The 72,089-nt window shown below is 35.4% G+C and overlaps 1 protein-coding gene across 1 annotated transcript; it reads left to right on the top strand.

The window, feature by feature from the left end:
- Positions 1–33,671: 33,671 nt before the first annotated feature.
- LOC136232254 (myb-related protein 306-like) lies at positions 33,672–35,185 on the top strand. The gene is made up of 3 exons (XM_066021313.1): positions 33,672–33,946; positions 34,092–34,221; positions 34,310–35,185. The coding sequence occupies exons 1-3, from the start codon at positions 33,814–33,816 to the stop codon at positions 35,019–35,021; spliced, it is 975 nt and encodes a 324-aa protein (XP_065877385.1). The 5' UTR covers positions 33,672–33,813; the 3' UTR covers positions 35,022–35,185.
- Positions 35,186–72,089: the final 36,904 nt, after the last annotated feature.

Here is a 72,089-nt window from a genome sequence, read left to right on the forward strand (position 1 = left end):
GATGTTTATTCTTGAAGAATGTGGATTATGCTAGATACGAATTCAAAATCAAGGTAAATAAAAATAAATTTTGATGCTCAAAATCCTAAAAATGTACATTAATTATGGATATTGAGATAATTGCTTTTGCAACATTGGCTTATATAATTTGTAAGTATTATATTATGGTTCGTACAAAATTGTTAGTATTTCAAGAGTTTTTAACAGATGAAAATGAAATATGATCATAGGACAAATTATTGAAAAATATTAATTAAGAAAATATTATTATTTGAATCTCTTCAAATTCTCAAATGTTGAGCATAATGATTCTAATTAATATAATTAATTTCAGATATTAATTATAAAACGTTTTTTTTTTGTACTGAGTGGTTACAATTGCGATTTAATTCTATTTAACTAAAATTAATTTATGGACTTAATACTTCATTAAGAAAAAATAAAATGTTAATTAATGGGCAAAAAATATTTTCACTCTCTTCTTTATACGCTTATGTCTCGACATTCTCTCTTATTTTCAAAAAAAAAAAAACCCGAGAGGAATATGGTTCTCTTATCTTTTTCGTCCCTTCATTTTTTTTTCAATTCTTTTGTTTGTTTTTCTTACTTACAAAATTCAAGAATATATAATTATTAGAAAATATTAATGAAGTCAAATAAGTGATATCTGCGAGTATGACTGATATTCTATATAGTGAAAGAATGAAGAACAAATTGATCGAATGTCTTGATAAGATATTACGAGATGAAAATAGGAGAAATCATCATCTTAAACTGATTCAATTAGATATATTGGGTTATTGTAGCAGAATGAATAATTGAATTCGAATACTTAGTGATCATGAAATTCCATCAACCAAAATAATTATCATCAAGATGAATTTGTGACTAATTCTTACGAATTTTATTTTTTTATATGTAACATATTGAATTGATAAATTTTCTTCATATGCAACATTAGAAAAGTATTGATTGTAATAGTTTATAGAATAATATATTGATGTTGCTTTCATTTTAACATAGATTGTAATTCTTTTGTATCGTAGATATAATATTTAATTTTAATTGTAGTTTAATTCAATTTTTATTTAACCTATATTGTAATTCTTTTGTATCCTAAATATAATATTTAATTTTAATTATAGTTTAATTCAATTTTTAGTTTTTTTATTATATTCTAATATATTTCTTAATTAATCTGCTACTTTATTATTATTGTTTCACAGAATATTTGGAATATGAAAATGTATTGAAATTCCTAAAAAGTACAAATCATTGAATTTTGTAAAAATAAATAAATCATTCATCTTTAGTTAAAATTCTATAAAAAAAAGTAGTCAATTATTTTTAAAATTAATTTAATTTGAATTATCATTAAAAAATATATATTAATTTCAAATATACATAATATAATTTTTTTTCATAGCATGATATAAAATTATTTAAAAGTAAATATGTCAATTTATTTATTTATCTAAATTATATAAAAGTTTCATACCCCGTGCATCGCACGGGTTTTCGACTAGTTCTAGTTAATTAAGGTGGTTGGTGTGAGAGATAGAGGGTTAAAACCTCTTTGGTGGTTGTGTCAAACACTCATTTGATTCAAAAGTCTAAATTTACAATTAAGATTCTAAAATAATTTTTACTATTTCTCATACTCTATTGTCACACTTAAGAGGTAATCATGTCGTTTTAAACAAGTTTATAGATTGTCCAAATTGTTGAATGTTTTAACACACACCTATAGGTTTTATGAGCTTTCAGGAAAGTCCATTCCTCGAACGTGGAATGTCATAGCTTTGCAAAAAAATACTACCAATAGTTGATTAAATATGTAACACTATATTTTAGTATTAAACAAAAACTATAAATCATGCCGTTTGACAGTTGTAGAAATGAAAATTTTCGTCACATGTTTCTTCTTTTTGATAGCTTTTTGAGCCCCTGTAAACAATTTGTCCATTTTTTGTTATGAGAGTTGAAGAAATGTTAGATCGAATCATGGCCAGCATCTTTCGATACGACCATTGTTTGCTAATTATAAAGGTATTCAAGTCCCTATTGCTCCCTAGAGGTCAGAGTGTTTGCAATTTTCCAAGTTCGAGAACTGCATGGAGCTTTGTTCCACTTAGTCTCAAAAGGAAAACCTCGTGAGTAAGGACCTTCAGGCATGGAAGCATTCGGCTTCACCCAAAACCACTTCAGTTTAAAATTCTTCACAATTTGAACTTTTTTGTCCAAAAAGTTTCAACGGTTTTTGGTTAATTGACCAATAGATCATATCGTCAGATCTTTTCTTGTTAGGATTCCAACAAGCATGAAATAGTGGCCAATCATGTTAACCAATACCCAAGCACACCTTAGAGAATGAAAGTAGTTCTAACTTAGAATTTGGAGAAATCTGACAGCGACATATATTAAACTCATTCAAAGCAGCTATAATCCCTCGAGGCAAGGAAAAATGCATATCACATTGAAGGTATCATGTGAACATTCCTAAAGTGTCTTGAGGAAGGTCAAAGACTCTTTGAGCTTCAGTGGGTAGACTAACATTCATTTGTTCTAACCATGGATAAACAACTACAATCTTCACCAAATTGTTTGCAGTTAGGGCAGAAAACTGGGAATAAATGTTTAAATTCAAATGTTTAGCCTTTTCTGGTGCTTTCTCGGTAGGATTTTGAAAAGCTTTAGAGGAAGTAGATTTTTTAGATTTAGAGGGTTTAGGTGCCATGGTACAGAGTGAAATGGAGAAATTCGAGAAGGAAAGAGGAATAAAATTCTTTAGAATCCTTACAAACTAACAAAACTGCCGCAAAATAGAAAAAAAAAAGAAAGAAAACAAAAGAACTTATAGAGGTCAAAGAGTAGAAGATGATTCAAGAAAAGTGAAGGCATAAATCTTTACTTCAAAGGCTTATATGCATAAATCGGGAAGAATCCAATGGTTGGAAGGTTAATAATCATTATTTTTACCGTCGTTTCGTAACTTGTTTTTACGATCAAGATTCCGCCGGTCACCTGTAAACATAAGAACCGTCAGAAAAGGGACCGAAGACCGGCGAACCCTCTCCGATGGTAAAGCCAGTTGATAATATGAGATAATATCAAAGACTTAGAGAGGTTTAAAGTAGTTAGAATCAGTTACCTCAACTCTGTAGTGGCTCAACTATTTGTAGATAACGAAAGTGATATCTAAACACGTGGCAGCTTCTGATAGGTCAGCGGACCCTATCTTTGCGTGCCACTGCATTTATGAACATAAGGAGCGTACATTTGGAGTCCATCACTCTGATTGGTCCACGTGTCCTTTGATGTACATTTTGACTGATTACCTTCGGTCATACTGAAATGACCGAAGGATGGCTTCGGTTAGTGCCCGAACTCTTCTTGAAGATTCGCTAAAACTTATATTATTTGAAAAATTGGTCAGAGAAAATATTGAGAATTTAATGGAAAGTAATTTTATAAATTATAAAAATACAATATTAGGAATAGCTATTCCTCAGATAAATTGAAGAATAGATATTCCATAGAATAACTATTCCATATCATGAAGAAACGATAACCGTGGATTAGATTGGGAAGAAAAAGCTAATCTATTAATATTTTTCTTAATTGGAACATATGAAAAATGAAGTTATTTTTGCAACACGACATCATTTTGCATCTTTTCCAATTTGAAAAAATAATATGTAAAAAAGAGGGTAAAAAAGAGGGTCCTTTATCTTCTTCCTCATCCAGCATGGCTGGAGGACTCTCTAACCATAGCAGCTGAAGGGGTGGAGCCCACTGGACCGTCCTCCCACAAATTGTTTTTTGCAGGTTGGAGGGTCAATGGACCGTTCCTAACCCTCTGCAGTTCCATCGCTAAATATGAATATTTATAGGCATTTAGTACTAACATAATTTTCCTGTAGAAGGTCAAAATAGCTATACACAAATGATAAAGTGTACAAGTGGTGATAAAAAAAGTATATACATTTTTTACTGTGGTTAAAATAATTTTGTTTACATAAAAAAAAGTTATAATTCTATTGTCATGTCATTAAAATCATAAACATTACATCAAAGTAACGACCGTAAGAGATAATAATAAAAGTTATTTTTAGATTTCAATTGTGAGTTTAAACCTTAGTTTAAATGGTTCTTTAATGTGGTATCAAAACATTTTAAACCAAATGGTTGACGGTTCTAATCCTAACAACCTGTTGATTAAATTTCAACATGTGATAAGATAGAAATATTTTGTACACGCTCCAATCTCATAGACATTTGTGTAAGAGAGTGTGTTATTCAAGGTTCACCTCAAGTGTTGGTAAGGTCGGGACTGTGGTCGTTCATCTCTAGTTTGTCGGCAAGTTGAAATGCATATAAGTTTAAACAAATTTAAAGAGCCAATATGTCATTTTAAATAAGTTGAAGAGGTCAATAAGTCACTTTAAGCAAGTTCAATGGATTAACAGACTACTTAAAGTAAGTTTAGAAGCTAACGAGACATCTCTAAAATTGAAAAAGGAATAGAAATGGATTTTTCATATTACGTTCAAGATATTCCTCATATATTAAGCTTAAGAAAAAAAATTGGCGATGACCATAAAAATAAAAAGAAAGAGTGGGGAACTTTGTTCTAGTTTATAGGCTTAATAGGCATCCAGTCCCCTAAACTTGTAACTTTTTTTCACCTGCCCCCCTCAACTTAGGGGACAACCTCTCAACTCTCCAAAAACATCACATACAACACCTTACACCCATATGTTCAGTCAAAATATTGACCCGTGTAGAAAACGTGATTGACTGTTGACCACACCAATGTCACGTGTCACTTTTTTTTTATTAAAAGTTTCCATTCTGGCATAAGAATTTTGATCGAAATCCATCTCTGGTAGTTGCTCGCCGAGCACAAATGGGCTTGCTCGCCGAGCAGGGGTCTCAATGGAAAAATTTAATAAAAAATAACACGTGGCATTGGTGTGGTCAACAGTCAAGCGTGTTTTCTACACGGGTCAATATTTTGACCGAACATAGGGGTGTAAGGGGCTGTATGTGATGTTTTTGGAGAGTTGAGGGGGTTGAGAGGTTGTCCCCTAAGTTGAGGGGGTCAGGTGAAAAAAAGTTACAAGTTTAGGGGGTTGGGTGCCTATTAAGCGTAGTTTATATGTATAGCCTTCAAATCAACATGTGACGAAACCGTTGGATTACCACGAAATTTGAAGACAGGTTTCAACACATCTATTTATTTATCTTCAACGTTGGAGATTGAGGTTGGAGCTTCTCTTTCTTTTGTGTTTTGATCTTAATTTCCATATATCTAGATGCAGTATTCCAAGAATAAGATGTTTGTATTATAAGGGACAACCATTTGTATCTTGATATAGTGAAAGATTTAAGTGGACTGTAACCCCAAGATTTTTACTCCTTTTTTTGAGGACATTTTTCACGTAAAATTTATGCTTGTTGTGTTCACGTTGTTGTCATCCTTCACGGGGCGTTTGGTATTGTATGAAGATAGAGACAAAGATAAATGTTTGGATAGAGATAGAGGTAAAAGATTGCGATAAGAATAAAAATAAGACATAATGGTTTATTATCCCATGTTTGATACGTAGGATATGGATATGGATATGGATAAAATGATTCATTTTATTATATTACCCATATCCAAATTTAAATAAAAAGTATATATTATTATAGTATCAACATAGATTGGAATTAATTAAATTTAATCTATCAACTTAACTTGAGAAATACTTGTAATACTGTATTAAAATTTTAAAATACAAAAAATGGAGTAACTAAAGAAATACTTAGAACACTATATTAAATTTTCAAAATACAAAAAATAGAATAACTTGAGAAATACTTAGAACATTGTATTAAATTTTCAAAACACAAAAAATGTGGAATAACTAATACATTTAAGATAATAGATTAAATTTAATTAATTTTATTCGATATTAATACTATAATAATATATAGACAAATTTAGATTTTTAAAAGTACAAAAATTAAAATTAATTTGAGAAATATTTGGAACATCCTACTAAATTTTCAAAACACAATAAATGGATTAAATAATAAAATTTGAGAGACAAATTAGACTTTTCCATCTAAATAAGTTATCTCCATGTCTTATACCACCCCCATCTAGATATAACTTTAGTGGGATAAGATGCTTATGGCCCTGTTTGGAAATTAGATGTTAGCTGATTACATTAGCAGTTAGCTGTTAGCTGATTACATTAGCTGATTTGACTAGCTGATTTGACTAGTTGTTTGTGTAGACCTGTTTGGTAAAAATTAGCTGATTGGTAATAACGGTTTGTGCAAAAAGATGAATAAGGGCATTAATTTTGGCGCAGGAGAAGAGGGAGTCTATCTATTAGGGTTAAAGAAGTCCATTAATTTTAATATTGCAAAACGCTAATTGAAAAAGCTCCTTTTAAGAGCTTTTTCTAAATTAGCGTTTTCATCCCAAAACTCTATCCCAAACCTCTCTCCAGCAAACACTCTAATTAACGGTTTCAGTGGTCAAACCTCTAAAGTTGGTAAAAACCGCTCTTTTTATCCCAAAATGCTTTTTACCAAATAGGGCCTATGTCTCTCTTGTCCCGTTTTCCTATCTCCCAAACAAACATAGAATAATCTATTTCGTTTTTTTTTTTTTTTATCTCTATCCCACCTCATATATCTCTTCTAACAAACACTCCATTGTTGTTGCATATTGTGATTTGAGCTATTGTTCCGTTTGTTAGTTTCCTCAAAAGTTGGTTTTCAAACAAATACATAATTAAGATTTATTACACATTTACATTTACATTTACTGTTATTTCCATTATGGTCATTTTTCCCATCAGGACATATGAAAAAAATATGAAAATTATTATTAAACCTTATGTCTCAACTTAAATTTTTTAGATGAATCGATTTAATTTAAAAAAAAACATTGATTTCTTAGACTCTTTTTTTTGTGTGTTTTTCAAACATGAATTTTGTTTGTTAAATTAAATTTGTTATAAGGTAATTATTCCAAACACTCTTAAAACTTGTTATCCAATATTAAAACCTTCAATTTTTCTCTTGTCCCCATTGTATAAATATTATAGTTGATATACCAATATTCTGTTTGGTTATTTCAGTGTAAATTCAATATTAGCGGCCAGATGATGTACCTATTTCTTGGTTTTTTCTTTTAAAAAAATTAAATAGTAACTTCGTCTCGAGGCAAAATATATAGCTCTCATATTCAATCATTATCATTATTGAATGATGGACCCAAAGCCCAAATTAATCTCTATCACACATAAGTCCAAAATAACCACAAAAAGTCATCTTATAACATGTTTATGCAAAATTAAAATTCAATTTGCCGACTTTCCTTTTCATATTTTCAAAAATATACTCATAGATTAAATTGTATAAATTTTAAGAGCTGTAGGTAGTATTATTATATTTTATTTAATTTTGAATTGATAAATATAATGAATTGTACACGAGGAACTGAAATAAAAGATGAGCATGGCAACAATAATAATAATGTGGAGGTGTAAGCAATAATTGGTGGAACTATCGTGTCAAAAGGAATGCTACAAAAAAGAAACAATAAAAGTTTAAAATGTTATCTCAATATGAAACCTAGAAATTCTTCACAACAAGACAATGTTATTTTCCTCCTCTTATAACTTCCAAAATTGAATAAATAAATCTTTTCAAAAAAAAAAAAGAATAAATAAATAAATAGACTGATTACATCAATAAGAACGTTTCTAGAAAATATATGAATGAATACATTTAATTTTCCGTTATTCCTAATTACAGCTTATTTATCCCATCCATATTTAGTGTTACTATTTCATGTTCTTTTTATCATACTTTGATTTCATTTTTCACATAAAGCAATTAGGTATATCATGAAGTGAATTTCTTTAAATTCTTTTGATTATAACTACTGGGAATTATTAGAGTTGAATTGGTCATGTATTATTATAAGTAGGGGTTTTAAAATTTGTTGTCTGGTTAATAATCATGTCATGCCGACTTCCTATATAACTCGATTAAGATCAGGATTGACATGACTCATTTAATAAATGGACTGATACAATATGATATAAATATTATACGAGTTGCCATGTTTAAAACGAATAACTATATAGATTGAGTAAAGGTATATTTGATCCATACTGTATCCAAAATCTTGCCATTTACTTTGTGGTATTATCATGTTATCACGTAACCTTTAGTGTTCTCATATGTGACATTTAAGCCATTTTGATTGAAAAACTAACAGATTTATTAAATTTTCCAAATGATACCACTTTTTATACATGACATGTAAACATAACAAAATTTTTAAAAAAAATTCTAGATTTAATATGTGGATAAATAGGCTTAAAGCACTTTTTGGTCCCTGATCTATCTAAAATCTGTGCATTTGACCCCTGACCTATTATTTGGTCATATTTGGCCCCTGACCTATCAAATTAGATAAAATTCAACTCATATTGAATGTAAAATTAACTTAGTTGGAAAATTAACAGCAGTCACCAATACAAAAACGACACATGACACATAAATAAAATTAATTTTCAACTGGAGATGGCAACAGTACCTATTTTACACAGTAAAAAAATCCTAAAAACTTTTTCTAGTGTTCCGATAGAGTGAAAATTAATTTTATTTATGTGTCATGTGTTATTTTTGTATTAGTTACTGCCGTTAATTTTCCAACAAAGTTAATTTTTCATTCAATATGGGTTAGATTTTATCCAATTTGATAGGTCAGGGGCCAAATATGATCAAATAATAGGTCAGGGGCCAAATGCATAAATTTTGGATAGGTTAGGGGCCAAAAAGTGCTTTAAGCCTGGATAAATAAAAAAAGAATGTTAATTTTTTTTTCCACATATTAAATCTATATAAGAACAACTCAAAACAGTCATATATATGTCGTGTGTCAAATATTATACCATGTCATATATACATATTATGTAAATTTTCCATTCAAAACGGATTAAAAATTACCAAATGATATTAAAAATTACCAAATGATATTTGCCAAATTTTAATAAAGCCAAAACATAACGGGATCGGTTTGATGCAATTTTGTTTGAAAGAATAAAGAATATTTATTGAATATCAGTCAGAAAGGAAGGCGGAACCACCTAATCTTCACGAACAGAACCAGAGACAACGGCTCGTGCTAACAAATGAGCCACCGAATTCGATGTTCGTTTAATAAAAGAAATAGAGACATTATTCAATGCTCGAAGTAACAAATTACATTCTAAAAGTACTTCACAGAGGTAAGAAAGTTGAGCTTTTGACTTGTTTATCGCTTGTACCACTGAGATGCAATTAGTCTATCGATTACAACACTATTTTCATATATATATATATATATATATATATATATATATACCTTATTGCCTCGTTCACCGTTAGATCTAGGCTTATTAGAATCCTAAGGTAGAGATTCAAAGCATCATGAGATTTAGATTTAATAAGCCTATATCTAACGGTGAATGAGCAAATTCACTTGCTCATTAAGGTGCATGTGAAAATTCCTGTACCTTATTGAGTGAGTTGTGTAATCTTCCAAATAATATCATATATCACCATATTTATTATTTATAAGTAATAAATCAATATTCTAAATCTAAATTTATAAATTAATATTTGCAAATAAAAATTAACAAAAAACATAATATATAAAATAGAAGGAAAATAGATAATAATAAATAAAAGGTCTGAGAATTTACAGTGTTTGTTCAGTTTTTGGAGCTGTTTATACTTATAGTCATTCCACACAATTTCTATATATACATATATGTATTAATAAAATATAAGAATTAAAATTAAAAGATGATGAAACTGATGAAATTAAAATAAAATTAATCAAAAAAATATATAAACATCATATTTTAAAAAGAAAATAATTAAAATAAATCTTAAAACTGAATAATATAATAAAAGAAAAAAATTGGTCGTAAAAACATAAAAATAAATAAGTTCATGGATTAAAGTGAAATTAGCATAGAGATAAAAAAAAATATAAAAAAATAAATACAAGGATCAAAATAAAATCAAAAGGTAAAATTTAGTCAAAAATGTTTTTTAAGAAAAAGAATAAAAATATATAAATACAATGATTAAAAGTGAAATTAGTTTAAGAATAAAATAAATAAATAAATAAATAGATATATGGATCAAAATAAAAATTTAAAAGAAAATAGAAAGTAAAGTAGAATTTTACAAAGAGGGTATAAGTTCAAGTTAGTAAAAGATGGAAAATAGAATAGGTTATCTTACAGGGTTGAAGAATGAAATTATAGGAATTAGAAGTAACCCAAAACTAAAAAAAAGGTAAAGAAAATGATTAAACTAATTAAAAGTAAACACCGATAAAGGGAATAAAACCTCCAATTTCCTTTACCATTTCGTGAAACCCCAAAATAAACGCTCTCTAATAGTTTTAGAGATTATAATAAAAGCGATTATTCAATATTTACTATCAACTTAAACTTTTCTTTAAATTTATTTTTTAATATAATATCATAGTCTCTTAAAATAAGTGGTTAATGACTTGAATCCTAACCACTCAATATTTGTTGGTGGAATTGCAATACCTTTATGTTATAAACCCTTCAAGTCTAGGATGCATTCATGTGTGGATGGTATGTTAAATATTAATACAAGGCTTAATATATCATTTTTAACTTATTCAAAAAGCTTGATTGGTCTTTTGAACTTTTAAAGTGTCCCTATCCCTCTTAACTTGCATAAAATGCCCAGTTAGCCTTTGAACTTGCCAAAATGTAATCAATTGATCACTCGGTTGCAAAAAAAAAAAAAAAGTTAAATACAAAAGATGTATTGCACGAGTCTTAAAAAAAGTAAAACGACCAAGATCGTGGTATGCGGTTCTAATATTAGAGAAGTAAGTTTTATAGTTGAGCAAGTAATAACTTCTTTTTTTAATCTATTTTTGAATTATGTAATAATATTCTAAGATGTGTGGAATACATTTTTCACATTTAACTTACTTTTTTTTTTTTTGCAACCGAGTGATTAATTGATTACATTTTACGCAAGTTTAAAGGGCTAACAGAACATTTTATATAAATTAATAGAGCTATCATGACACTTTAAAAATTCAGGGAGTCAATCAAGCTTTTTAGATACGTTCAGGGGTAAATGATGTATTAAACCTTAATATAAATACAATTTTTGTAATTTATTTTAATTTGGTACGGTATATTTATAAAAAGAAAGCATTGGGAAGATGCCCGTAACTTAATTTAATCCTATTCTAACTTTGGTTCTGCGAAGCTGACTTCTCTTAAGGGAAGAGAAGATGGGCATTTATCCAAATCTTAGGCCGTCCTATGTTGTATAGATATGGGCGTTCATACATACGCAACTAAGATCCATATATACTACTAATCATCCTCCTCTTCTTCTTTTAAAAATTATTATTATTACACTATCAAAAAAAAAATTATTATTATTATTATATTCTAGCATAGATTTACTCAATTATTATTATTATTATTATTATTATTATTATTATTATTATTATTATTATTATTATCATCATCATCATCATCATCATCGTTATATAATAGGAGAGCATTTTGGATTTAAACGCTACATATACTTAGGGGTATGTATCGGTTCAAAACTAAACCGAATAAAATCGAGAAAACCGAAAATTAAAATTATCGAAATAATTGACACCGAGCCGAATAACATATGATATGATATCGTTTAATTGGACCATAAATCAAAGTGTTCTAACTTTATGCTGAAGTCAACATTTGGGCCTAATCTCACTAAGGCCCATTATTAATGAACCTTGTTTCGGTCAAGTACTGACATTCAGTTAAATAACATCTCTTCAAGAGCTACTTGAAGATGACATGTGGACCAATGAGAATGCTGGATTTCAAAGGCACGCTCCCCAAGTTCACACGTATTTCAGAGCAAAAATATAGGGTGCGAAAACCAATTAAGCAACACCACATGTCCAGGTACACAACATTTTACTTATAAATACGTTAGGACTCAGCTGTCACAGGTACATCACTTCTGAACTCAACTCTTTACTTCATTACTCAAAGTTAGTATAGTATTTCCTCAAATATCTACTGGCTTTATCATCAGAGAAGGTTCGCCGGACCTCCGTCCCCCTTTTGACGGTTGTTCATTGATTCAGGTCATCAGCAACTATGAGCACAAACTTTTTTCGGCCCTAGTAATGAGCCTATGTTACATTTTTACTAACAGTTTTGTCTAGGTGGGCTTTGTGCATCTTGTTGTACGGTATACGAGCTAAGACATGGACCCCATTTTATGTTTTATTTAACTTATTTTATTTTACTTTATCAAAATCTATTTAGATTCTATCTTTCTAGTTTAAAGATTCCCGCCTGTCACATTGGTCTTCGATCGGCTACTAGGACCCCGATCGGGGACCCTAGTCACCGATCCGCGACCTTTGATGGTTTTCGGACAGTTTTCAGTCAGTTTTTCTGGTAGTTTTTGCCACATTTTCACTGCATAAGTGGAAATTAACTGGCAGACACAAGGGGGGAGGCAGTTTTTGGAAGAAAAAAATGAAGTGAAAAAGGAAGAGAAAATGAGAGAAACTAAGTGAAACTTAATGAAAGTGAGTGAAAGAAGTGGGGTTTCCATAAATCTTACCCAATTTAACCACATTTGAAGGTTCCAACACCCAAATCAAGTATTTTTTATAGAGTTATATAGCCGGAAATCACGTTTATCACAATTGTTTTCGCTATATTGCAATTCTTAAGTCATTAAACTTACAGAATTGACCTTTTTGGGTTCACAACCTTTCATTTCTTGGTGCATTTTGGTCTAAGTACGTAAAATTCAATTTTCTTATCTTGTCAAGTCATAGCTACTCGGGTCCGAGTTGCTGCTCCAAGTCTGAATCTTATGTTCGTCGGCCTGCCACACATAATAAAACTGGAAAACTGTTTTAGATGTAACTTCTGAAGGGTTTTAAAATCCTATCCTTTTTAATTGCAATTTGTTTACACTTTCTGTAACTTTTGTGTTTATTTCGGGTTTCTGACATGTAAATAGAGAATCTATCTGTAAGTCCATCTTGGATCGGGGGCGCTAATCTTCGATCGGGACACCTATTACTGATCGGGCACCTTGTGCCAGATCGGTGATAGGGACAGACATACAGACTCATGTTTCTGTCCGGGTAGAATATGTTTATTTTGGTAAATTTATTATTTCTATTAAATGAGGCTAATATCAATCTCGGGATAATAAGGGTATTTTTGTCCTTCAAGGATATTAAACTTGTTAGATGAATGAACTAGGTTTTGGACAAAATTGCATGTTGTTTGCTAGATCTTAGGCTTAAATTAGTGCTATTTGATCGAGTCTGGCGTCGTACTTAAATCAGAAAGACGGGTCTCAATGTCCCGCAGCTAATGTTTATTGTTTTACAGATTTCATAGATTTATTTTCTAGGACTAGAATTGATGTATTAGGGCTATTTGTGCCATTTGTGATTTGTGATGTAATAATTTTATCTTTCTAGTATTTATTTATGGCTTTTGAACACTAAACGATATTTAAATGAAATTGGATTAGAAATATAATGGTATTTTAATAAAGATAAGTATACGCGTTTATTAATCAGACCCTTAAACACATTTAGTCATGAACCTAACTCTGAAGAGGTGACATGTTGTGAGCTTGTGTGCCATCGAATCTTTTGGCATGTTCCCGAACAATAAAACACGGGTGGCGACTCTAAAATAATTAATCTAACCACAAAACCTGATAAATGGTTAGAGAAATAGTCAATTGAATGCATACACCGGAAGGGAGACGCTAAACGTCGTCCTTAAAAACGGCAAGTGATGGTGTTATGTAAAAATGGAACCTCATTTGCTGAAATCATCCAAAGTAGGTAATCGGGTTACGCGGCTACTCACAGTGGTGACTCTGCTGGGGATAAAGTAAATGACTTAAACAACATAAAGGCCTGACGATTAATGAACCTAAAATTGTCTTTTCTTAAAATATGTTTGTTGCATCACTTCACTACACTTGCACAATTTGCACAACTACCCTTTTAGCCTCTTTTTTTCGATGTGTACATTCCATACGTTCATGGAAGCCTTGGGTGTACATGTTCGCAAAACACTCATAGTTGTATCCCTACAAATCGCTAGAACTCCTGAACAAGGAGAGGCGTAGGAAATTATATCATGCTATGGGAGCCTTTGAAAGTACCCCCCAGCCAGGTCAGACCGAAGCTCATATAAGCATCCATAGTAATTTCCTTTTAGGTTATCAAAATGTGCATTTGGTTACTTTGAGAGACGAATTTATTTATCCCAGTTGATAAATAGATTAAGCCAATTCATAGGAAAGATGATTGACCATTTAGAAATGGAGGAATAAGATTGGAAGGGAGAGTCATTATAAACACGTTTGTTTCGTCTTGTTTTTTTACCTTATTTGTAAATGTAAATTTAATTCCACTTTTGATGTACAGTTTCCTTTATTTGTAATTTGTGTCACATCACATCACATATCATCCATTTAATGTGTCTTTACCACGAAACACTTGTGATTCAAGGTCATGCCATGTTGGGATATCCTATATGCCATCTAATTTCTTTATCCAAGTCAATCCTGACATAATGAGAGATGTGCAATATGTCCCAAAAAAAATATATCACTTGGGTTTTCCAAATTATAGCTTCTAGGTTGTTATGAGATAAGTTCTAAGAAATTTAAACTCTTATCACCTTTTCATACAAAAGGAATTCTAATGTGCCATGTATGTCATATGACAACTGTTATGTTGTGGTGTCACCGTTCAATATATCGTCTGTTGGGTTTCCTTTGTCCTCTTACTTTGGTCAAATCTTGTATGTGATGTATCAGATGTGCTACTATACTTTTTAAGTTGTGTGTCATGATTTGGTTCATACCTCGTGTGATACCTATATTCTCTATATATACATGCTCGGGTAGTGCCATTACCTAAAAAATCTTTGGTGTGTCATTACCAGAAGGGGGAGTCATTCAAGTCATCCTTTTTGAATGTCAGCTATCAAGTCGTCTGTGGCCTCCTAACGGGCGTTGATCTGTTTCAGGTTCGAAGAAGTGACATTTATTAGTACTCATCATGACCTTAATGCCTCTTCCTAAACCTCAGTTGCCTTCAATGTCCATGTACGATGGATCAGGTAACCCACTTGCTCATTTGAATAATTATACACGGCGGATAGGTGTGGCTGGAGCAGCAACACATCAATTACCCACCAGGTTCTCTCAAAATCTTAGTGAAGAAGCTTTGGCATGGTATCATCATCAACCACGTAATGTGTGCCAAAATATTGGTCCTTTATTCTTTGCCTTCGTAAAGAATTTTGAGTGCAATATTCCTTCTCCAACTACCTTAATCGAGCTGCTAGAAATCAATCAGGTTGAGGGTGAAGTCTTTCAGGATTACTTTGGGAGATGGACTGATAAGATGACACAACTATTTGAATGACCCACTATACTGATGCTCATTACCATGTTCCTATGTGGTACACTTCCACTCTTTCATGGCATGTTACAAGCTGTTGGGGTTTAGTGTACTATAGACAATTGTTCTAGGATATAAACTTAATGTAAATGAAGTGTTCTTTACATCATTTGTTTTAAATAGATATAGTTTCATAACTATATAAAGGCAACCTCTTTTAAGAACTAAATAAGTCTAATAAAAGGAAATCCCTAAGTTTATTTAAAGTGATTATAAAGTGTTCATACAAGCATGAAGTGAGACGAAACTTTATAATAAACTAATAAACTTAAAACCACCCCAAGTCAAGTAATATGTTTAGAAATAGGATTGACATATCAATGTTGAGACTTGCATGTAACAATGTCTTCTGTCGAGACAGAGAGCTGATCTCACAAGCTTCAGATATGCAGATATCTGGACAGTTACATGGATCCAATGAAAGGGAGTTCATTAGGATTGGGGACCCGACTTGAGATAACAGGATGGGTAGATTTATCCTTGTCACATGTTCATCTCATTGGTATTAATAGGTATAAGTAATCCTCAGACTCAAAGGAATGTTAATTAGTGATTCTGGATTATGGAATGTGATGCTTTGATCCTGTTGTAACACGATCCATAACAGAGATGACTCTGGGGTGTGAACGGCAGACGTTGGGTATCACAGGCAGTAATTACAGGATAGTTATACATTGGATTGAGCATTTTTCACTCCCGATAAATGGGAGATACGTCCAAGGATCGCTTGTGGAAGACTTGACTCTAAATCCTTGCAAGGTGATAGCTTAAGACTTGAAATGCAGATTTCACTTAACCTATCTAATTGGAGTTAACTCGGCCTGTACAAGTAAAACGAACGTCTCGCTATATGTGACTTGACATTATCCATAGTCATAAGATTCAGTTCAAGGATGTAGTTGATAAAAGATCGAATTATACTGTAACTAATACGGAAAGGTCAATGACATAATCAACCTGTCTTCTTATAGCTTTGGGGGAATGTTTCGGATTTGCTAATCACATTTCGCGCACTCATTCCGTTATGCAAAGATTAAATATAATTATCACGTCTGGGTCTAAATTTCTAGAATTTATACCTAGACATTAATATATATTATAATTATTGGGTGTGTGATTTTTATTTGGTGTTATATAAAAAGTTTGAAGTTAATTTGAGGGTTTTATGTGTAAATTAAAAGTTTAGAGTAATTTTTAAAAGATTATATAAAGATGGAGGACCAAACTGGATATTTTCCAGATTTGGAATATATATATAATCGAAGAGGTGGAGATGAGGATCACCTTTTCTTCTTTTTTCTTTTTCTTTTCTCTGTTTCTTTTATTTTTCGTTTTCTTCGTCGTTCTTCGATCGTTTCTTCACCGTTTCTTTGATTTACGAAGATTCGACCGTCCAAATCACTTTGAAATTTAAAATATAGCATCCTTATGCATAGATCTAAGTCCTAATCGAAGAGTTTTTGAGTTTCGGCAATGTTTGGAGCGAAACGTCTTAGTGTGTGACAATAATTCTGTGAAAATTAATTTAATAGTTGCATACGGCTAGAAGCAATAAGAACCTAATGGGTCACATATAAGACTTGGAGTCCAAAAGAGAAACATATGTTAATTAATTGATGGAAGCCCAACTGAATCCACTAAGGCCCAGTAAGTAAGGGGGGCGATTTTATGTATGATAAATACATAAATAATTAATTTGATTTTAAGCAATCCTAATTAGATTATGATTGTGAATTAAATTAATTAAAGGATAAATAAATTAGGAGGTTTAATGAGATTGAATTGCTCCTATTATTATCCTAAAAGGTTATTATTATTATCTTTATATTTAGATATAATTATAGATAATAAATAAGAATTTTATTCCGAATTAAATTCTTATTCAGTAACCTAATTCTATCTAACTAGGGTTTAGATACAAGAGAGTTTAAATACCCTCTCACATGAAAATTTCGGCCAAGGCTAGTCTACCGAAGAGAAGGATTTCTAACCCCCTTGTTGAGGACGAGATATTTCACCGCTTCCTTCCGTTTCAATTGATTATTAATCTCTTTCTCTATTCCTTGATCTTGTGTTGATTAATTAGAGGCAATCTATTCTTGATTGCTTTCATACGGTTGAATTCTAACTTGCTTTTGAATTGTGTTTTTGTCTTGTGCTCGGGAACTCGAAGTAAGAGTTGTGGGCACTTCGATTGCAACGGTAGATAGAATATCAAAAGGTATTTCCTTCTATCCCTCTTTATATGAAATAACGATTAACGTATCTTGGGTTAATGGAAAAAGGTTAAAATTTTTATATTTCCACTACCAAACGTTTGCCTATTTTCCTTCACAAGCCACAACTTTGGATACATTTGAGAAAGTATATGAGGTTAGAGTTCCCCTTGAACGCTTAGAGGCAGCCATGATGCCGAATGAGACAGTATTTTTGGGCGAAGATGTTGCACCAGGACCTGATGCACCAGCAACTTGATTTGTTTATATTGTTTTCCCTTTCCTGTATTTCTTTAGTCATTTCCCTTTCCTGTATTTCTTTAGTCATTTCCTTTTTTATGTAAATATGCACAGTTGTCCGTTTCATACTTTTTCTATAAAAGCCACGTTTGTTTCTTGAATTTAATTCTCACAAGTGTTTATATCCAATAGAGTCAATCGTTTGGTCTACCCATTCAGATGATTTGGTTCTCGATAAAGCATAACGCATCATAAAAATCACCATCATTCATATCATGCATAAAGGTTTTAGGACCTAATAAGTACCACCTGTCTCAAGATCGTTTAAAAGTATAGTTTGGTCTCATCAGGGCAAAGGTCGTTTGAACAAAAAACCAATATCCGAACTAGAGCCACATAATTACCAAGAGGGTTTGTCAGCTAGTGATTTAGATGAAAGCTCAAAATCAGTTCAAAGTGGTACATCTCCTTCAGTAGAAGCAACGGTTGAGGATCTGAGATAGATGATGGAGGATATGCTCTAGGGGGATGCTTTAAAGAAAGTAGTATCCGAAGCTGTTAAAGCCTCTAATTCCACTTCAAATTCTGGTGGTGAAATTCATGATCACACAATACCTGAGTCCTCTGATCCTAAGAAGAAAGGAAAGAAACATCTGAGACTAAATGACAATAAAAGTAAGATTATATCTTCTGATGATGAAGAGTCAGAAAGAGACCGTAAGTTTAATTAGCAGATGGCTGAGATGAAGATATTCCAACAAAGGTTTGAGGAGAAGGAAAAGAATCATACCAAGCAAATTTGCATCGATATAGATGCTCAATATGCAAATGGAGTCTACACCTTTCTAGTAGGCCTTCAAATGCTGAAGTTACCAGTCTATACTGGGAAAGGAACGCCATCCTTTCACATAAACTGTTATTCCCATGTTATGGTAGGATAAGGAGCAGCCACGAATCAGCTGATCAACCTATTCTCGATGACTTTGGCAGAAGGTGCCTCACTGTGGCACAACAATCTTCTTGAAGAGACTCACAATGAGTGGAATTTACTTTATGATGATTTTGTTGACCACTATGGACATCGTTCCCAAATGAAGGTCAAAATGAGTGATTTGGAGATGATCAAACAAAAGCATAATGAGCCTTTTGAGGATTACTTTAACCGGTGGATGGATAAAGAACTCATTGTCAAGAATAAGCTAGATAAAGAGGATATGATAGCCAAACTGATAGAAGGTGCATTACTTGCTTATCGGGACGCGATGCGATACCTGGATTTTGAGTCTTCTAATGAAGCTTACCATATGGATCTTCGAGTGGAAAAGTATGAGGGGTCTCGTGCCACAGGATTAAGCGGATATCGTGGAAGAACCTACAACCAGGCCAATCCGGCTTCCAACTTCACAAATCCTAATACGACTATTGTTCCCCAAAACAAAGCTTCAACCCATGTTAAGGTGCTCGATGGGGTAGCGGTCTCTGATAAGAAGAATGAACAAGGAAACAATTTGGGTATCAGCCGTTGGGGTAGTCCTCTTAGTTCATTATTTTCCAAGCTGATGAAAGTGAATCTCATGGAGCCCTTGAAGCCTTATGCAAATCTCCCACATGGTACTGATTTAGGGAATTTTTGCTTCTACCATCAGGTTATGGGTCATCATACCAATAATTGCAAAACTCTTAAGCGCGACATCCAGCGTTTGGTTGATGGTGGGAAGATTGTTGATCCTTCTAATCCTAGCACTACTAAGAATCCTCTTCATGACTTTAGGAAATCAGTTAACATGATGTCCTCAAGGGTGGATGAGAATTTAGTATTTGAGCAATTCAGAGAAGCGAATGCTAGTGTACAAGTTGTATTGGTTGAAAAGATCCAGTCAGTGTGTCCAATCGATCTAAGCTATGTTTCTTCAGACAAAGAGGGTTAGAGTAGTTCTTACAGGATCTATCATGTAACCAGAAGTGGTCGCGCTTATGATACCGTTCTGCCTCTTAGAGGAAATCTTATTAATCTGCATACATCTAATATTCCTATTCTCATGTCTGCAGTTCTAGAAAGGGAGAAGAAAAAAAGATCTGTTGATTACGCAACTTAAGAAAACTCCTTCAAAGACCAACGTCTAGCACCTTATAATGAAGTCACATGAACATAGGAGTGCTTTAGTCAAGGCTCTATCTGAAATGGAGGCTCCTCCAATAGTATCAGCAAATGTCATGGGTTGCATGCTGACTCAGATGTGCACAAAGTCCATCGAAATCTCATTCTGTGATAAAGATCTACATGCGAAAGGAAGAAATCACAACAAGCCTTTGTATATCAGGGTTGAAATGCTAGACAAAGTCATTCCTTGTGTCATGGTAGATGATTGATCATCACTCAATGTTTGTCCCAAGAAAATGCTAAGTTCTTTAGGCTTACCGGAAGAAAGTCTAAAGAAATCACACACAGTGTTTCAGGCTTATGATGATTCTAAACGCCGGGTTATCGGTACTTTCAAAGTTGATGTTAAGACGGGTTCCATTGAAACTCGCATGGAATTCACTATTATAGGTCATCATACCAATATTCATGACCCCCCCCAGCACCGCTATTGTCAAACCTAACGATAAATTTTCTATTAAGTTATGCACATGAAACACTGCGAACACCAAATATGTCACGAAATAACCCAAAATGCAACATCCAATCCCCATTTCCACTGATTCGACAAATGAATCCATGCCACCCCACACACGTAATATGTATGATGCATATAATGAATCGATCAAATCCTTAGTTTTACAATCCATTATTGCTTCTAGGACACTATAAAATCAATTGGGCATTCTCATTGTAGTCGCTCTCAAAGGATTTACGTCGTTCACTATTACGATAACTACAACAATGTCTAAACCAATACAGACAATAGATACATCTCTACTTATACAATCTCTTTGTGCCCCCTGATGAAGCTTATATATTGCTTACAATGTCTCAATTTGAGAAGTTTAAACCGAAAAATCTACTAATTAATATTCCACCGAAACCTAACACATATTTACAGTAGCAAAATACCCAAAGGAGTATAATACCTTAATGGAAAATGGGACTTGCAGTTTGGTTTCATTGTCTCCCAGCATGAATCTGATTTAATGGCAATGGGTGTTCAAAACCAAAACTACTGGGGTTGGGAAAAATGACACAAAACACGTCTTATAACTAAAGGTTTTCATCAACGATCATGTATTAGTTTTATCAAAACTTTTAGCATCATTGTCGAACTGAACACTATTTGGTTAACCTTTTGTTAGATGTTTATGGTTGGAGTGTTAAACAATTGGATATCTCTGATGCTTTTTTACATACTGATCTAAAAGAGGATGTGTATATTGGCACAACCACCCAGTTGCACTGAACCTTCCCATATATTGTCTACAAACTTCATAAGTCCCTTTAAGGTTTGAAACAATACCATATGATGTGGTATGTTAAATTGACTTCTAAATTGATGTTATTCAATTTTGTTGGTTCGAATACAAAAATTTCACTCTACTTCGTCAAATTTGGTTCAGTTAGAGTGTATTTTCTTATATATGTCGATGATATAGAATAATACCTATATGATCGATCAAAGGGTATCTGTTCTTAAAGTTATTCAAAATCTTAGATGTTTGTATTACTTTTGGGGCATTGAAGTGGAGTGGAATAATCGATTATAGGGGTCATTATACTACTCAAGCAAACTTTCCCTTCTAAGTAAACTTTGTCTACCTTTCCATTTTGATTCATATAATTAGTTATAGGGGACATTGCACTGTTGGAGTGGGGGATGAAATGCCGATAAAAAGAATCCAACCAATGAAAGCTTATAGATTCAGTAATGGTGCTGGGTCTAGGCCAAGGCTTCACAACCTCCACTTTAGACTCGTCCACCTTCAACCCCAAGTCAGACACAATATAACCTAGGAAGAGCACCCTAGATGTCCGAAAAACACATTTTTTCACTACTGCATACAACTTTTATTTCGCGACACGGTAAGAACCTTTCGCAGCACAACAAGATGATCATTCAGGTTAACACTATAGATCAGAATATAATCAAAGTACACTACAACACTTTTACCAATAAAAGGTCTTAAAACCTAATTCATAATGCACATGAAAGTGCTAGGTGCATTGGATAAGCTGAATGGCATCCATTCATACATCCCATCCCATATCTTAAAGGTTATCTTCCACTCATCCCCTACTCAGATACGAATCTAGTGGTATCTGATCTTCAAATCCAGCTTTGTAGAAATAGTGGCACCATTAATCTGATCCAAAAGATCATCCAATCGAGGGTTATAAAATGATACGTGACTGTGATCTTATTGATGGATCTACTATTGACACACATCCACCACGTGCCATCCTTCTTTGGGGGTCAACAGAGCTAGCACTACATAAGGACTCAAGCTCTCCCGAATATATCCCTTGGCTAATAGCTCCTCCACTTATCTTCCCAACTCTCCATGCTCCTCGAGACTCATTCTATAATACGATTGACTAGGTAAGGTAGCTGTAGGCTCTAGGTAAATCTGATGTTGGATGTCTCACATTAGGGGTAATCCCTCAGGCAACTCCTTTGAGAACATGTTACTGAATTCCTCTAGAAGCGGTTTGACCATATATGGAACCACAAATTCGTTCTCTACTGGCCTTCTAACCAAAGCATACACTACCCTGGTTTCCTACAACTCTTTTTCAAACTGAGCCAAAGATAACAAACTAACACCACTTTTACTCTCTTCTAGTTTAGGCACTAGTACAATCTTCACTCCTCAAATATAAAACTGTAAGTGTTTGTTTCCCCATTATGGGTCACACTCTTGTCAAACTGTCAAGGCCATGCCAAAAGCACATGGCATGCATCCATGGATATGACATCACACCACACCTCATTTTTATAGCGATACCCCACTAAAAATGGTACAAACACCTATTTTGACACAGTAATCTCTCCCTTGTGTTTCAACCAAGCTAACTTATAAGGTTTCAGGTGTTTTTCTGTTAGGAGTTCTAATTTCTGGACTGCATCAACTGAAATTATATTTTCACAACTATCAAAACCAATCATGAATTACACACCTTACCTTTAATGGTACATGTCAGTTGGAAGATATTGCTCCACAACCAATCATCTTCAGCAGCTTTCAATGTCAAACAGGACATTCTCACCACTAGCAGTTCCCACACCCCCTATTATGATTTCTTCATCAATAGACCCATAAAAATGGACCACCAACAAACTTATGGTCGTTATCTGTTTCATCATCCTCATCAATATCAATGAACAACACCTTCTTTTTGACCCTCTTACAGTCATCCTGCCTGTGTCCCACCCCACCAGATGTGAAACACTTTATGCCACTACTTTATTACCCGAATTTTCTATTAGTACTAGGCCCTAAACCCATTGGGTCTATCTCCTTCGTAGCATCGTCTAAATTTTTATCCCTGAAATCGCCACTCATGGAAAACCCCGAAATAGGCGATTGCTCGATACCATTAGTATGCCTCTTCTAAAATTGTACAACCCACTGACGTGCTTCTCAGATGAAAAGTGGATCAAGAATATTGACAATGTCTCTAATATGCTCCTGTATACCCCCAAAATATCTTCCCACCAACTAAGCTTCTATTTGTTACACATCATTTCCAGCAATCAATTGATAGAATACAGTTGTGTATTCATCAACTGGATGAACACCATACTTTAGATTCTGTAACCTCTGATGCATCAGTAGCTGGCAGTTACATGGAAAGAAAATAACCCACACATGTTTCTTCATCTTCTCCTAGCTCATTTTTTTTACTTTCCCATTAGAACCCTCATTTGCCTCAATTACTGGCACCATGCCATTGCTTTATCTCATATCCACGTAGCAACCAAAAGGACCCTCTTACCTTTCAAGACACCATTAAACTCCAAAATTTCCTCAATTGTGGTATCTAATAAAGGAACTCCTCAAGTTGAAAGGAACTACGAAACTCAAGGATCTCGATCCCCATGCTAGTTTCCTAGAGCCTATCATCCCCCACAATACATGGATGGTGATGACCCCTCGGTTCCTCAAAATACTCATCATCCGACTCTTTTTCACTGTCAAACTCTTCATCGAAAGGATTCCTTCGATCGTCATGATTGGGATTCCTTCGATGATTAAGATATCGCAGATTAAGGTTTCTTTGCTCCTATTCCATAAATAAATTGTCCATTCTCCGTGTTAGCTGATATATGATAGCGTCCATTTGTTGACCTATCACCTGCTTAACCCATTGGCCCAGCCTCTGTTCAATCCTTTATAGATCCTCATGACCATACACCTCCTCCACTACTCGTCTATTTAGGGGCATGGTGAATATGGTTAGACTTTGATACCAAGTGACGCAGTATGAATAAACATGCTCACTTCGAATCTTTGAATTGCGTATGATTTCCGATTGAAACCTTTAATCCAACAAGAACTTTGGAAAATGAAATCAAATTCTCATTCACTGATAGACTGTTTATTACATCCGAAAATATGGCTTTATAAAGTAAATTCGTAAACCTAATCCTAAAGACAAAAAAAAAATAAGAAAATAAGAAAATTACAAAAGACCCAAAAAAAATAGTAAATTGTGTTTTTTAGGCCCTAAATCAATTATCACCTTAACTTTTAAAATCACCAATCAGGTTCCTAACTAAGCAAGATCATCAATTGAGTCTTCATCCTAAGTAAAAATCATTAATTGAATCCCCATCGAAAATCATTCGGTTGTTTAGACTCCATTCTCTGAACATATTTTGAGTCAACACGTAGATCATTACAGTCCATGCCAAATAGTCATAGTTTCTGATTTGAGATAGAACGAGGATTTAATTGATGATTTTTACTTAGTTAAGGGACTTAATTGATGATTTTGATAGTTTAAGGTCACAATTGACTTTATAGTGTTAGTTTAAGGGCTTAAATGAGTGTTATGCTTAAAAAATTATAAAAATAAAAATAAAAATAAAAACAATAATTTATTGAACGAAATAAAACTCTGTTCATTCGGTAATATTATTATAAAGATAAGAATAACATTTAAAAAGAAACGGTTTTTGTGAAAATAAGAATAACAATTTTATTAAAATTAAATAAATACAAAAAAAAATTCATAAAAAGTTCCAAAATATTATTATTTTTGTCAAAAAAAAAAAAAAAAAAAGCTAAAAGTTGGTACATTATATTTTGTACGATTTGATTTGGAATAAAACGTCAAAAGCTATTCTGAAAACCGGAAACAAATAGCCCCTAAGTAAAATAGAAAATGAAAGTTGCATGTTGTTTAGTAAAAATATTGCAAATAAAAAATTGAAAGATAATTTCCGTCTATCTTCCAACTTTTACTCTTAATTAGAGTAGAAAGAACAAAGCACTTCACATTTTTCTTGATATGTGTTCAAAATTTTAAACTGATAATAAAGTGAAAATATATTATTATTTTTGACATGTCACCATGTACGTGTATTATATATGCTTAATTTACAATGCGTTGAAATTTCAATAATAAAATATTTCAAGATTTGAAATTTTGATATATTTGTTTTTGGAGACTTTCATATCGTATTAATGAAGGAACAATTTAATTTAAAAAATTTAAGGTAATAGGGAAAATAAAAAGTAATATGTATATTATTTTTAACATATTTTGTTTTTTTTATATATATTTTATCTGATTTCCCGGTTCGAGATTCGCCAGACACTCTTTAAATGGATAAGCTTTTTATGTATGCTAAAATTCGAAGTCAATATCTAATTTAAGCGACTTGAGATTATTAACCACTCAAGTCAACATTAATTTATAACATACTTTGTTTTTTTAGTAGGAACAGGAAAAGAAAAAAAGGACAAACAAAAACCAAAAAAACCTAGCCTGAGATTAGCCTAGGGAAGCTAACCCCCACCACATCTTCCATAAGAAGAGAGTAAAGATAATCAGGAGGATAAGAAAAGGTCGTGACGTCCAACATCCTCTCATGCCCAGCAGCCGTCAGACGATCCGCTACCCGGTTCTGTTCTCTGAAGATATGGCTGAAATTAATGAAATCAAAGGAAGAGCAAAACCTTTTAATTCCTTTAATAAGATTATGACTATTTAAACAAATAACATTTTTATCGGAAATCATTTTGATAGCCTCAAGATTGTCAAATTCTACAATCAAATTCTTCAAACCCAGACTCATGGCAAGTTTAAGGCCAGAAAAGATCCCCCAAAGCTCAGCCGAAAAGGACGAACCCAAACCCAGATTATGAGCAAACCCAGAAACCCAGGCACCCCCATCATCTCTCAGAACACCTCCTGCAGCAATCTTACCATCCTTCAGGCAAGATCCATCCGTGTTTAGTTTCACCACCCCTTCCCTAGGCCTGCACCAACCAAGGAGGTGAACAGTCTTCTTCTGGGTTGACCTAGCAAGAGAATCTTCTTTGAAGCTATCAGTAATATTGAAAACTTTTTTCGAGAAGAACTCAACTAAATTAGGAATAACAACAGTTTTTCTTCCAAAGATCTCCTCATTCCTCCACTTCCAAATCTGGTGACACACAATAGCAAAGAAAATATCACCATGCTCAAGGTTAGCCAACAACTTCCCACTAACTCCATCAGTAAACCAATCATGATCAGAGTGAGCCAAGAAAGTAGAAAGCAGGTGGTGAGGGAGAACTTTCCTCCACACCTCTTTACTCCTAGTACAATCCCTAAGAGCATGGCAAATAGTTTCAACATGCCATCTGCATCTGCTGCAAGCACCTGAATCCACCAGATGCCGTCTATTTCTGTCCGAGTTAGTGAGCAGCCTATCCTTAATACCAAGCCACAGAAAGCTCCTAATGCGATAAGGAATTTTTAAAGCCCAAATGGTTTTCCAAACTTCAGAGTGAGGACCCGTACTATTATGGTTGAAAGCCTCAAAGGCAGACTTGCAGGTATAAGTCCCATTGTTTGTCAATGCCCAACAATGACTATCCCTATCTTCCTCCCTGTTACTTATCTTAACCCCTCTCATCCTTAGGAGCGTATCCAGACAAAAAAAAGAGTCAAATTTAGACCAAATCCAATCCCCCTCAGAATCCACCACATCAGCGATCCTCCAATTGCGGATATTACTAGGCGGCGGGGATCTACACACCTCTAATAAAGATTTGCCTCCAATCCAGATGTCATTCCAGAAGCTGATGGACTTACCATTCCCCACCTCCCAACCTATCCCAGAGCAAAAGTCTGAAAACACAGAACTGAGGCATTTCCAAAGAAAAGAACAATTGACAACTCTCTCCTTGGGGCTCCCAAAAATCTTATCTTTTCTATATTTTCCACAAAGAAGCCGAACCCAAAGAGAAGAGGGGAGTTGCCACATTCTCCACAGAAGCTTCATTAATAAAACTTTGTTATGGTCTCTGGCTTGTCTAATCCCTAGGCCTCCCATGTTTTTAGGTTGGCAAACCTCCTTCCAAGGAACAAGGTGGATCTTCTTCCCCTCCGCCGAGTCCCCCCAAAGGAAACGCCGATTGATTTTATCAAGATCATTAAGAACAGGCTCAAGCAATCTACAAGCTTGCATAATATGATTAGGAGCCGCACTATTGACAGACTGAATCAAAGTAAGACGACCCTGTCAATCTCTTTAAATGGCGCATTTACCATTAGTTTTGTCTAGGGTCTCCTTAAATGAGGCTTTGGAGACCCTGTCACTATGGAGAGGAACCCCCAGATACTTACCCAAAGAATTTGTCAGAGGAATACCCGATATTTCACTTAGCCTTTTGCAGACACCCTTACTCATATTTTTAGAACACAACATCCGAGATTTTTGGATATTAAGCTTCTGGCTAGGAGCGGCGCAGAAACAGTTAAGGATATCCATAACCACACCAATTTGCTCCTCATTCCCTTCCACAAAGATCATAACATCATCTGCGAAGAACAAATGAGTAATCGCAGGACAAAATTTGTTGATGGAAACTGGATGGAAATTCCCATTACCCACAGCCTCTTGGATAAGGTGAGACAGCCTTTCCATAGCTATAACAAATAAGAAAGGCCTCATAGGATCCCCTTGACGAATCCCCTTGGAAGATGTAAATTCCTCCGACATATCTCCATTGATCAAAACCTGAAAAACAGGCGAAGAAATACAGACTTCGATCAATCTCCTCCAACTATCCAGGATGTCATCTCTCTTCAGACTGTCCAGAAGAAAACTCCAGTTTAACCGGTCATAAGCTTCTCCAGATCCAGCTTCAGAGCCACAATACCTCTCCTACCCTTTTTAATTTTCATGGAGTGAACCTTCTCCTGGGCTATAACAACATTATCCATCATCTGTCTGTCAGGAACAAAACTGCCTTGATTCTGGCTAATAATCTCAGGGAGAATACACCAGAGTATATTAGCAATAATTTTTGTAATAGCTTTGTACAACACATTACAAAGACTAATAGGCCTCATTTGTAAAAAGGAGGACGGTTTCACAACTTTTGGGGATCAAGACTAGAAGAGTTTTATTCACCAGCCTAATATCGTCGGACCCACTGAAAACTCTTTTAACAAAACTGTAAATGCCTTCCTTCACAGTATCCCAATGTTTGTGATAAAAACTGGCAGGAATACCATCAATCCCAGGGGCTTTCGTAGCTCCAATACTCGAGAAGGCCAGGTCAATCTCTTTCTGGTCAATAGGATGGAAAGCTTCCCGAATCATCTCTTCTTCCAACCTAGGAAATGAAGTCCTAGAAAGAGCTTTACCCAGATCCACATTCTCCACTTTAAATAAGTCTTTATAAAAATTAAGGGTCGAACGACGAATGTCCTCCTACTCATAGACCCAATTTCCATTTGAATCTTCGATAGCATAGATCCGATTTCTCTGCCTCCTAATAATAGTAGAAAGGTGGAAAAACCTGGTATTGCGATCACCATCTTTGATCCAAGCCTTTCTAGATTTCTGAAACCAAAGTAGCTCTTCCTGCATCAGTACAGCTTCCAATTCATTCTGGAGAGATCTAAGAAGCCCATTCAGACTATGATCAAATCTAATCTCCAAATTACGTTGAATACCTTTAATTCTGTTTAAAAGTTTATTCTTCCTTTTGATAATGTGGCCAAATATGTTTTTATTCCATCCCACCACATTCCTTCTAAACCCCTCAGCAGTAAGGAGAACATTGGAGTGGGGCTGCCAATTGTCCTGAACAAAGTTTTTAAACTCAGGGTGAGAATCCCAGGCCACCTGGTACCTAAACGGTCTGTCTCCTTTAGGCCAATGGCTTTTAACCAACTTAACTAAAATAGGGCAGTGATCAGAATGGCGGAAAGGGAGATTCAACACATTCACTTCGGGAAACCTATAGATAGCCGCAATATTCGCATAAACTTTGTCCAAACGAACAAAAACGCTATTACGTTTCCAAGTAAATCTATGACCAGCAGCTTCTAGATCAGAAAGCACACACAAATCCATATTCGGTTTATGGTTGAGACACCGGTTGACATAGTGGTTCCCACCCCATTTTTGATCACTCATAAGGGCAATATCATTAAAATCCCCAGCTACAAACCAAGCATCCAAAATACTCGTGCTCATAGTATACAAGACCTCCCACAACCTTTTACGATTGGCCATGATAGGATCAGCATAAACAAAGGTGATAAAGAAGGGTTTATTACCAGGATAACTAACCTTACTATGAATAAATTGTTTATCCATACTGACAATGCCAATCTGAACACGATCTAGCTTCCAGAAAAGTCAAATCCCCCCAGCCCGGCCAGTAGCCTTCGATCTGACACAATTCCAACTTCTAAACTTTCTAACCACCTCATCTGCTTTACTACCACTGATCTTGGTTTCCAGCAACGCAAAACAAGAAGGGTTAAATTGCTTAATTAAATCTTTGACATGGATACGGATAGCCTTACTAGCCGCACCTCTAACATTCCATACAAAAAAATCCATCAAAAAGGCAGACTACTGAACACAGGCCCAACAGCCTAAACCAGGTACTTATTCGGGGCTCCTGAGAGCCTTGAAGAGGTACTAGCAGGCCCCCTTTTATCCCAAACATCCAAAGAGCTATGGTTACTATTCTGATTACCCTTAGGTTGTTTCATATTTATTTTATTGACCCCCATAGCCTTTGCATTTGAATTATCAACAAAGATTTTCGGGATACTAACCTCATTGTGTTTCTTTTTCCCAAATGGGGCATGATTCTGGGAGCTCTCTAAGGCAACAACTTTGGACTCAAACAAAGGGTTAACAGTCTCTACTTTATTGGCCTCCAGCTCAACCGATTCTAACCCTGGCATGCTTAGCTCCATATGCTCGTTTGAGTGGCCAGAGCTATGAGCATCCTTAATAGACAGGACCCCAAATCTAGAACTAGAACCGAGGGTCGATTTATCACCAGAACCAACTTTCAGTTTGGGGGGCCTCTCCTTATTCTCAGGGGCAATCTGGAGAGTATTCATCTCCTTACTAATGTCAGGAGGACGATTCTGAACAACAGATGCCTGGGTCCTTCGCCTACCCGACCTCTTAGCCAGCATCCAGGGGCCAAAGTTCTTCCCTTCACCTCGAATCTCCTATTCTCTCTCTTTATCAGCCACCATAACCTCTTCAACCAGCTTCTCTGTCTTAGGACACCCTTCATAAGTATGACTAAACATACCACACTCATAGCAAATATTATGAATGCCTTCATATTCAATATAGTAAACCGAATTCTGAACACAAAATTTAGACAAAAGAGGCTTAGCTAGATCGATATCAATACAGACCCTGGCAAACTTACCTCTCACTGCCCCAATGGTGGTTTTATCCACATGGTGAACTTTCCCCACAAGACCACCAACTTTATTAAGAAAGCTTTCATTACAGTATTCAATAGGTAAACCCAGGAATCTTACCCAAGTTAGAATCCTATTAACTGGACAGACATGAGGATTAAAATTAGGTACCCATGGCCTTAATGCTAGAACGTGATTAGAGATAATATAAGGGCCACCATTGATAACAGCATTAAAGTCCTCCACCCTAGTGAATTTGATGACATAATAGTCATTTTCTAAGTCAGTAATGGTGACTTTCCTTTTTTTAGCCCACTGCGCCTGGATTCTCTAGGCGAAATAATTAAAACTAATCATTTTACCAAGCACAGTAACTATTAAAGCTAACTTCCATTTAGACCTGAGGGCACGTTTATCTGCCAAGGATAACCGAGTCACAGGACATAACGGGTCATCCTGTTCTCCATCCTCAACATCAGAGTCAGAATAGACCTCCTCAGAATCCTCCTCTATAATTTCTTCATCTAACACGGGTTCTTCCTCTACCACCCCCATCATTGTATCTCTCCAGGAGTTTTTCCCCAAGCCTTGCTCATTAGGTTTTTTATTTAACGCATCAATAAAAGTCCTAGGAGCCAAATTCAAAATGGACGTGGAATTGGTGTGAACTGCAATCCCCTGGACTGCCGGCCCGCCCTCCTGGACTGCCGACTCACACTCTTGGACTGCCGACCCGCCCTCCTGGTCATGCGCACTCTCTCCCGTCTTCACTCCCCTCCCACCGCCAGCGTCATCTCCCCCTGCCGCAAGGAGATCATTGCCATCTACCGCCCTACCGCTGGCTTGCCCCAGCCGACTCGCCTCCCTCGTGCGGTCCACGCACTCCACAACCACGGCAGATCCACCGAAACCCCCCTGACAGATCCATCCGCACCATCCTCCCGCCTACCTCCTTCCTATTTCTCCCCCTCTATCCCTACCGATCCGCCGCTCCCCTTCCCTGCCGATCTGTCCGCCCAAAATCGGCCTCCTATACGCTCCCCCGTCGCCGCCCTAGCTCTCTCCCTCTCCCTAGAGTGATCCCGCTCCTTCATCGGCAGAGACAGATATCAAATTGGACACAAACCACACACACCCGTCGGTCTTCATGCCAATCGCTCGCATTCGCCCAGCAGAGAGGTTTTCGGATCACAAGGCGCTTGTCGTTTATAACATACTTTGTTAATAACAAACCTTTAATATATTTTACAGATATAAAATGACACAATCTTATTTTATAATTTAGTATTTATATATTTTTAGAAAACTAAGAAATTAATTAGAATATTAAAATGCCTTAAAAATAAGGAGAAGAAGAGAATCATATTAGTAGGAAGATTAATTGAGAAAATGATATAAATGATATTAAATAATCCCTCTATAGCGCATTAAAGGATGGTGTGCAGTGACTTACCGTTATGCCTAGAAATAGAGAAATGATCTCCTAAACCTGGATTTAATGCAAATTTTACTCACCTACTAATATAACATCTATGCATAATAGAACCCTAAACCCTTCATTAAATTAAACAAATTATAACTTCATACCAAGTACATTCAGGAGTTTTTTTTTCTTTCTTAAATAAAGTTTTAAATTCAAGTTTATGCATGTTTGGCAGAATTTTATGTTTTTAAAAAACATTTCATTAGTAGGGTTCCAAAGTGAACACAAGTTCATGCTAGATGCCAAGATTAAATCAAGAGGAGGTAGAATATTTCAAGTAGATGAGATGATAAATAGTTATTTAAATAAATAAAAAGAGATATATATATATATATAAACCTGGTTTTCCATGTCAAAGTCAAGCACAAATCACTAGGTCAGACGTTTAAATTGCTTGAAAACAACATGTTTTCATAATAAAAAAAGTAAACAAAAGCAAAAGTAAATAAAAGCAAAACTTGGGCAACTTTATTATTCTAGACCATTTTGCTGTCACAATAACCAAAATTAAGTTACCATTACTGTTTTTTACCCTATAAAAACACTAGCTACATTATTTAGGAAATTCTAATTTATCTCACGAACAAAAAGAAAATTCTAATTTATTTAAAAGTTGAAATTATAAATATACCATTTTATATATACAGATAACAAATACTCATTCCGTTTCGTATTATATATCTTTCTACAAACTTGCATAGAAATTAAGAATATTAGAAAAAAAGACTAGAAGTGTATCGATCGTATTGTATTAAAATAACGTGTATTATAAAACAAAAAAAAAAGTTCTGTAGAAAAACATGTAATATACCAAAAGGGAGAGAGTAGTATTTAGAAAACAATAAAAAAAAACTTTTCTTTATGATGTAATAAATGGACAAGTGAATTAATTGGTGAATATATTACTCTAAGAATATACATTTCCTAAAACAAACAACAGCACTAGATTAGATATACATTTATTTAAAATATATTTCTTTTAATTGATTGGATATTAGTCGTAAAAAAGTTAAAAAAAAATGAATATTTAATATATAAAATAATTGTAGGAAGGTATTAAATAGAATATTATTGTAATTATTTATTAGGGGGGAGAAGAGCATTAAAGAAGAGAAATTAGGGTTTATTAAAAATCGGTGATGGTGATAATGAATGCCATGCCACACCACACGGTATTATAAACGAGTAGTAGTAAAGGTTAAGTATTTTTATACATACACATAGCTGACTTTTTGCAAAGCAGGAGTAAATGCTCATTGCTGTCCATTTTGACTCCTCTTTTTACCTTGTTCACTTAGGTCAGCCTTCTTCAACTTCTTCTCTCTATTTATAGACATCCTTGGACGCATGTCTCTGCCTTCCTAAACAACAATTCTTACAAACTAGGAAACATTTTAAGAAGATATATGTTTTCTCTGTAGACTTACTTAGAAATATGGGAAGACCTCCTTGCTGTGATAAAATTGGCGTCAAAAAAGGTCCTTGGACACCTGAAGAAGATATCATTTTGGTCTCTTATATTCAAGAACATGGACCTGGAAATTGGAGATCAGTTCCTACTAATACTGGTACTTTTATTTCTCCCCCTTTTTTCTTGTTTTCTTTTGGGGCTTTTCTTGGTTTGGTTGGTTCATCTTTAAAGCTCTGTATTTATTGTTTTGCCAGTTAGATTTACTTCTTTTTCTCCTTTCTTTTTTGTTCCCTTCTTTTCAGGCTTGCTTAGATGCAGTAAGAGCTGCCGCCTCAGGTGGACTAATTATCTCCGCCCCGGTATAAAACGCGGTAACTTCACTGATCATGAAGAGAAGATGATAATCCATCTCCAAGCCCTTTTAGGCAACAGGTAAGCCCATTTCTCCACGGAACATTTCGCCGCTAAACATATAAATACCGTCGTTAATTTTGTTATTTACCGTCATTAATATGTGCAGATGGGCAGCGATAGCATCTTATCTTCCACAAAGAACAGATAATGACATAAAGAACTATTGGAACACACATCTGAAGAAGAAGCTGAGAAAAGTTCATGAAGATGGGCAAAGTGATGATGGATTTACAGGTTCACAGCCAAATAAGGGACAGTGGGAAAGAAGGCTTCAAACAGATATTCATTTAGCCAAACAAGCCCTATGTGAAGCTTTATCTCTAGATAAATCCCCTTCTTTAACTGACTCAAACCCCTCATCTTCCACTAGACCCTTTCAAGGATCTACCTCCTCTTCTTCTGCTGCATCTGCTGCTGCTGCTACCTATGCATCAAGTGCTGATAACATTGCTAAATTGCTTCAGAATTGGATGAAAAATTCCCCCAAATCTGCTCAAACAAACTCTGATTCTACCAATAATTTCCTGGGAGCGGCCAATTCGAGTTCCAGCGCTACGACACCGGATCATCATCAGGGGTTTGACTCGTTGTTTAGCTTCAATTCGTGTGCGAACTCGGATGGATCTCAATCGGTGGATGAGAGTAATGCTAATTTGACGCCGGAAACAAGTATGTTCCAGGATGAAAGTAAGCCGAATATGGAGAATCAAGTTCCTCTTTCATTGCTGGAGAAATGGCTGTTTGATGAAGGTGCTACTCAGTGTCATGAAGACTTAATTAATCTCTCATTAGAGGATACTTCTGTTGGTTTCTTTTGATATATTATAGTATTAATTAACAAAAAGGAAAGGTAAAAAGGGATAAAAACCTTAATTGTTATCAATGTTCATCTTAGGGTTTTTTTTTTTTTTATAATTTTAAATATGAGTGTTCTTTGCTAGTAAAAAAAATGTTGTTTAGGCCTAAGCAGTAATTAAGATAACACTCATCTTAATTAGTGGAAGAACATAAAAGTGTAAATTAAAACACACTATCTATATGAATATCCTAAGTGTTTGCTATTTTGTTTTTTACTATGTTTTTTAAGTAAATGTTGGGTTACAGGCTAAAAACGGAATGTAAAGATCCCAACTAGGTTGGCATCTTTTTTTTTTTTTTTTACTATGTATTATAGATTATCACTGATCCAATTAATTAATTAAAACTAATTACTTCTGTGTTGTTTTTATGAAATTTTGTTGTTTACGGTTTTAGTTTTGTTAATTTAGTTTTTTTTTTTGGTTACTTTAGTTCCTAAATACACTAATATTATTAGTTTTTCGTTTTTGTGAGGATGAATTTTGATGAATGCATTTTTCTTACAGAGAAAAGAAAAGGAGATAAATTTATTAGAGATTTTGAGTTTGGATTTTAGTATTACTTTATGCAGCAAATTTTAATTGAATGCATTTATGATCAGTCTTGAATTTGAGTTTTTTTTTTATTTTTATTTTTTTATTGAAAGTCTTGAATTTTAGTTTTAATGTTATTGAATGTAGTTAATTTGCCCCCTAACTTATTAAAATTAGTGAAATCCCACCTAACGTGAATGATAACTTACTAATTTCGTTAAAACCTTAACCTACCTAATCGGAACCCGACCCATAAAAACTTAACGGCAATGTTAACAAATATATATTAAAACTTTAACAAAACTGCTAACTTATCATAATGTACTAGTTGATATTCACCGATTTTGATAGACCGGGAGCAAAGGTTACCGACCTAACATTTTAAATAGATTAAACAGCAAAATGTTACCAAGAGAAAAATTTAATATTTTAAATAGATCAAGGAACTAAGAGTATTTTAAGCCCATTTTAATTGAATGGGTGTATGATAAATGTCAAACCAATTAAGTGAATTCATTTGTGGGAAAATACAAAAAAAATAAAAAATAAAAAATAATAATAAAAGAGATTCATTGCAGGTTTAGAGATAGAAAATATTTTAGGATACTTCGAAAGTAACGTACTCGATGAATCAATTAATGATATATGTATACAATTTTTTTTATACCAATCATCTTCTATGTAGTAATAAAATGTCTATTGGAGGGTTTTTTTAGTCTAGGATTATAGCATTAATATTGCATATGGGATATAGGCTATGGTGGAGATGTTTTAATGGTGTAAAATGAATTGATACATCCTTTTGGGTAGCAAATTTTGAAATGAAGAGATGATGAATTAGCAGAAGGAAATTAAGTATATAATACAGTGATGCAATAGCATTAATTAAGGGCAGTGCATCAAATGGGCATGCTGATAATAACACCCTTTCCAATCCAAGAAATTAAAAATTGAATTAGTGTCAGATAATAACACCCTTAGCTTAACTTACTTTTCATCTCTAAGCTACACTTCTTCCTATGGAATGTAGCCACATTCAATCTTCTCATTTAAGAGACCTAGTCGCTCTCTCTCTTTTCTTTTTTTTCTTATTTGATTTAACAACATCATTTATCATTTTTAATACACCTCTAAATCTATATCCATCTTACACCTATATCTTTATTTTGTATTTCAACCCAAATGAATAATGATGTTTTCTCATTAATAACATTTTTATATGTCACACCCACCCTAATTTTATTAACAACTATGGACACATTTTTCAACAAGTAAGGGATCTAGCACCTTCTTTGATAAATACTTAATACCTCTGAATGCACTTATCAGTCCTAACTCAATATATGTAACACTTCGTGCTTCTTTATATGCTTAGACGACATTGATTAATCCATATAACTCATCTTATGCATTCTACTAATCCATTCAATTCAACTCACCAAATATAACGCATCACGCCCTTTAGGTTTTTAGATCTGTTTCAAAGCAACAGAGGAGAGATAACATCATGATGCAAAATGTGTATTAGAATAAAATTCAAAAGAGGTCATGGGAGGTATACTCAATGTCATGTGGGTACAAAAGTGGGCTAAATTTATGACAAATTTTGAGTCGATGAGCTGATACCTTGACCAGTAAGTAGAGAAGGCTAAATAATAAATGGAAGACGACATGTTGTGTATTAACTTTTTAATAAATATTCGATCTAATAAAGAAAATATGATCAATCTGTTCTTTTGAACCGAAACAAATATAACTAGATATTATTATATTTTTTTGAAGTAATAACTAGATATTATTAAGTGCTAATAATTTATTAATCTTTATACTTTTATATATTACATAATTAGTCTCTGTATTCTTTTTAAATAATTATATAGATCATAAGTTTTGTTTTCGTCAACAAATTAGTCCTTTTTTCAAATCAATGGTCAAATTAAACTAAATAATCATAAAATTACGCATCACCCTATTTTATAATGATAAATGATTATTTTTTGTATTTTTTATTTTTCTTTTATTTTCCACATAATCTTAATCTCAAATAAATAGTTTTGATTTATTAAAATTTAGAGAGCATTTGGTTCAAACTTCGGAATCGGAATTGGAATCGGAATCGGAATGTTACGGAATCAGAGAATGACTATTTATTTGTTTTGTTTGGTTTAATCCAGAATCGGAATCTAATTACTTTTAAGGATTGTTTGGTTTAAATTTTGCAATTGGAATCAAAATCCAAATGGAACAAAAATTAAAATTTAATTATTTATTTCAAACTAATAATATTTGTTATTAAATAATATAATAAGATATTATATTAATATATTAATATATTAATTAATAAATTTAACATATTATATTTTATTTATTAAAAAAAATATTACATTTTATATAACACTTGTTTGATAAAAATTCACATATATTGGATCAACATGGGAATATATATATATAGTGGAAGCAATTTGAAATGTAATTTAAGCATAATATGTAAAAAAATGCGGGTTTCTAAAAAAAATGGAAAAAAAATCGTGGGATGGGTTAGTTTATTTTAGTTAAATTTGAAAGAGAATGAGAATGTAAATTGATTAATAGGAAGGGAGTAGGGAATCAATAATTTTATATATATGTGATTTCCATTACTAAATTAAATTTATGAAATCAAATATTAAAAAAGGTAATGAGTCATTCTCATTTCCATTTCCTATCGTAAATTTATATAATTATAGAACTTTAATTTAAAGGTATATATTTTGTTAATTAAAAACAGAAAAAAGCACATTTAAGTCCATAAACTTTATCCGTTTTAAGGATCAAGTTCTTGATCAATTATTTTTCCACATCGAGCCCTTAATCATTAATTTTATTATGGATTCGATCCTTATTTAACTTTTTCGTCGAGTTTGGACGGCATACATCACTAGGATGATTTGACTTATTGACATGGACAACTAAAAATAAGAGTTTATTGATTATGATAGATAGAGAGAGAAAAATAACAAGAAATTACAGAAATTAATTTCCAATAGGTTCTTCCAAACTCGATTTTCTCCTATCTTATTTTGTGATTTTCAGTATTAGAATCGCCAAATCGATCTTCTCATCTCCCAAACTCGACGGAGAAGTTTTTTTTTTTTGAGGGAAAAAGGCATAGATTAATGAATAATTAAATCCTTACACAGAGATTGTCTGATATGGCTCGGAACATCACCTATTGTGATAACTGCGGACAAAAGTCCCTGTGCCCACTTGGCTAGACCATGGGCCACATTATTCCCATCATGCCCAATGAAAAGGAAATTGCAAACATGGAAAGAGGAAGCTAAATCTAAAACATCCAAATATAAGAAGTGCAAAGAGGATAGTGGGATCGCTCCTCCTACTAGTGCGGAAATCACTGTTTTGGCATCCGACTCCAAGTTGATGTGCGTCAAATGTCTGCTCCTTGCTAATTTCAGACCTTCCCAAATTGCAACCAGTTCCGCGGCTTCAGCTGAAGAACACGGTGGTGGAGGGATTCCTGTAGAGAACAGAACACCTTCGTCCTTGTCACGCGCAACTACTCCAATACTTGCGGAGAGGCCATTATCCACCCATGCAGCGTCACAATTGATTTTAGTAACGCCTTCGGGAGGAGGACACCAAACCTTGTAAGTATCAAGGGGTAAGTTACAGTGAGGCGGGGACGAGGTAGCATCTGTATTTTTCCACTCATTCAGGAAAATCTGGGCTTTAGTTAGGACAGAAGCATTATTAAGGAAGATTCCCTCGTGCACCAATAAATTCCGGCGATACCAAATCCACCACAAGATTATCAGACCCCAGCTGCTATGTTCATCTCCAGATAACTCCCAGCAATTTGCAAACCAGCTTCGACAATCCGTTGAGCGGATTCGATCCCAACGAACCGGTAACTCAGCCAAACTCCATATTTCTACTGCTGCCGGACAAGTAAGGAAAGCATGTTGCTGATCTTCCAGCTCGTGGTGACATATCGGGCATTCGAGAATGCCTCTTTTAAGTAGTGTCGCAGCATAAGGTATAGCTTCTGCTAGGAATCGCCATGCAAAATGCAGTACCTTTGGGGGAACTGTTAATGCCCAGAATTTGTGCCAATTTCCTCCATTCATACCCGCTGATGTCGATTGTTGCGCACCTTCCCGTCATCTTTTTTCAATTTGGTGATAACACGACCGAACCGTGAATCGCCCGTGCGGTGTCAGTCCCCAATAGAAGTCGTCTTCACGCCCCAGCGGACTGATTATGATCTACTCAATGCCAATGCGATCTGTTACAGTAAAAACATCATTAAGAGTTGAGGAATTCCAATTCGTACCTTCGTCATTTAACAGCTCCTGGACCAGCTCGGGTCGTGTTTGCGTCAGGCATACTAGCGGCTTCCTAGCATTGAAAGCTGGTACCCACGAGTGCTCCCAGATTTTGATCTTTTGCCCATTGCCCACTCGCCACTCCAAACCATCCCTGACCGCTTCCATTGCTTTACATAGACTTCGCCAAAAATAGCTCGGATTAGTGATTGGCCTACTGTACAACGGGTCTGAATCAGGATAGTATTTTGCCTTCAGGATCCTTGCACACAATGAGTCGGGATTCTTGATCAGTCGCCAGAGTTGCTTGGCAAGTAGTGCTGTGTTAAAGGAGCTTAGCCATTTAAAGCCAATCCCACCGCTTTTTTTAGATTCGCACACCCTATCCCAAGAAAGCCAATAAATGGGTCTTTTGGTCTCTAAACCGCCCCACCAATAGCAGCTAATCATACCTTGAATTTCCTGACACAGGTTATCCGGCAACAGAAAACATGACATTACATAGGTTAGGATTGATTGGACCACGACCTTAATCAAGATCTCCTTACCGCCTGCTGACAGATATTTCTCCTCCTACCCTTTCAGCTTTCTCTGGATCCGTTCCTTTATACTGGCAAACACAGCTTTCTTACTGTGCCCAATTATTGTAGGGAGCCCAAGGTACTTTGGAAGAGCGCCCGTGAGTCTGACGCCTAGTGCAGCGGAGATTGTATCGCGTCTGCCTGTAGGTACACCTTGACTGAAAGAAATTTCAGATTTGTCGTAGTTGATCACTTGACCTGAAAAGGTTTCATACAGCCCCAATATACTACGAAGCTTGGCAATTTCTAAGATTGTGGCCCTTCCAAATATCAGGGAGTCATCTGCAAAAAATAAATATGATAAGCTCGGGCTGTGTCTGGTGACTTTTATACCATGCAGCTCCCCAATCATTTCAGCTTTCCTAATGTTAGCAGATAGTGCTTCGACACATATGAGGAAAAGGTAGGGAGAGATAGGGTCCCCTTGCTGGAGGCCTCTTACTGGGAATATCTTACCCTCCGCCTGTCCATTAATTAGAAAGGTCATCGACACAGTAGTCACACACATCATAACCATCCGAACAAAGTATGTAGGGAAATTCATATAATTCATTACCTATTCGAGGAACGACCACTCAATTCTGTCGTAGGCCTTGCTCATATCCAACTTCAATGCAAAATTGCCCCTGTTCCCTTTGATTCTGGTTTTCATACTGTGAAAGGCTTCAAACGCCAAGATTGCATTGTCCGTAATTAACCGGCCTGGGACAAAAGCAGATTGGGTGGCAGAGATGATACTAGGCAGAACCTTTTTCAGACGGTTAGCAATGACTTTGGATATTATCTTGTAGAGGACATTGCACAGGGCTATCGGGCGAAGCTCTTTCATTGTGGTTGGGCTTTTCACTTTGGGTATCAGAGTAATGAAGGCATGGTTCAGCTCACTCGGCATACTACAGTTGTCCAAACATTTTAGGATCAGATTAGAGACCTCAAGTTCCACTATCGACCAACACGATTGGTAGAAGATCAGGGGCATTCCGTCTGGGCCAAGTGCCTTTGTCGGATGCATCTGATTGAGAGCTTCTTCAATTTCAGCGTGGTGGAAAGGAGCAGAGAGGCATCTTTGCTGTTCTTCCGTCAGTTTAGTGTTAATTGCCTGAATATAAAAGTCCCGTGGTGGCGGTTCAAAACTGGTGAAAAGATCAGAGAAGTAATCAATCACGACAGCTTTGATCCTGTCATTCCCTTCTCTCTAGCTCCCCTCACTATCCTTAATCTGTTTTATATTGTTTGTCCTCCTTCTCGCAGAACACTTCGCGTGAAAATAACCCGTGTTTCTATCTCCCGATTTCAGCCAATCCGTTTTAGCCCTCTGTCGCCATTTAATTTCATCTCGCTTCTGCAGTTTCGTAATCTCCTCCACCAGTCGAGCTTCCACAATCGCTTGTGTTGGATCGGCTAACTTCTGCACTCTGTTTAATTCTTTCGACAATCTCAAAAGACGGTTTTGTGAGTATTTAAAGTGGTTCCTGCTCCATCTGCTACTGTTTTGATTTTATTTTGGAGCGCTACTGCTGCCCGCGGGTTTGACCAGAGTTCATCGAGCTTTGGCCTAAAGGATTCATCCCTGAGCCATATTGCTTCAAACCTAAAAATTTTACTGCGTTTTCTCCCATTATAGTCGTCTTTGTCACTTGTGATGAGTATGTTGAAACACCTTTCCACATAATTTTGATTTGACAAAATTGTTTAAGAATAATTGAAATACATATTCTAAACACACTAAGTTTAAATGCTTTGATTTATTCTACTAATGTGTTTGTTCAATGTTGAGTTAAAATTGTTTATAAGACACAAGAATTAAAAGGCCCAAGCCCAATACGGAAGTCAAGGCCCAAGTCAAACAACTCAGTACAACTCGGCCCGCGTTTGTTAAAACATTGTCGCTTTGGACAAAACGCAACTCAGCAAGAGAAGGATCTAGAAGACCTTCGGGAACAACTTCAAGATGAAGCTGCTGAGTAGTCTCGACAAAGCGTACAAGACAGCAGCTGGCTAATGAAAACTTCCAGACAAAGTATTTCTACTTTGGGTAAAGTTCAGACGACACAGTATGCTGTCTAGTTGACTTTACCATAAAAGGAGAGACAGTCTGCTGAGCTGACCGAGGACAGAAGATACACAAATCTGATTGGCCGAGAGCTCTGAGCAAGTCAGGATGACAACGACAGGAAGCCGTTTTCCTCCAACGGTTATTTCGAAATTCGAAATGACCGATGCCCAGACGTCTCTATAAATAGGGCCATCAGAAGCTTCATTCAACACAGAACTTGATCAAGCCATTACGCTGACCAAATTTCTACACAAGTTCTGCAAGCAAGAAGCAAAGCAAATCTTACACTACAATTCATACATTTGTGTAAAAGTCTAGAGTGATTATTTCAATCGTCTAAAGTGTCTTAGCAAATCATTGTATAGGACAAAACACTTATCATTTCTAGAGATAGAAAGGAGAGGCTGAGTACTCGGTTATAGTACTCAACGAGAGATTAGGATTGAGTAGAGGTATAGAGGAAGGTACTTTTGTCATACTCAGTTGCTAAGATTGTAAAAGGTTTGAGGCTCTACCTTTAAAGAGCTCAGTAGAGGATTCGAAATCTCGGAACGTGTTCCGGGGACAGGACGTAGGCTTAGAAGAAGCCGAACCTGGATAAATCTGCTGAGTAAAGTATTTCTTACCTTTAACTCCTTATATATATTGCTTGCTTAAAATAACCAAAAACTGACCAAGTAAAGAGGTCAAGTTGAGTTGTGCGTGTTGAACATCTGAGCTCAGGAATAGACTCTAAGTGCTATCTCCTGACTCAAGCTAAGAAACTGACTTAGTCACCAGTTGACTAAGCCAGTATCTTGCTGTTTACTCAGCGCCGCTGTTAAAACCTTTTTCCTTAGAAAAAGAAGTCTGCCCTAATTGCGAAAAAGTTTAAATAGTTCCTAACCCCCCCTTGGAACTATACTTGCAACCCTACAAGGGACCAACAAGTGGTATCAGAGCTTAAAAGCTCACTGTAAAAGGTCTAACAACCTTGAGCTGATCCCTACCATGGGCGAAAACAGCACTCGGTTTCTCCCTGGAAACCAAACAACTCAGATACTACCTGAGGGGCTGTCCATTACTAGGCCTCCCCTATTCTTCGGGTCAAACTATACCTTCTGGAAGAATAGGATGAAAAATTTCATTCAGGCTACAAACATGAGTGCTTGGCTATCTATAATCCAAGGCCCATTTGTACCTGTCGAAGTTGTGGCTGGCCAAACAGTTGTAAAAGCTGAGGCCAAATGGACAGAGGATGATCTTAAGAAGCTCCAAAATCATGCTTCGGCTATCAATATGCTTCACTGTGCGCTCGATGCTGCAGAATATAATAAAATCTCAGGTTGTGAGTCGGCGCAAGAGATCTGGAAAAAGCTGGAAGTCACCTACGAGGGAACCAATAAAGTAAAGGAGTCCAAGGTGAATCAGCAGATGAGACTATACGAGCTGTTCGAGATGAACAATGATGAGGGCATCTCAGACATGAATGCAAGGTTTACCAACATCATTAATGAGCTCAAGAGACTTGGGAAAATCTTCACTGAGGAAGAACAAGTCAAAAAGATACTCAGGAGTCTTCCTAAAGACTGGCAAGCAAAGAAGACAGCTGTTGAGGAAGCTCAGGATTTAACCACCTACAAATATGACGAACTCATCGGCTCGTTGCTGACCCATGAGATATCTATGAAGAACTTCGATGTGAAGGAAAAATCTGAAGACAAGAAGCAGAAATCCCTTGTCATGAAAGCTGACTCCACTGACGGGAGCTCAACTGATGATGAGGAGATGACTATGTTCACAAGGAAGATGAAAAGGCTATTCAGGAAAAATGACAAATATTCTAAGAAGCCTTACAGAAAGTTTGATAAGTATAAAGCTGACTCAAGCGACAACAAATACAAAAAGGACAGCTCAAAGCCCATTACATGCTTTGAGTGCCATCAAACCGGCCATATTAAGTCAAGCTGCCCCACACTGAGGAAAGACAAGAAGAACGGCAAAAAGACAATGGTGGCTACATGGAGCGACAGTGATGAGTCTTCATCTACCGAAACTGAGGCCACCGAGTCAGCGAAGATATGCTTCATGGTTGACGAACTTCCTGAGCCGTGCGTCTCTGAGCATGCTGACCTATCCGTTGCATCAGATGACGAAGAGCAATCAAATGAGGTAATTACTCTTCCCCAGCTCAGAAACGATATGGTTAATGCCCTGAGTGATCTCTACACACTTGTCAAGAAGTGTAATAAGAAAGTTAGAGCACTCAGCAGGCGCTGTGACGAAGTGGAAGAGGTCAAACTGAGTGACCTCAGATTCCTTCTTCAGGACAATTCAACTCTGCATGATAACATGAAGATCATACATGAGTCTGTCTCTGAAGTCCATTCAGTTTCAAAGAAACTGAGAAAGGACGTCACAACTATCCAGAACCAACTAAAGGTTCCAAATAAAATAAACTTTCCTCTAAGAACTCAGTACCAAGGTACTCAGCAGAGATGGAATCCCCAGCGAAAAGTCCAGTGTGACTTTTGTGGGAAGAAAGGACACACCACTAAGGTGTGCTGGCACGCTCAGCACTGGGGTGCTGGCACGCTCAGCACTAGGGTGCTGACAAGTCAGTGAAACATCCTAAACAGAAGATCAGTTGTAACTTCTGTGGAAAGAATGGCCATACTTTCCATGTATGCCGCCATAAAATAAAATATGTTGCTTTACCTGTTGCACCTAACAAGCAAGGACCCAAAAAGAATTGGGTACCTAAAAGTAACTAGTTACAATACAGGCAAGCCTGAGATGTGCTGAGAAGTCAAAGATGTGGTATGTTGACAGCGCATGCTCAAGGCATATGACGGGTGATGAAACTCAGTTCATCACGTTTGAGCGTAAACGAGGAGGGAGCGTAAGTTTTGGAGACAACAAGAAGGGTAAGATAGTAGGGTCAGGAACCATCGGAGGTAATCCTACTATTGAATCTGTCTCCCTAGTCAGCGGACTCAAATATAACTTACTCAGCGTAGCTCAGCTATGTGACAATGGCAGAAAAGTTATATTTGATGCTACTGGATGTAAAATATACGAGGGTAAAACAAATGAGTTAATCTTAACTGCCCCTCGCATAGATAATGTCTTTATGCTAGACTTAGAGAAAAAGTTTTCAAAAACTGTGTGCTTAGTATCAAAGGAAGAGAATTCCTGGCTATGGCACAGGAGACTTGGTCATATAAGCATGGACCTCCTGGCCAAACTAGCAAGAAAGCAATTGGTTGAGGGACTGCCTGAACTTAAATTTGAAAAAGATCAATTATGCCACGCTTGCCAAGCTGGAAAACAAACCAAACAATCTTTTCACAGCAAAAATATTGTCTCAACTAAGCGTCCGTTAGAGTTACTACACTTGGATCTCTTCGGTCCAGTCCAGCCGCTGAGTCTGGGTGGAAGAAGATTTTCCTTGGTCATTGTAGATGACTTCTCTCGGTACACGTGGGTCATCTTGCTGACCAGCAAGGATGAGACCTTTGAGACATTTTCAAATTTGGTTAGAAAAATTGAAAATGATAAAGACCTAAAATTAGCTCACATCCGTAGCGATAATGGTGGAGAATTCAAAAACCAAAAGTTTGTTGAATTCTGTGAAGCCAGTGGCATTGACCATAATTTTTCTACTCCTAGAACACCTCAACAAAATGAGGTTGTTGAAAGGAAGAACAAAACTCTGGTTGAAATAGCCAGGACAATGCTGGATGAGCATAGGCTTCCAAAGTATTTTTGGGGAGAGGCTGTTAACACAGCGTGCTATATTCTTAATAGGGCTCTAGTTAGACCTATACTCAAGAAAACCCCCTATGAACTTTGGAAAGGACGAAAGCCCAATATTGGATACTTTCGTGCCTTTGGCTGTAAATGTTTTATTTTAAATACCAAAGATAGCTTAGCAAAGTTTGACTCAAAAGCTGATGAGGCTATCTTTTTGGGCTACTCAACAAACAGCAAAGCATACAGAGTTTTTAATAAGCGAACTCAAGTTTTAGAAGAGTCAGTACATGTAGAGTTCGACGAAACTAACCCTACAGGTAGATACCAGCCGCTGACCGAAGATGATCCACACTCAGTAACCACCGCTGACCAAGAACCAGCTACTGAGTCATTCACTAAAAGGCTGACCAAGAGTAAGAGTGAACCTAAGATTACTTTTACTGACCCATCTACTTCTGCAGAGATTGTTGAAACACAGACATCACAAGACATGAATCTACCTAAAGAGATAAGGATCCCAAGAGGGCACTCAGAAAGTGTGATCCTTGATTCTGCTGGGAATACCCTGATGACGAGGAATCAACTCAGGAAGTACCTCAGTAATGTTGCTTTCGTCTCAGTTCAAGAACCGAAGAATTTCGCTGAAGCTGAGTACGATGAATTCTGGATGAACGCAATGCAAGAGGAGCTCGATCAATTCAGAAGAAACGATGTATGGGAGCTAGTGCCTCATCCAAAGAGGCAAAAGACCATTGGAACAAGATGGGTCTTCAGGAACAAGATGGATGAACAAGGGAATGTAGTCAGGAACAAAGCAAGGCTTGTAGCTCAGGGCTACAGTCAGCAAGAATGTATTGACTACGGTGAGACCTTTGCCCCAGTGGCAAGGCTAGAGGCAATTAGAATTCTATGTGCATATGCATCTTACATGAACTTTAAATTATTCCAAATGGATGTCAAAAGTGCATTTCTTAATGGAGTTATAAACGAGGAGGTTTATGTTAATCAACCTCCAGGTTTTGAGGAACATAAATTCCCTAACCACGTTTATAAACTCAAAAAGGCTCTGTACGGCCTCAAGCAAGCACCACGTGCTTGGTATGAGAGGCTGACCAGTTTCCTGCTGACTAGAAATTACGTCAGGGGTAAAGCTGATACAACCTTATTCATTAAGAGAAAGGGTAAAGATACCCTGCTGGCCCAAATTTATGTTGATGATATAATATTTGGTGCAACTAACGAATCAATGTGCAAGGAGTTTAGCAAACAAATGCAGACTGAGTTTGAAATGTCCATGATGGGAGAACTCAACTTCTTCCTCGGTCTTCAAATTAAACAAGGAAAGAATGGCATCTTCATCAGTCAAGCCAAATATGCCAAGGAGATATTAAAGAAATATGACTTGGAGAATTGCAAGCCAATATCCACTCCTATGGGAACTGACACTGTCCTATGCACTGATGAGAATGGTAAGTCAGTAGACAGCAAATTATATCGAGGTATGATAGGCTCTCTACTTTTCTTAACAGCCAGTAGACCGGACATTCAGTTTTCAGTATGCTACTGTGCTAGATATCAATCTAACCCTAAGGAATCTCATTACATTGCTGTAAAAAGAATCCTTAGATATTTGCAAAGCTCAATGAACGCAGGTTTATGGTATCTCAATACTCATGATTTCACACTCATTGGATACACTGACGCTGACTATGGACGGGATAAGCTGGAACATAAAAGCACCTCTGGAGGATGTCACTTCTTAGGAAGCTATCTTGTATCCTGGTTCAGCAAAAAGCAAGCGTCAGTAGCCTTGTCTACCACTGAAGCTGAGTACATTGCTGCTGGTTATTGTGTTGCTCAAGTCATATGGATTAAGCAACAGCTTGAAGACTATGGTGTTCAAACGAAGACAATTGAAGTCAAATGTGACAACAAAAGTGCAATTGATCTTCAAAGAACCCAATTCAACACAGCAGAATGAAGCATGTCAGCATCAGACATCACTTCATTAGAGACCATGTACTCAAAGGTGAGATCAAGCTGACCTTTGTCCCAACGGACGAACAGCTTGCGGATATCTTCACGAAGCCACTGGCTCGTGAGTAGTTCAGCATACTGGGAGAAGCTATTAGTATGTTTAATCCTCTTCAGTAAATTCCTAAACTAAATGAATATGCATGCTGAGTGAATTACCATGCTGAGTGAATTACCATGCTGAATGATTGTTTTTGCTGTGTACTCATTGAAATTAATTAAACAGCAAATACTGAGTAAACTTGCACACTGAGTAAGTTAGTTTAAAATTAAACTTAGAAACCATCCCATTATGCAATACTGACCACTCAGAATATTAAACGATTAGTATTCTAAACACTGAGTGTTATATCCGTTAGAATAATTGCAAAAGCACGCGTATAGCCACCTAGGATGACGTACGCGCCGAATGTGTCATAAATGCCAGGATTATTGTCGGTTCACAATCCCAAGGAAAAACTGACACATGGATTCGATAAGATCCATTTCTCACCTCTATAAATAATGGGTAATTCCCCATTTTTATTCTTTACGCTTATCGAACTCTCTAGCAAAGAAATTCTTTCTCTCTAAAAACCCCTCTAAGCTCTCAAATCTTCAACAATGACTAGGATTTCTCTCAACATCTCCGGCGCTGGTCACTTTAAACCTAGCTCCGATGAACCTATAAAAAATCCTCCAACACCCAGCAAAGGAAAAGCTGGTCAGGGAAAGCCTGAAAAAGTTCGGACCTATACCAAGGTTTTCGAAAACGTCCGCGAATGGAAAGTTGAACCCTCAAGATGGGTATCTGAAACCTTCGTACAAAACGAACAACCCTTCTGCGAGTGGATTTCACAAAATGGCTGGACGGAGCTGTTTTCGATTAGGGATGACACCTATCCTGACCTGGTAAGGGAGTTTTACCACAACCTCCGCGTTGCAAATGACAACACTGACTATCTGTGTACAGTGGTGAAAGAGAAAACCATCTTCATCAACCCTCTCTACTTAGGAAAGCTTCTCAAATTAAAAACTGAGGGAGCAAGGCTGAGAAGATCTGGAGATCAGGATGGTACTGGGTACGAGGTCAACTTCTGCAAATCTGAGGGTCACTCAGGAGAAGTCTCAGCTTCATCTATGGGTCAGCACCAGAAGATGGCTCATTATCTGCTGACCTATTTCATCTACCCAAAGATCAACTGTACTACCTCAGCAACGAACTTCGAACAATGCTTCATCTGGCATATGCTGACGTATAAACCAATCAATATGCCAGTTTTTCTTATCGCTGGCTTCCTATGCAGCTCTGGTACGCTGAGGCTAGGATCGATCATCACTAGAATCCTAATTGACCACATAGTTGATCTTGAAGGTGAGGAGAAGACTCGAGGATCTGAGATCACAGCGGCTTCGCTGAGAGCATTAAAATTCGGACAGCCTTTGAAGAAAGGTAAAGCTGCTGCTGCTGCTGCTGAACAGCAAGCTGAGGGAACTTCTGTGCCAAAGAAAGGGAAAAGGACTAAGGCCCCAGCTTCCCGAAAAAGAAAAACTGCTGAGACTCCTTCCAAAAATGTTGAGTCTCCAGCTAAAAGGCAGAAGTCAGCTGGTGAGTCAGCTGAGAAACGAAGCAGGCAAGGTGAGCCTGGAACTGAGGAAACTACTGAGCAACCTCAGAAGAAGCAGAAGCCTTCTACACTGACTCCCCTCAATGCCATACCTACAGACTTTGTTGTACCTGGTGACTCTCACTTCACCCAGTGTCAAGGTACAGTAGCTGAGCATGACGAACATGAGGTACAACTGGATGATCATTTCATCTCATAAGTTGAGGAAGAACTTGATGGTGACAGTACAGAAGAAGAAGAAGAAGAGGCCAGCGGTCAGGATGACGCTGAGGACTCTGAGGAGACAGCCAGCGAACATGAGACTGAGCATGCTGCTGAAGAAGAGCAAGTACTTGACCAACACAATGTTGATCAAGTCCAAGTGCAAGCTGACCAGCCTAATGATGAGCAACACGAATCTTCTCCTTCCCACTCAGGAGATGCTATTCATGGTAACACTCCACCACGAAGAAGAAGAAAATTGGTTAAGGCCAGTGAGAAGACTGTCAGTGAACCTCCTGTGCCACCACCAACTCTTCCTGACTTTGTTATTTCAAAGCCAACTAAGGACCCCTCTACTGTTAAGCTGAAATTTTTCAAACGACAACAAACCTCTACTGCTTCAGCGTCCTTAGAAAAGCAAGCCTCTATTTCTTCTCAACAGGAACATGCCGACCAAAATGCTTCTGTCACCTCAACCAGTCAGGTTGAGCCGATTACTGTGAATGCTATTTCTTCAAGCATGGTGCTGACTCCACACACTTCTGCCCCCGTCAGCACAGACAGTATTCGTATTACTACTTCTCCAACTCATCTATCTGCCGATCAATCAACTATACCTGAAACTCAAGTGCAGATTGAAAACACTATTCCAGTCACTGACCAGGTCACTCCTTTCACTCCTCTTCCTTCCTGTCACACTGATGTCCCTGAAGGCTCTCAAAGCTATTTGAATGCCACTGAGTCCGGCAAAAAGCTCATTGACTCAGTGCAAACGTTGATCAGAGACCTTCAACATTCCACTCCTCCTGCTGCTGGGTCCTCATCTATTGAGACTACTCAGCTCTCCCTGGTCACTCAGCTTCTCAACGAAGTTAAGGGGCTCAAGGACTTGCTGAACGTCATCATTTCTTTTCAAGCACAGCAAGCTAAGGAGGATTCAATCGCCAAGCTGGCTGAGATCCAGCTAACAACTGTGCAACACTTAAACTCTTTACAACAACAAGTTCAGAAATTGTCAGCTGTGAACACCGACTATGCCACTTCATCTGAAATCAAGATGCTCTTTGCTCAGCTTCACACCGAGCAACTCAAGACAAATGAGCAAATGGTTTCTTACAATCAGTGCTCAGTGGAGCAAATTGGTGAGGCTATTCGCTTGCTAAATCTGAATAAGCAAGCGATGGATACTGACGCAATGAAACAGAATGAGATGCTGTCTATCACATGCCAAACCTTCAACCACATTCGTCATACCAATATTCAACGTCAGTATTACGACACAACCCTTTTAAAGACCTTTCACCAAGTCTTTGCTGGTCTTACTGAAGCACTCATCTGGCAAGGCAAAGCTCAGGCGTTTAACGTCAACATGATCAGTGCTGCTGAACTCAACATACCCGAAGAGGTATCCACTGATGGAGTTGCAATTTTTGACGGCGTCAATGAAAGCGCTGAGAAACTCAAGGCGCTGTCTCAAGAACTGACTCGAGCTGTCTTAACTGATGCCTTCAGACTTCCTCCTCCTGATGCTGACAAAACGGGGGAGAAAGAACAAGCAGCTAGAGCTCAGCATGAGCGAAGTCAGTCTCAACACAAGAAAAAGAAATAGATAGGCTAGCTCAGTATAGACTAAGTCAGATGTAATCTATATAGCCTTATCTATAAGTTTTGTTGTGTAAACACTGACTACTATCAATATATCATATCTGCATCTGTAATTCTATTCCTGAGTTATGATATATGTTATACTGTGTACTGAGTCATTATGTATCTTCAATTAAATCAGCTATGTTTAATACTTATAAATCTTATTGACTGAATCAAATGCTGATAACATGTTTGACATTGACCTATATGTTTATAAAACATTGTCTTATAAAACTCATTGAACCAACAAATTACTCAGCGCACTCTAAATGATTAAACCTTCCGCTTAATACTGAGTAAATAGAATATGTTGAATAAGCTGACCTATATCTGAAAACTGACCTCAGACTTACTCGATCAAACCGTTAAATGTTTAGAGTAAAACTAAGTCAGTAGCTCAACCCTTACGGGGGAGTTTGCTAAGTTATACTAGGTTAACTATCATGGGGGAGCTCAATACTAAGTTCCTCGCTGAATAGTTTTGCCAACATCAAAATGGGGGAGTTTGTTGAAACACCTTTCCACATAATTTTGATTTGACATAATTGTTTAAGAATAATTGAAATACATATTCTAAACACACTAAGTTTAAATGCTTTGATTTATTCTACTAATGTGTTTGTTCAATGTTGAGTTAAAATTGTTTATAAGACACAAGAATTAAAAGGCCCAAGCCCAATACGAAAGTCAAGGCCCAAGTCAAACAACTCAGTACAACTCGGCCCGCGTTTGTTAAAACGTTGTCGCTTTGGACAAAACGCAACTCAGCAAGAGAAGGATCTAGAAGACCTTCGGGAACAACTTCAAGATGAAGCTGCTGAGTAGTCTCGACAAAGCGTACAAGACAGCAGCTGGCTAATGAAAACTTCCAGACAAAGTATTTCTACTTTGGGTAAAGTTCAGACGACACAGTATGCTGTCTAGTTGACTTTACCATAAAAGGAGAGACAGTCTGCTGAGCTGACCGAGGATAGAAGATACACAAATCTGATTGGCCGAGAGCTCTGAGCAAGTCAGGATGACAACGACAGGAAGCCGTTTCCCTCCAACGGTTATTTCGAAATTCGAAATGACCGATGCCCAGACGTCTCTATAAATAGGGCCATCAGAAGCTTCATTCAACACAGAACTTGATCAAGCCATTACGCTGACCAAATTTCTACACAAGTTCTGCAAGCAAGAAGCAAAGCAAATCTTACACTACAATTCATACATTTGTGTAAAAGTCTAGAGTGATTATTTCAATCGTCTAAAGTGTCTTAGCAAATCATTGTATAGGACAAAACACTTATCATTTCTAGAGATAGAAAGGAGAGGCTGAGTATTGGGTTATAGTACTCAGCGAGAGATTAGGATTGAGTAGAGGTATAGAGGAAGGTACTCTTGTCATACTCAGTTGCTAAGATTGTAAAAGGTTTGAGGCTCTACCTTTAAAGAGCTCAGTAGAGGATTCGAAATCTCAGAACGTGTTCCGGGGACAGGACGTATGCTTAGAAGAAGCCGAACCTGGATAAATCTGCTGAGTAAAGTATTTCTTACCTTTAACTCCTTATATATATTGCTTGCTTAAAATAACCAAAAACTGACCATGTAAAGAGGTCAAGTTGAGTTGTACGTGTTGAACATCTGAGCTCAGGAATAGACTCTAAGTGCTATCTCATGACTCAAGCTAAGAAACTGACCTAGTCACCAGTTGACTAAGCCAGTATCTTGCTGTTTACTCAGCGTCGCTGTTAAAACCTTTTTCCTTAGAAAAAGAAGTCTGCCCTAATTGCGAAAAAGTTTAAATAGTTCCTAACCCCCCATTGGAACTATACTTGCAACCCTACAAGGGACCAACAGAGTAGTGGGTTATGGTCCGATGAGATACGGGGTAGAGTTCGCACCAGGGTATGGGGGAAATTTTCTAGCCAGTCCAGGCTTGCTACCGCCCTGTCTAGTTGCTCCCAAATAGCGGCAGACCCGTGTCATTTATTAGACCAAGTAAACTTGCCTTCCGCTAGCCCCAGATCGGTCAAATTGCATCTCTCAAGGCAGTCCTGAAATTCTCGCATCTCCCTATTATCCCTGATACATCCTCCTTTTTTCTCTGATGTCCACAAGATCTCATTGAAATCCCCAAAGCATAACATGGGCAGAGAATCCATACAATGTAGATGATGAATTAATACCCATGTATACTTTTTATTCGCTTTCTCAGGCCAGCCATAAATCACAGCACCATGCCAATCCCCTCTATCCTCAGTTTTGACCACAAATTAAATACAATGCTGTGAATAATTTCGAATCGTCACATCCAATTCCTTCTTCCATCCAAAAATCAAGCCCCCGCTCATACCGACTGCGTCTACCAAGAAGAGATTGTAGGCAGAGAAGAGCTGGTATAAATGGGTGCAATCGTTTTTCCTTAATCTGGTCTCCATAAGAAAAAACATGTCTGGGCAATTTTCCCTCATTCTTATCTTGAGGGTTCGGAACGTCCATGAGTTACCCATCCCTTGGACGTTCCAGCTCAGTATTTTCATTGTGTAGGGTGGGGCCTGGTGTTGGCCTCCACCCTCTGGTCTGTGCTTACTAGAGCTTTTTTCAGGTTACGGTGTTGTACCTCTGTCTCCATTCCCTCGTCACTTGTCTCTTCTCTCTGTCTCTTGCTCTTAGCTGGAGATGTACCTTGGTCCTGAATTGTAGGGTAACTCGACGGAGAAGTTAAATAAGAACCAAATTTCTAACAAAATCAATAATAAGAGTTCAAAATGGAAAAATAATCGATCATGGGCTTGATCTTTAAAATAAGCAAAGTTAAATATACTTTTTGCCATTAAAAAATAAATGAAAAATATCTTAAAAATTATGAATAGAAGTACAAATATATAAAATGGTAAATGTGATTTTTTTTATCTCAATTAAATAAAAATAAATATGATTTTGAAAAAAATATCTCGATATATGATTATATTCAACATTACTTTAAAGATATTATATTAAATAATAAATAAAATAAAAATAAAAATATAAGAAAATAAATAATATAATTATTATATACTAATATGTATAAGTATATGTATAGAAATGTTAGTGGATATATTATAAAAAAAAATTCATTACGAATATGTTAATTAAATATGAATTCCTTATTTGGTAGTTTAATGGTTTATGAATTTCATACTTGGTAGTTTATTATAAACCATCTAAGAATTTATGTAATCCGCTCAACTTTCTAAATTTTCAACTCTCTCTTTCTATTTTATTATGTTGAAAAATGATTTATATAAAAAAATGTGGACACTTAGTACTCCATAGACACGTATGTATAGCGATTTTTGTTTTTTCATTAACCAATAAAAAATAGACAACAAAATGTACCACATATGATAAAAATCAAATATTAATGGAATTTTTCCAAACATTTTTTTTAAAAAAATACATTTATTTAGTAAATAATTAGTTGTTAGTATCTTTTCTTACTAATAGCATGTAATCAGTTAAATAAAATAAGATTGGTTATGCCAATTTGATACGGGACGGTTGTTTTCACCCGGTTACTGATTGGTCGAATAAATTTTTTGATCAGTCACCGTTAGATCTAGACTTATTAGATTCTAGGGTTAATTTTAAGAAAACTCATGGTTTTACATTTTCATAAATCCGTATATATGGTTTGTTTTGGCAAAAAAAAAAAAAAAAATTAGTTTCTACCGTTAGAAAAAACGCGGCAAATCTCTTACACCATTCAAAATTTTGTTTTTCTTTATCACTTTTTGACCCTTTTTAACTTTTTAACTCTCTCACCCTTTTTTCTAGAATTTCAAAAATTTGGAATTGCAAAGAAAACAGGAATTTCAGAAAATTATGAGTTCCAGAAATCTTGTAACTTTAAAAAATTCCAAAAACCATAAAAGATTTATTTGAAATTAATCTAAAAATTAATGTAATCCATCATAATCAATCATAACGCACCCAACCCATCAAATAATATCCTTAGAGCATCTCCAAGAGACTCCTAGTGAACTCTCTAAAAATAATATAAACAATTGACTCTGAGTGATTTAAGAGTGGCTAAGATATATCATCTCCAACAATGCTCTTTATATTCACTACTTATTTATTATTTTATTATTAAAATTATTATTTATTATTACATTACCAATAGTGTGAGGAGAGAGACACATCAATAATAAATTATTAATAAAATATGAAGTTATGAGACACTAAGAGGTGGAGAGAAGGATGTAGAGGCTCTTAGTGATTTGAGGAGCCACTAAGAGGCTGTTGGAGCTGATTTTTTATTCTTCCTCCTTAAATTTTAACTTAAGAGCCAATTTAAGAGGCTGTTGGAGATGCTCTTACATGGGTTAGGTAAAAACTTTATCATAAACCCAACCCAAATTTGAGCACCCGTAATAAATAATATGCCAAGTAGAATTTTAGATTTAAAATTTAATACAACATATAATGTTTTGTGTGATTCATAGTCATACACTTAAATTTATTATGGTTTCACATTTTGTTTTTATATTTAAACCTATCACGCACACTAAACTTGTACTTTTTACAATTTAGCACCTAAACCTTTTAATTTTGTAGACAATTATCTATTGATTTGGCAAATTTCTAATAAAATCCATATTGCATGCCTAATCAAATTTCGAATGTGCCAAATCAGTAAATAAGGGTAGAGCTGTCAAAATGAGTCATAACCCATTTAACCCATCATTTAAATAGGTTAGGGTTGACCCTTTTATGGACTGGGTCATAAAGAGGTTGAGCCATTTAACCCATATAATAAAAGGGTTGAATAGGTTTTTGGCAGGGTCAACCCAATAACCCATTAGTTTCTTTTTTTTGAATCACCCATTACTTTCTTATTCATCTTAAAACAACCACAAATACTTATTCTTTAATATTAGTAGATTTGAATTATTGAATGAAATTTGAATTATTCCTCCACTAAATTAGAATTATTCTCTTCATATTATTCTTTTCATACTTATTCTTTAATATTAGTAGATTTTTCAATTGATTATATATAGTTTCCTTTGAAATAATATATTTATTTATTTATAAAATGTGAGGATGTGAGGCTGTGACGACAACCCAATAAATAATTTCATCAAAACATTCATTTATTTAATAATTAATAAATATATTTTTTTTATTTCTCATACAAAACGTCTAAAACAAAAAATAATATTCTCTAATTCCACGAAATATTAAATTATATATATTCTCAAAAGAAAACTTATAAAATTAAGGGTTAATTTAAAAAAACACATGGTTTCATAGATCAGAAATTCTAAAATTCAATAAGTTTCTAGAATTTAAAATTCCGAAATTCTAGAATTTTTTAGAATTTCATAGCTCTGGAATTTTTGAAATTTCATATTTCAAAAATTTCAAAAATTCTGGAATTTCAAAAATTATAGAATTTCAAAAATTCTGGAATTCCAAAATCTGAAGAATTCTGGAATTCCATAATCCAAAGAATTCTAGAATTCCAGAATCTGAAGAATTCTGCAATTCTAGAATCTGAAGAATTCCAAAATCTGAAAATTCTAGAATTTCAAAAATTCTGAAATTCTAGAATATGAAAATTCTGAAATTCTAGAATTTCAAAAATTCTGGAATTTCAGAATATCTGGAATTTCTGAATTTTTGAAATTCTGAAATTTCAGAATCTGTAAATTCTGGAATTTCAGAAATTCCAGAAATTTTGGAATTTTGAAAAATTCTAGAATTTCAGAATCTGAAGAATTGAAATTCTAGAATTTCAAAAATTCTGAAATTCCAAAATATGAAAATTCTGGAATTTCAAAAATTCAAAAATTTTAAAAATTCTAGAATTTCGAAAATTCTGAAATTCCAAAATCTGAAATTTCAGAATCTGGAATATCAAAAATTCTGAAATTCCAGAAATTTTGGAATTTTGAAAAATTCTAGAATTTCAGAATCTGAAGAATTGAAATTCTAGAATTTCAAAAATTCTGAAATTCCAGAATATGAAAATTCTGGAATTTCAAAAATTCAAAAATTTAAAATTCTAGAATTTCGAAAATTCCGAAATTCCAAAATCTGAAATTTCAGAATCTGGAATATCAAAAATTCTGAAATTTTAAAAATTTCAGAAATTCTTGATATTCTGAAATTCCGGAAATTCTGAAATTTTGAAAATTCCGAAATTTCAAAAATTCTGGAATTTCAAAAATTCTTGATGATTTGGATGATTACTACGTTGTTGTTTGATTTTATAGAACATTACATTATTTGGACTAATAGTTTTTTACGTGTATGTTAATTGAAATTCAAATGAGCAAATTTCTAGGTTTTTTACGCTAGTTCTTTTTGTACTTAGTTGAATTTAAATTGAATTTTAATTACACTAAGAGACTATATCATATAACAGGATGAATAACCAGATATTATATTATATTTTAGTTAATTGGGTTAAATGAGTCGATCCGTGTAATTTTTACATTTTCATGTTTTTATGTTTCTACGTTTTTTTTTGTTTAATTTTTTATTAGATTTAGTTAAATGGGTTAAATGGGTCAACCCATATAACCCATTTAATAAATGGGTTAGGTCATTTTGACCTCTATACAAATAGGTTATTACAACCCATTTATTAAATGGGTTGGATTGGGTCAACCCATTTATTAAATAGGTTGGGTCAATCTTTTTAGCCATTTTGACATCTCTAAATAAGGGTGGCATAGGCTTAAAATTGACAAGTTCGGGGTGATAAATGATAAAAAAAAGTTTAAGTATATAATAGGTTTAAATATAGGTGGAGGATGTCAAATGGTAAAACGTTATAAATTTAGGTGTGTCATTATCAAACAAGAATGGCGTGGGTATAGGCACATTCATTAAGAGCCCAACCAAGATCACCATCGTATATGTTGTTTCTCTCTAATTCCCAGCTTCCAATAATGTGCGGAGTACAGAGCTATCCTACACGGGATCTCAATACTAAATGTGATCAAACCATGTAGATTGTATATACATAAATTCAATGTAAATAATATTAACGTTTGTGAAACTTCCAATAGTCAAACAACTAAATAACAATTTAAAATTAAGTTAGAGTGTTTTTGTCTTCTCTATTGAGATGTTTCCCCACCATAAGTGGTGATTCTACTCAGGATTATAACATGATGCATAAATGTTCAATATATGGAAGAAATCCTTTATGTTTCTTGTTTCAATTTATGGGTTCAATAGACGTAGAAGAAATTCGCACATATAAATCAATTGATGGAGAATCTGATTGGGGTAGGAGATTAAATGAAATAGCAAAGCTTAATGGCAGCATGCTCATGTTTCAGAAGAAGTAGGTCAATTTCTATTTCAAAATATAAACAATTTATATGGTTTCACTTACATATAGATTTGTATTTCGAAATAAAAGTAAGTTGTGCAGAAGATGATAACATGAAAAGTGAAGGCAGATATCTTTACTTTAGGGGGTTTATATGCACAAATTGGGAGGATCCCAAAGAGTGTCATGTTAATACTCATTACCTATCCCCAGTGGCGGAACTAGGACCCCGGATGACCCGGGGCTCAAATATATCAGTAAAAAAAAATTCAAAATGTCAAAAAGAAAAATCAAATTAACTGTGCGGTTGACGGTAAATTTTCAAAGTCCAGCCCGTTAGGGCTGAGCAAAATTTTGTTAGCCTTCAATACATTAAAACTATAAAAATTTTATCATTTTTTTAGAAACTAGTATTGAACTAATAGAAAATTAAACATGTTTACTTTTTTTTAATGGTAAAGACATAATAAAAATAAATATTAAATATGTCTATTTTTTTAATGATAAAAATATATTAAAAATAAATTCAAAGGTGTTATTTTTTTTTATCAATTCAAAAGTGTTATCAAAATAAAAATAAAGAATTCATTTAAATTAATTAATAATGGTAACATGTTTTTATAATTATTAAAAAATAAAATAAAAATAAATAAAAACTTTTAAAAAAATGAGGCTGAAGCGGGAGTCGAACATAGGACCTCTAAAATATAAATAAACATCCTTAACCATCTAATCTATCTTTAAACATTGAAATAATTGTACATAGAGTCAATATAATTCTCTCCAAAATATTACCAGACACTATTACTAAATTTTTTTTTTCTTAATTCTCCGGCCGCCTGCCGGGGCTCGAGCCCCCCAACCCCCCCTTGGTTCCGCCCCTACCTATCCCTTAGGTATTCTCGAAAAACAGTGGATATGTAATAAATTTCTAAAGAACTCTAAACGGGGACGCGCGGGGAGGGGGGGGGGGCATATGATATTATACTAAATAAAGAGCTATGAGAAGCTGGACACACAGACCAATGAGAGGTCTTATCCGAAAAGCATAACCGTTAGGACACATGTCCCATTCACATAGTCGGATTCCAAATATATGCTCCTGATCGCTAAGAAGCATCATAACTTACATTAAAGGGAGACAGACACAAAAGTGCATGGATATATGGGCCAAACGAACACTGACACATAGAGATCTACACATTAGTAGATACATTTCATTTACATCTTTAAATAGTCATTCCCAGAGAGACATAAGGTACACAACATTCTAACTTCACTCTGCTTTCTAAGTCATTCTTACTTCACTCTTAGTAACATCACTCACTTAAGCATCGAAGAAACGATGTCGTACACCGATCTCTCTCTGAAAGTTTGTTGATTCCTCTTCAGGTGAATCCAACTCGGATTATCAACCCTACATCATAGATTGAACGACATCACATATTGTATGAGTGTCTATAATTAGAACACATAAAAAGTATCTTAAAAGCTTTCAATAGATTCAACTTTTGAAATATTCAAATGTATAGCTGTATTACAGAGGTATATGATAGTATGATCTTATTCATATTTATAAGATAAAAAACGAGGTTGATAAGCATTAATGCAGACTTTATTTTGAGAATATGACATGGAAAATTCCTAATTAAGAATCTAGAAGATACCAAAATTATAATGGACCTTAAACATGAATGATGATGTTGAAAGAGGAAGCTAGCTATATATGCTTCAAGATAAGTTGTTAACACAATAATTGTATTTGGAGCTGCAAAGTATGCCGACAAAACTAATATATCCACAATTTAATATTCTTTTCCTAATTCTAACAATAAATACACACAGAATCTGACGAAAATTTTCTGATAGAATGGTTGCCTGAACTAAAATGGGAAAAATAATAGAGAAATGAGAAAAAAATTAATGTCAATTGTAGCCAAATGGAATTGAGAGACAAATATGATTCAAGCCCATATGTTAGTTAGGAGCTATAAATTGAGTACTAAAATTTTTCCAGTCAACCAAATAATTATTTATAAATGGCATACCAAGGCTTCAAAGTCTTTAAACTATCGAAATCATCAATCAGGTCTCTGAACTAACCAAAAATTATCAATTGAGTCCACATTCTAGACAAAAATCATCAATTGAAATCTCATAAAAAATCATTCGGTTGAACAGTTTCAGACCCTCTTTCCCAAATCCATTTTGAACTAATATAGAGATTATTACGGTCTATATCAAATAGCTAAAGTTTCTGATTTTAGGATGTATAGGATGATGACTCAATTGATGATTTTTGCTTAGTTCAGAGACCCGATTGATGATTTTGATAGTTTAAAATCCTAATTAACTTTTGAAACTTTAGTTTGGGACTCAAATGAATATATTGCCTTTATAAATTATGTTGGTCCAATTTATATTTACATGATACATGTTGGACTATATATTAAAAAAAAGTCAATTATATGAGTTTTAAGAAATAAATTTGACTTATTAAGCATTCCAAGTGCTTGAGATGTACAATTTTTGAAACAATTAATAGACATTTTTTTTTATATATTCTTTTACATTTCAAATTATAATTTGATAAGTTATTTCTTGAAGTATGGCATTAATGTGTTATGTAAATATATACATAATGAAAAATGGTAAATTAATTGTAAATCTTTCTGAAAAAATAGTATCACTTTTAGATTTTATTGACCCAAAATAAAATAAATTTTATTTTATGTATATACAATGCTTTGGTTTTGATTTTAGGATATAGTTTATATTTTGTCTAGAAAATAATAATGGTAAAATAAAAATAAAAATACATATGTAAACTAACCTCCAACCGATGAGCACGTCTTGCACCACGCGGGGCATAACTCTAACACGCGAAGCGTATTAGCCAGCCCGCGAGGCGTGGAGGAAGCTACCTCCGAAGGACAGCTCGGGAGCTCAACCACGCGGGGCGTTCCTTCTCATACGCGAGGCGTAAATCAGGCACCCGGAGAAGTTAAACTTCAGAGACTCCACCACGCGGGACGTACCTTCCTTTATGCCACGCGTAAAACGCATCGACAAGGCGCTCCAGGATCAGAAGCACAAACACGCGGGGCGTGCCTTCCTATACGCAGAGCGTATACCATCCATCCGAAGACGTTCCACTTCAAAGGCTCCACTACGCGGGGCGTACCTTACTTTACGCCACGCTTAAAACGCATCAACTAGACTTACGCGGGGCGTGTTCTTTCTCTCGGCGAATTAGAGGTCAGTTCTCGCCCGGAGCCCGTTGTCGATCACCGATTTCTTAGAACGCATCCGGACACAGCCACGGGCTAGCCTACAAGCTTAGCCCCATCCCCACATCTAGGCCCAAACCTTAAGATTTTCTCTAAACCACAAGGTAGTGGAGTGATGTGGCATGGAAGTTAGTGGAGGTTAGTGGTAGTTGGAAGAAGTTGAGGAAGTTAATGATGTGGCAAGGTAGTGGGCAAGGTTAGAGAGAAAAATAAGGGGTAGTTGACCAATAATTACCAAAAGACCACTAAATAATTACCAAAACGCCACTCCAAAAAACTATAAATAGACTCCATCCCCTTCATAAAAAATCACTCATTCAACACACAAAACCACCTCTCAAAGCTCCAATGCTTAATTCTTAGTTTTTGTTCTTTGTTCTTCAAGTTCTTCAAGTTCTTAGTTCTTCTTTCCATTTTTTAGCTCTCTTTCTAGCTCTTTTAGTGTGTTTTAGCTTTAATTCAAGCCTCTTTTCAAGTTTTCCAATTCAATTTAGCATTCACAAGCTCTTAATTTGCTCAATTCTTAGCTAGAACTCTGTTTCCAAATTAATTTTCCAGATTCGTCCAAATATTTTCAAAGCCCGATTTCGTCCATTTAAATTCATTTTTTGCTTTCAATCCCTTCAACAAAGTTGTTCCTAACATCCTGAAGTTCGATCTAGTATATTTATTTTCCCAATTCCGTGCTCAGAAACTCTATTTAAAAGCCAATCTTTACGGCCTAAATTCTTTTAGCTATTCTGTTTCCAGAATTTTCCAGATTCGTCCGGTTGTTTTCAACTCTCAATTTCGCCCTTTTAAAGTTCGTTTTAGCCTTAGACCCCTTATAAAAGTTTGTTCCTGATATTCCGAAGTTCAATTTAGACTATTTACTCGTCCAATTCCGTATTCTTAACCACTCAAACAAGCCCACCAAAGTTAAAGGTTAAATCTGCCCCATTTGCCTACCATACGTTTAGTCATTGCAAAGTGCACATACCGTACGGGCCCGGCCGGCTGCAGCTCTCCAAGAACCTCGCACCAACACCAAAATTCAACGTCAATCCGAGATGGCTATTGTGGCTCCGAGTTTGTTGTTGAATTTCAATTTGTTTTATCGCATTTCAATTCTTTGTATTGATTTGTTTATTCTAATTCAATTGATTACCTATATGTTTAATATAGAGATTTCTCAATTGTAATTCATTTCATTTTAATGCTTACTTTGAACACATGTATTCAAACACCTATTCATATCAATAAAATACCAATTTTCCCAAATCTCGTGTCAATTTCGCACTTTAATTTCCTTTATCTGTCCGTCTTTAATTTATCCACATTAGCTTAAATATAAATCATTTATCTCGCAAAGTTTCTATAACGGCGCGAGAGACCCAAGAGGGACTTTTTCAATCATTGCGTCCCTCGCCAATCGCCTCGTTTAGATTTCAAGTTTTGGCGCGCAAATTCCATAAACTTAACCATTTTAATTGAGAAATAATCTTCTCTGGCACGCCCGCACCCTAACCACACGTGACAAGGTTGAAAATTAGCATATTTCGAAAATATCGCTAACAGATTTGTAGGTTCTTAATGGACAGAAGTTTTGTAGGTACTCATTGAATCGAACAAAAAGGAAATTTAGTTGGTCAAACTGAGCACAAAACCAATAAACAATAGGTCCAAATTGCAGATTCAAACCGTAATGCTACAATAGAAAAGTTGAATGGTAATTAAAGCAACTAAAATCACAAGATACTCTTGATTATATATTTGTTTGGAATAATGTCTAAATTTGTTTGGAAAATGCAGATATATAACCTAATTGTAAAATTTTGTTCTTAAAATTTTACTTGAAGCAATTTTTTAATTTAAATAATGATACTTAGCAAGTTTAGGCTCATATAATAGAACACATGAAATATGATTTTTATCTGAACCCAGAAGACGAGTCAAGCGGCATGGGGAAGCTGACATATTCCGACCATCATGAACCACTCGTTATAAGAGTGGTTTCACAGTGTCCACTTCTTCATCTTCATTTGCAGGATACTGATTATATCCTGAACAAATGAAATGTTTTTTTTCCAACTCGCACCATGCCAAAATGGTAGGGACAAAATAAAAATTAAGCCCCCAATATAGTCCGGGTTTATTTTTTGGGAGTCTAGTCAAAAGATGATCTTATTATTAGTTGGATTTAAAATTACTCTGCGTTGCTCTCTGCTGAAAATATTGAGAATAAAATTTATTATTTCTTACATTAGGTGTATATTTAAAGCATGAGAGGCAACATGTATTATATTACTCTATGAGGTAAATATATATACATGATATATCCCTATTTATCTAAGCATAATTACAATATAGATACATAAACTATATATTCTATCATCATCCATTAAGTTGAGAAGGGGAATTATAAATTATAAACTTGGAATGCAATAATTGAAAACGATCCATTAACAAAGGTTTAGTTAAATTATCTACCACTTGATCCAACGTGGGAATATACTAAACCCAAAGCAACCCTTTAGAGTCCCGATCATTCACAAAAAAGAAATCAACTTCAATATGCTTGTTCTGGTGATGAAAAATCGGATTTACCATAAGGTACGTGGCAGAGATGTTGTAGCACAACAGACAAGGAGGCCGAGACATCAAAAAGTTGAGTTCCTATAAAACTAAAGAGGAGACCAACGATGAAAGTGTCTGTGGCTAACGCACAGTACTCGGCCTCTGTAGATGATCTTGTGATGGATTTTTTCTTTTTGGAGCTGCAAAATACAATGGATTGGCCCAAAAAAAATGACATACCCAGTGGTAGATTTTCTATCATTGAGGCTGTCGGCCCTGTCGGCATCAATGAAACCGTGTAACCAAAGAGGAGACCAACTATCAAAGAAAATTCCCTGATCCTTGATACTCTGAAGATACTGCAATACCCTTTTGATGCCCTACCAATGAAGAGCTATGGATGCATGCATAAATTGTGCCAATTTGTTAATTGCAAATGACACATCAGGACGAGTAAAAGATAAGTACTGAAGGCTCCCAATAATGACTATATAGGGACGGATCAATGAACGAATCTCCGAGCTACAACCGAATGCCATTCTTTGGTACACATGGAGGTACCCATGTTGGGGTTTTGGTGTCCTATAGTCAATTGTTGCAGGATACAAACTTAATGTAAATGAATTGTTCTTTATATCATTTGTTTTAATGAGATATATGTTTTATAACTATATAAAGGCAATCCCTTTTAAGCACTATATAAAGTCTAATAAAAGGAAATCCATAAGTTTGTTTAAAGTGATTATAAAGTGTTCATACAAGCATGAAGTGAGATAAAACTTTATAATAAACTTAAAACCACCCCAAGTCAAGTGATATGTTTAGGATTGATATATCACTGTTGAGACTTGTATGTAACAATGTCTTCTGTCCGACAGAAAGCTGATCTCACAAGCTTCATATATATAGATATCTGGACAGTTACATAGATCCGATGAAACGTCGTTCATTAGGATTGGGGATCCGATTTGAGATAACAGGATGGGTAGATTCATCCTTGTCACCTGTTCATCTCATTGGTATTAATAGGTATATAAGTAATCCTCAGAATCAAAGGAATGTTAATTGGTCATCCTGAATTACTGAATGTGAGACTTTGATCCTGTGGTCCCACGATCCTTAACAGAGATGACTCTGGGGTGTGAACTGCAAAGGTTGGGTGTCACAGGAAGTAATGTCAGGGTAGTTATACATTGGATTGAGCATTTATCACTCCCGATTAATGGGAGATATATCCAAGGATCGCTTGTGGAAGACTCGACTCTAAATCCTTGCAAGGTGATAGCTTAAGAGTAGAAATACAGATTTCACTTAACCTATCTATTTGAGTTCACTCGGCCTGTACAAGTAAAACGAACGTCTCGCTATATGTGACTTGACATCACCCATAGTCATAAGATTCAGTTCAAGGATATAGTTGATAAATGATCGAATTATACTGTAACTAATACGGAAGGGTTAACGACAGAATCAACCTGTCTTCTTAATGGACTCTGGGGGAATGATTATAGACTTGCCTATAACATACTCAGTACATCATTCCGTTATGCAAGGATTAAATATAATTCTTGAAGAAATTAATTTAATAGTTGCATACGGCCAGAAGTAGTAAGAACCTAATGGATCACACATAAGACTTGGAACCAAAAGAGAGATGGATATGATTAATAGATGGAAGCCCAATTGAGCCCAGTAAGGCCCATTTATATAGAGGGGGCCGAAATTTATATATAGTAAATAAGGAATTATTTTAATTCCATTAATCCTAATTTGATTAGGTTTGTGAATTAAATTAATTAAGAGATAATTAACTTAGGAGTTTTAATTAGATTAATATACTCCTATTATTATCCAATTAGGTTATTTATTATTATCCTAAATGTATTTGATATATTATAAGATAATAATTAGGAATTCTATTCCGAATGGAATTCCTATTAAGTAACTTATTCCTATCTAACTAGGGTTTAGATACAAGCGACTATATATACCCCCTCCCTATGAGAATTTCGACCAAGCTAATCCCCTCCCCTTATTGTGATTTTCGAAACCTACATTAAGTAAGAGAGAGTGAATTCGCATCCCCTAGTTCGTGGACAAGAATTCATACGGCTTCCGTCAATTGATTAATCTCATCCATCCCTTTTTCTCTTTGATCTTGTGTTGGTTAATTAGAGGCAATCTAATTTGGTTGCATCTCATAAGGGTTGATTCCATCTTAACCTCACCGTGTTATACTTTGTGGTTGGAATCTCGGAGAAGATTTGTGGACGCTTCTTTAACAACGGTAGATTGTTCATCGAAAGGTATTCCTTCTTATCCCTCTTTATATGAAATAACGATTAACGGATCCTATGGTTAAAAGGAAATAGGCTAAAATTTTTATATTTCCGCTGTTATACCTTAGCCTTAATTTCCTTCAGTGGTATCAGAGCCATCGTTAAATCCGTTATTTCATATATGAAAATTTAGAAGTTTTCAATAGGATTGAATAAATATTTATGGTTAGGATTAATTAACAAATTGTTTGATTAATTAATTCTAAAGATAAATAAATTTTAGTTAATTGTTAATTAAAATTGATTATGCGTATGTTCCTAACTATTTCGGTTGATAATCATTGTAACAAAATCTATTAGTTTTATAGTTAGGTTAATAAAATTAGTTTTATTAATTCTAAATGATAAAACGGAAATCTATTGTAGTTTTTCCTATTTCTGAAAATCGTTTTTTAAAACCGTTTTAAAATCTGATATATATATATATATATATTTTATAAAAAAAAAATACGACAGCGGCTCGGGTCGCGCCTCACGGCGCGACCAGCCGCGGGGCTGCTGCCAAACGGCAGCAGCCCAGTTTCGGGCCCCTGCCCGAATCCCACTTGATTTTAATTGTTAAAATTGGCTTGAATATAATTTATATATATATATGTTTCGGAAATTAATAGTTTTCTGTTTTGATTATCGAATGAAAAATTCGTTTAAAAGTTTGTTTTTACCAAGTTGTAAATCAAAGTGTTAAATGAATTGAAATCAAAATAATTGGGACATGCATAATCGACGTTTTATATGGTTATATTTATCTAAGGATTAATATAAAGATACAAAACGATTAGAAGTAAAATTGGATGAAAGTTAATTTGACGAGTTAATGTGATTAACCTAAATATTACATAAGTCGGTTATGTAATCAACCAATTAAATTTATTTAATTGAGTCTATGCATGTTTGGAGTTATGGACATATTTGGACCCTCTTTTAGTCTTTTGGTATTTTTGAAATAGGGCATGCGCGTCCTGCCTTTCTACTATCTATTGTAATTTCTCCTCTCATCTGATTCCCTTCAATTCAATTGAAGTTTTCTTATAGTAGTATAGAAATTAATATGTAATTTCAAGGCGCCATGGAGAAGACGGAGGACCTAAAGAGAAATATGTAATAGTTAGTATCTCCTTAGGTTTGGCCTTTTATTCCGTCTCTGGCTCGACAGAATAATTTAGATGATATGTCCATAACGCCAATGTATGTGAATGTATGTATGTCTGATGTATGCTAAAGCAAATCAAGACTAAGTTAGATTATGAGACCTAAATAAAATCCTTCGTTAAAAAGTTAAGTAAATAAGCAAGTTATTAAAATCGGTTGCCCCTCCCTAATATTATAATTCAGCCGGCAGTACTGGGGGCCTTTGGGTTGTTGAGCAAACTCAAGCTCGGGGTCTTATGGTAACACCTGAATTATCGAAAGTTATTCTTTCATGAATATGGGGTAATACTTAAATTAGATTATGATAATTGGATGAGCAAACTCATGTTGTCATAAACTAATGGGCAATATGGTTGGGATTAATGTGAATAACATGTTAGTTACTAATGTGGTTAGTAACCCAATAACCTAGGAGTCACATTCGAGATGTGATTGATTACATGAATCTACCTAACAAATGAGACTAGCTTGTTGAGCAAACTCAAGGCGAAATCTCAGGAGTTAGGATCCTAGCTCACTAAAGGATTTGTGAAATTCTTCGAATTAATATGGAGGGCTATTAATTTGGCAAAATAGTGGGAGCAATCTGAAATAAATTAAAAGGCCTATAACTTTAGATTGTTATACTTTAAAGCAAATGAATGACATACGTCTAGTCTTTCTCACTCTCAGGTTTTGTTTAAACACACACTCTTAAAATCATGACTAACACCGATCTGTGTTATATCCTTACCGATAACAAATTGAATGGTTCAAACTTCACCGACTGGTTTCGTAACCTCAAAATTGTTTTGAAGTTCGAAAGGAAAGGGTATGTACTTGATACACCGATACCCCCTTACCCAATGGATGATGCTCCCTACCAAGAGGTTTATGCTTACTTGAAGCATAAAGCTGATGACGATCAAGTAGGGGACATCATACTTGCATCATTGACACCGGAGGTTAAAAGGCAACTACATTCAGATATGGATGCCTCTTCCATGGTCAAGCACCTTAAAGAGCTATTTGTGATAGAAACTCGGTGCGAGCGCTTCGAAATAACCAAAGAGTTATATAAAAGCAAGATGCAGGAGGGCACATCTGTGATGGTACATTGTGCCAAGATGATCAGCCTCATAACCAAGTTTTCTAGTATTGGAGATGCGATGGACCATGAACTAAGTGAAAACTTACTTCTACAGTCCCTCCCTGAGAGCTACTCACAGTTCGTCATGAACTATCAGATGAGTGGCTTGCAAACCTCTCTCGTAGAGCTTGCATATATGCTCGAGTCAGTCGAGCCCATTATAAAAGAAAACAAGGAAATGTTGGCCCTTGCTATTGAAGGATCGAGAAAAAGGAAAGGGGTCGCTCCCGATCCAAACCATCTTGATAAATGCAAGGGGGCTGTGCTCACCGAAACAAAGGGAAAGGAACAAAAGAAGCCCAAAGGAAAGTGCTACTATTGTGGTGACTTAGGGCATTGGAAGAGGGATTGCATGGAGTACTTAACCTTCCACGAGAAGGAATATAACGGTGCTTCAGCATCTGGTATGTTTTATATTGAAATAAATACAGTTTCATTGTCTGAATCTTGGGTACTTGATACCGGATGTGGATCTCATATTTGTACAAATATGCAGGAGCTAAAACAGACTGAGGAACTAAAGAAAGGAAGCATAAACTTGTGAGTTGGAAATGGAGCAAGAGTTGCCGCTCTCGCAATTGGAGATTATGCTTTACCTTTGCCCTCTGGGCTTGTAATAGAATTAAGGAATTGTTTATACGTTCCTGAGATGTCTCGTAACATTATTTCTATTAGCCGTCTTGTTGACGACGGTTTTCATATTTCAATAAAGAACAATAGTTGCAATTTTTATAAAGATTCGATCTTTTATTTCTCAGGAATATCACAAAATGGGATTTATGTGTTAGATGATAAAACTCCTGTTTTTGCAATTGATACCAAAAGACATAAGATAGATAATTCAACTTACTTGTGGCATTGTCGTTTAGGCCATATAAACAAGAGACGCATGCTAAAGCTACATTCAGATGGGCTTATAGATCCAATCGATTCCGAATCATTGGAAACATGCGAATCATGTTTAAAAGGTAAAATGACAAAGACACCCTTTAGCAATAAAGGTGAGCGTGTATCAGACACTCTAGGACTCATTCATTCAAATGTATGTGGTCCTATGTCAGTCCAAGCAAGAGGAAGATTCAGATACTTCATTAGCTTCATAGATGACCATACTCGATATGGCTATATCTACTTGATGAGGCACAAATCAGAAGCCTTTGACAAGTTCAAATGCTTCAAGAATGAAGTGGAAAATCAATTAGGAAAGAAAATAAAGACGCTTCGATCTGATCGAGGTGGCGAATATCTTTCTGATGATTTTCTGAATTATCTAACTGAATGTGGGATATGCTCACAATGGACACCTCCCTATACACCGCAACACAATGGTGTATCCGAGAGGAGAAACCGTACCCTATTAGATATGGTACGATCCATGATGAGCATGGCCTTACTTCCAAAGACGTTCTGGGGCTATGCCTTAGAAACTGCCCTCTTCACCCTAAACCGAGTACCAACTAAATCCGCTAGTTCCACACCATATGAATTGTTCGTTGGTAGGAAACCCGTGTTCTCGTTTATGCGAGTATGGGGTTGTTCAGTGATGCTCGTAAAGTATATAGCATTTAATAGGACAAGTGTATCCTATCGCAACAAGTAATAAAGTGCTAAGCACGAGATCGAACCACAAGGACTATTCGTTATAACTAGCAAATCTACCTAGAATGATCTAATTGTTTAGAGGGTTGGATAAATGTTTGGGTTTTTGATAACTAATTAATTGAATTAAAAGCAATAAACATAACAAAATAAAGTGAACAATTGATAGGGTAGAAGGTGAATTCATGGATGACACAACCTAGGCTGAGGAATCCTTTGATTAAATCCTATGTATGGGTTTAGGGAGTTCAGATTTGTGTTTTACCAATGATTGAAGGTAATTGCCCTAAGTGAAAGACTAATATGATCAGTATTGTCCTTCCTATTCACATGCATTCGGGTGATGGCTTGATTAGGCATATACCCTAGGTCATGCAAAGCATTAGGTTTATTGACAATTAAGGCTAAAGCCGTAGCCCAGCCACAAAGCCTCATTCCTAGTGGTCTCTAGCGAAGTCAGATTTACACAAGTTCGGTATAGACGATTCCGTGGTCAGGTTCTCATCTATCTATAATCCTATTTAATGTCAGGGTAACAGGCATTAGGCACATTATATACATAAATAGGCTAGTTGATCATTATCAATGTTCATTCTAGCATAAATCCTGTTCCTAACAATATCTAGGCATTAAGCATGCATAAACTGATCAATCAAAGGTCCTAGATCCCTAATCATACATATTCATACAATCAATTTCATCCCCATCCCAAATTGGATGGAGATCAGTTCATAGACAAACTAATCACAATAGGAGGAAATCAAGAATAACGGAAAACATCTTCAATTGAATATAAAAGCAAAAGATAAAAGGGAAAGAGATAGAAATCTGAAACCCGCTTTGTCTGATTCGAATATAAAAATAGAAGCTGAAGAGCTTCTCCCATCAATCGTTCTTGAAAGAAAAGACAAAACAGAAAATAAACCTAA

Source organism: Euphorbia lathyris, chromosome 1 (genome assembly GCF_963576675.1).
Source record: "Euphorbia lathyris chromosome 1, ddEupLath1.1, whole genome shotgun sequence".
In the NCBI taxonomy this organism is placed as follows: domain Eukaryota; kingdom Viridiplantae; phylum Streptophyta; class Magnoliopsida; order Malpighiales; family Euphorbiaceae; genus Euphorbia; species Euphorbia lathyris.

What these genes read in the sequence shown, in the direction of transcription:
- LOC136232254 (XM_066021313.1), top strand. Translation starts at nt 33,814, where the DNA reads ATGGGAAGACCTCCTTGCTGTGATAAAATTGGCGTCAAAAAAGGTCCT. An exon ending in ATCAGTTCCTACTAATACTG is followed by an intron (nt 33,947 to 34,091) that starts GTACTTTTATTT and finishes CCTTCTTTTCAG; the next exon opens with GCTTGCTTAGATGCAGTAAG. An exon ending in CAAGCCCTTTTAGGCAACAG is followed by an intron (nt 34,222 to 34,309) that starts GTAAGCCCATTT and finishes TAATATGTGCAG; the next exon opens with ATGGGCAGCGATAGCATCTT.